General features: G+C 42.2%; 1 protein-coding gene across 2 annotated transcripts; it reads left to right on the top strand.

The window, feature by feature from the left end:
* Positions 1-16,613: 16,613 nt before the first annotated feature.
* Positions 16,614-54,026, top strand: ZFX (zinc finger protein X-linked). 2 transcript variants are annotated; one of them, XM_056131078.1, is made up of 8 exons: positions 16,614-16,945; positions 32,703-32,788; positions 35,381-35,950; positions 46,932-47,081; positions 47,392-47,535; positions 48,081-48,233; positions 48,865-49,005; positions 50,025-54,026. In XM_056131078.1, exons 2-8 carry the CDS (start codon positions 32,731-32,733, stop codon positions 51,206-51,208), a joined length of 2,400 nt encoding a protein of 799 aa, XP_055987053.1. In that variant the 5' UTR covers positions 16,614-16,945; positions 32,703-32,730; the 3' UTR covers positions 51,209-54,026. The 2 variants fall into 2 exon arrangements, with proteins under 2 accessions (XP_055987053.1, XP_055987054.1); XM_056131079.1 differs by lacking the exon at positions 16,614-16,945 and adding an exon at positions 23,224-23,242.
* The last annotated feature ends 18,063 nt before the right edge of the window (positions 54,027-72,089 follow it).

Raw genomic sequence — 72,089 nt, 5'->3', positions numbered from 1 at the left:
GTGTTGAAATCTGAGAGCAATTAGTTAAGGCTAACAGCTGGGTGTGATGCCAATAGAGACAGGTCAGCCAGAAGCTGAGACAAGTCATTGGGGAGCTAATGGTCAAAGAGAATCCAGCTAGAACCATGGGCATCCCTGGTAGTCATGGAGATGGTGTGCACAGCCAGGACTGTAGCCTCTGAGGAATGACATCAAGGCTTCACATTGTGTGGGTAAACAGACTTCGTCCGCAATTAGTGGGGAAACATTTCAATGGTCTGGTTCCTGTAAGCTAAGAACAATAAGCCCTGGAGGTAGGAGGTAGTCAGGATCTAGAGTGACTACACTATAGTTATAAAATATCTAGCTTTGAACTACAATTAAAAGACAAGAAAGAGAAAGGAAAGTATCGCCCATCCATGCATAGAGGGGAAAGCGGGCAGTAGAAACTGCGGTTGGTTGTCCATGGGCTGGACTGAACAGAGAGAACTCTTAAAGCAGCTCTAATGAAGAATCAAGTTAAGGCTGGAGTGATAACTCAGTAGGTTGTGTCATACTTTGTACGCAGGAGGCCTGGATTCAATCCTGACAGTTCTCAAGCACCTGAGGAACCCCTGAGCAGAGTAACACTATTAGCAGGTGTAGCCCCAAAACCAGCAAAACAAAACAAAAAACAGATCATTAAAGGAAGCCTGGGATGTGGTTCAAGTAGTAAAGCATACATGTTACATGCATGAAACTCTGGGTTTGGTCCTGACATAGCCCCATATCACATAGTGTGCCCTGTGCACATGGTACTTCTGGGTATAATTCTCAGCAATGAAACAAGTGCAACCCCTCATTCCCCAGCTGTGAAACAGCAAGAGTTAAAGGATACTATCAATGAAAAGATAGAAAGAACACACTTGTAAATCCAGAGGTGACAATATCCAAAATAAAAATTTCATTTGAGGGTCCAGCAGTAGATTAAAATTGTCAGAAGAATTAATAAAAAAAATAAGTTAGGAGGCCAGAGCCATAGTACAGCGGGTAGAATGTTTGCCTTGCACAATGCCAACCCAGCCTTGATCCCTGGTACTCCTTAGAGTCCCCCACATATTCCCAGGAGTGATCTCTGAGTGGAGAGCCAAGAGTAAGCCCCACCGTGTGTAGCTCCAAAAGTCTGAAACAACAACAACACAACATTGATAAGATACTGTGCAATCTAAAAACAGAGAAAAAAATATAAATACAGTTATGTGGGACACCATTAATATCACACCAATACATACAAAATGAGAATACCAGAAAGAAAGTCGCAGGAAAAAAAAGAATAAAGAATGGCTGAAAACCACAGAACGTTGTGGAAAGAAATTAAAGATGACTTTAATAAATGGAAAGATATCTCGTTCAAGATCAAAGCAGTTCAAAGCCTGGTCACAGATGATCAGCTTGCCCAGAGGCCATCCTGGCTCTCTTACAAGTTACCTAACCAACTCTCGCTTCAGTCTTCTCATCTGTAAAATGAGAAGCGAGAATTCTCCTCTGCAGGGCAGTTCTTGGAGGGAATGATTCGCTCCTGTGCCTGTCACACAGTGTGTGTTTAATATTTGCTAGCTATTATTGTGAAAGACCATTTGGCAGAGTATACAAATCTCCAGCTAGAATCCTTTTTCTCCAAAACGTCTAGCTGTTGCTCTGCTTTCTTCTCAAGACTGAGTTGCAGAGAAGCCTGAACTAAGCTGGTTTTATTGCCTTCTAGCCCAGAGGGCCAGCAATCAGGTGAGATTGCTTTGGTTTGTATTCTGCCCCCAATCATACAGGATGTGTGACCGGGAGTGGGGTACTTGACGCTGATTCTTAGGGTGGTCATCTGCAAAGTGGCAACTCAGAGACCTGCTTGTCATGGGCTCCTGCACTTGTTGGCCAAACCTTCCTTCCCCGCGTTTGTGTATTTGCTTTCTCTCACTCAGACCTTTCGGCTCTAGCTGGGCTTCTAACTATAGAAGCACCCACAGCCCCTGGCCCCTTCATGGTTTTCCTCACTCTCTTGGCCGCTGTGCTGGATCTAAGGGGTGGACACCCCATGTAAAGACAATGGAAGACTTGGCCTGGTAAAGCTAGAAGAGTGCCTTTGCCCGGGTGGGGTCGGGGAGTGAGGAGAGGAGTGTGTCGGCGCCTTGCTGCGGCCGCCCGGAGGAAGCGAGGAAGCGTGTCTGCGGTGGGAGTGGAGGGCGCTGGGCCGCCCCCCGCCCCCTCCGCCCGGAATGAAAGAGCTGAGACAGCTGGAGCGCAGAGGCAGCCCGAGCAAACGAGTTGCTGAGTCCAGTCACCTGACTGCCAGGCCAGCGCGGTCACTTTCGTGGGACACTCTGAGCTTTGTAGGAGCAAATTCACGTAAAGCGTCAAGTAGCACGCAGGCTCCAGCAAGGTAAGCTCTCGAGAAATGCTGGGTTTCCTCCCGTCTCGTGGTTGCAGGTGTGGATTCCTTGTCGTTAAGAATGGGTGCCAAATGTTTCTATGTGAAGATAATTTTTCCCCAAAATTTTTGAACCACACCCATTGGTGCTTAGGCTTTACCCCTGGATCTGCACTCAGGGATCACTCATGGTGGGCTTGGGGACCTTCTGGGGTGCTGGGGATCAAACGCGGATTGGTCACATACACGGCAAACACCGTACTCACTGGATTGTCGCTCCAGCTCCAATTTCTCTAAAGTTGGGTGCAGATAGAGATCTTTCCTAAGCTTCATAAAACCTTTCCTTAATATATCTTTCATTATTGCAGCTCTCGACTTGGAACAGCAAGTATCAGTATCTTGGTGTTCTTTGTTCATATCTGTCATCTCTCATCATTCTCTCTCTGCCTCTATTGACCTCGGGTGGGAACGTGGCTGATGCTATTCACCCCAAAGTAGCCGACTCCTTTCTCCTATCCAAGCCTCCTGGGCCATAGAGAGCCCAGAAGGGACTCTACGCCAGCGTTTCTAACCCCTGGCCCACTACTTTGTCCGTTCTCTCTCTGTTCTCACATCTCACTTCCCTCTGTGATCCCCTCATTTCATATGGCGGCCCCCATGGATGTGATTTTTCACCTGTGACTCACGAAGGGGGATCATAGGACACCCAGTGAGAAACGTGGCTCTAAACCAGTGGCTGCCAAGCCCCTTTCTATGATTCCTTTTTTTGGGGGGTAAGGCGGGGCGACACCAGGCAGGTCTCAGGGTTTCATCCTGGCTTCACACTCAGGGATCACTCCCGGCGTGGCTCGGGGATGTCTGGGATCGAACCGGGGTCAGCATGTGCCAGGCAAGCGCCCTACTGCTGTGCTCTGGCTCTGCCCTCTACAGTTCCCCTAGAGGGATAGGGTCTCTGCCATCTCCCTGTCCCGGGTTGTTCTTAGATGTCTTTGGAGCCACAGGTAGCTGACTTCTCGGGAAAGTCAGTGGGAGGAGGCTCCCAGGCCCCCAGCCCCCACCCCCTTCCTCATGAGCCCCACCGGGGACCTCGTGGGAAGTGCAGGATCTGGGGCCCCAGCCTGGACCCATGCCTCACAAGCACATTGCACAAGGTCCCTTGGGGATTCATGTTTGACAAGCTCTGCTTTAGCGCACAGACTCAGTTTAGCCTTTTTATCCATAATCTGATTTTTGGTCAACCCAGAACGTAATTTTTTACAGTAAGTATCTTCCCAAACTCTTTGCCATAAAATGCACTGTCTCTTTATTGTTGCTTCATTTTTCATGTGAATTTTCCCTAAACATACTTCTGTTATCATAAAGTGGGGGAATCATTGCTCCATTGCCAAGGCACCTAGACGTCTTTGTATGCAGAGTCCACTCTTGTTGAAAGTTTAATTTTCTCTGTCAGATTCCCGCTGTTTTCTTGGCTTGTCTCACCTTTTTGAGAATTACGAAACTTTTCACATTTCTGCCAGCTGTTTCTTCCTGTTGTGTTCTCAAGTGGGTATTTTTTTTTCTGTTTGCTTGATGTCTATATGCAAAAACAAGCAAAAAAATATTTGTGGTTTATGTAAACACAAAGAGCAATTCAAATTTGTTCCATATGAGAGTCTCCGATGAGAAATTCTCATGTCCTGTAACCGGTGAGAATATTTTTTCCTTTACACTGGAATGTTGAATTATTACTTCTGTTAGCATATTTATTCAATGTATTTTTCAGGTGGAAAGTCATTAAGTCATTAAAAGGGAGTCTTTGTTTGAAATGTAGTACGTTTTTCATGAGCCACTTTAGCAAATTTTGCTAACTGAATGGCTTTTCTGTAAGGTAGTTAGGTTCTTGGCAAAATTGAAAAGGTATGAGTACATCAAGAGTTGAACTAAGAATTGAGAATTGGGAATTCTCTTCTGTTGGGGGAATGAATATTATAAGTTTACTCATTTTGGAGAGGGATATTAAAAATGTGCTATATCCAGCACCTTTAATTTTTATTCTTCCAAGAGAAAACTTCTAAATGTGGGCAAAGAGGCATTTACAAGGATGTATCAATATTTGTTTTAAAATATTTATTTACAAAAATTAAAAAAACTAAAACTAAAAATATTTATTGGTGTCAGATAGATAATACAGGGGGATCAAAATACATACCTTGCCATGCGGCCAACCCTAGTTCTGTCCCAGACACCACATGGTCCCTCATAGCTGAATGCAGCTCTGGAGGCCTCTGAGCACCTGCTAGGGGGCCAGATAATCCCCTGCACTGCAGGCTCCGAACAGCATTATATCCTTGGTCCTTCACAAAGAACTGCTTGCTGACCTGATTGGCCAACAGTTGCCAGAAGGCTACCTGAACGCTGTGTGGAAGGCCCACGAAATTTAAAAATAATTTCCCCCTTCCCTTCTCTTTCTTCTTGCTGTTGTTGCAGTGACTTGGGGTTCATACACACACCTGCCTATGCCATTTGCTCAGTTAATTGTGACATTCACCAGGGCTGTAGCTGTAGCACAGTGGGTAGGGCGTTTGTCTTGCACGTGGCCGACCCGGCTTCGATTCCCAGCATCCCATATGGTTCCCTGAGCACCACCAGGAGTAATTCCTGAATGCAGAGCCAGGAGTAACCCCTGTGCATTGCTGGGTGTTACCCAAAAAGCAAAAAAAAAATGTGACATTCACCAGGGGCCACATGTTAGACTGGGGTGCTCACACACCAAGCCATGGTGTGTGCTCACTAAGGGTTAAACTCCATTAATTGTGTTGCTTAAACATGCACTCTCTGAGGGTGGAGCTCTTTAGATGTCATGTTCATGCACTTCCTACTTGGAGTGCCCACTGGTGTTTGTCAACAATAGTACCTCCTGGCTGCGGTGCTCACATACCTTTCTAGTTTCAGTGCTCCTCAAGGTCACAATTATTTTATTGTGGTGTTACACATATGTGACTACAATATAGCCAGAAATTACTGTGTCACAGGCAGTCAAAGACAGAAGAGCTGTCAAGAGTATGCTCAGTGTGTTGGGACACTGGGGATTTGCATTTATGACTGTATGCTTGCAAGGTGGTCATTCTAGACTCCTAAGCTATTCCCCTAGGCCCATGTTACTTTCTTTTCTATGGGGGGGAGGACTTTGGGGCACACCCGGTGGCGCTCAGAGATGATTCCTGGTGATTCTGGGGGACCATATACAGTGTTGGGGATCAAACCAGTGTCAGTTGTGTGCAAGGCAAGTACCACAATCCCTGTACTATCTCTCCGACCCTCCTTTGGGTCTTGTGCCCAGAATCTAATAATGTTTACAGTGTTGATGATATGTGACCTCCTTGTCTGTGTATCATTTGGACTACTGGTTAGACTGCAGATTTCTTAGTTCTAGTCCATACCTATTAAAAGGTAGATTTTCTAGGAGTTGCAGTCGAGGTATTTGAATCTTTAGCAAAGTGTTCCCTTGCAAATTTGAAAACCATTGGTGTGTGTGTGGGGGGGGGGGGGGCGCTGACTTCCCCAGATGTGCTTAGGTGCCCTGGGGCTACTCCCAGTGTTACTCAGTCTGACTTGGCTGGGACTAAAGGTTTAGTGCTCTGGCCTTTGATGCTGGTGGCCACCAGAGCTACTGTGGCAGTGCTTGTGGGGACCACCAAGGCTAACCAGTGTTACTTGGAGGGCATTGGGGTGCTAGGAATCAAACTATGCACCTAGAAAATACAAAACATATGTTCTGTGGGCCTCATTGCTGTTTTCTTTCTCTCTCTTTCCCTTGACCCCTGTTTTTGGGCCACATCCAATGGTGGTCATGGGCTTGTGTACTTTGATCAAGTGGCAAATATCTGCTGATCACTTTGGTTAGGAGCACTGAAGATTGCTGACTAGGGCTATTAATTCATAGCAGTTGCAAATGGTGATATGCTGACAATCTTTATATATCCTTCATGTATAGTTTCTACTAAAAGAAAATTCTTTGTAGCTAAGAGCTTCTTTTATTGTCTGACTGCATCTGACTTATTTAACTCAGGATCCATCCATATTGTCACAAATGGCAGGATTTCATTGTTTCAGAAGTAACTTAGTTGTATTTAAGAATATATATATATATATATGTACATATATGTGCATAGTCTCTGTGTCTTGGCCGTTGATGGGACCAACCTGGCACTGGCAGCTCCAGCTGCCAGCTCCCGGAAGCGTGCGGCCGCATTCGCGGCCACACGACATCTTATTATCTTACTTTTCCCTTGGAGAACCTGGCAGGCTACCAAAAGTATCCTGCCCGCACGGCAGAGTCTGACAAACCTCCCGTGTCGTACTCAATATGCCAAATACCAGTAACAATGATGGGTCTCATTCTTCTAATTCTGAAAGAGCACTGAAATGGCTCTTTTAAAATCTCAGGGCTAGGAAGAAGGAGACGTTACTGGTGCCTGCTTGAGGAAATCGACTAACAACAGGATGATCGTGATCGTGATCGTGATATGTGCATATATGTATATATATATATATATATATATATATATATATATGGTAAAGGTAAAGGTAAAGGCCCTCCCGTTGATCGTCGATTTGCTCGAGCGGGCCCAGTAACGTCTCCATTGGAGACTTTGTTGTTACTGTGTCTGGCATATCGAATACTCTCGGTCGCTTGCCGGGCTCTCCGAGAGGGGCGGAGGAATCGAACTCGGGTCGGCCATGTTGGCCGCTTGTAAGGCGAACGCCCTACCGGCTGTGCTATCGCTCCAGCCCGTATATATATATATATATATACATATATACATCACATTGTCTTTATCCAATCATCTATTTAATGGACACAGGGTTATAAATAATAAAATGAATATAGAAGTATCTTTTTTCAAATAGTCTTTCACATTATGTGGGTAAATACCCATAGTGGAATAGCTGTCATATGGGATTCATATTCTTAATTTTTTGAAGAACTGCATAATGGCTATGCCAGTTCATTTTCCCATCAGCACTGTGGGAAGGTTCTCTTTTCTCCACATTCTCACTGATACTTGTTGGTATACAGTGTTTTTTGATACAGGGTTTTTTGATAATAGCCATTCTAACAAATGTGTGATGTTTCATTGTGGTTTGGATTTTCATTTATTAAATAAAAAGAGAAAATGGGTTGTGGTTCCGTGGTAAAGTGCAATGAGATCCATCCATGCAAGGCACCAGAGCACAGTTTTACCCCATCAGGCACATGCGTTGCCAACAGGAGACAGACAATGAGCTTATTTTCTTTTTTTGGGCTGGAGCAATAGCACAGCGGGTAGGGCGTCTGCCTTGCACGCAGCCAACATGGCCGACCCGAGTTCGATTCCTCCGCCCCTCTCGGAGAGCCCGGCAAGCTACCAAGAGTTTTGGATATGCCAGACACAGTAACAACAAAGTCTCCAATGGAGACGTTACTGGGCCCGCTCGAGCAAATCGACGATCAACGGGAGGGCCTTTACTTTACTTTACTTTACTTATTTTTAAAAACTTTTTAAAAAGTTGATCACAATAATTTATTACATTCAATATTCCAAAACCAATCCGACACTGTTACACATTCCCACTACCATAATTTGACTTTTGCCACCACCAACCAAACCTGCCCCCAAAGCATGTACTGATTAACTTATTTTTTATTGCTTGTTATGAATAATCCACTGAAAATGATTCAAAAAAGTTTCCTTAGAAGAAAGTGTGTAAAGAGTATTGTTTCTAACCCTGGAGTCATTAAGCCCTCATATAAGAGATAACTAGCATGTTATAGGTTGCCCCTTGTGTGTATGTGTGTGTGTGTGTGTGTGTGTATACACACATATATATTTTTTTGGTTGAAATAGGTTGTCTTCTACCTTATACTCCATCAAATGTGGTTTGCTACTCTTGGTACATCAGTGAGGCAGTGTGAGATGTCATGTGGCCACAAATGTGGCAGCATGCTTCAGGATTTCTGAAATTTTAAAATAGGGTGATACAGCTAGAATTAAGTTTTTAACTGGATTGTGACTTTGAGGTGTGGAGGCATCTCTGTGGTAGCATGTTGCAATGAGCATAAATGACACTGGCTTTTTGGATCACATCCAGCAATGCTCAAAGCTTACTCCTGGCTCTGCACTCAGGAATTACTTCTGGTAGTGCTTGGGGAACCATATGGAATTCTGGGGATCCAACCCGGGTTGGCCATGTGCAAGGCAAACACCCTACCCGATGTACTATTGCTCCAACCCCTGTATTTTCATGTGCCTATTGTTGATGTATGTATTCTTTGGATAAAAAAAATTGTTGTTGTTCAACAACGCCTCTGCTCAATTTTTATAGGGTTTTTAAATTTTTTCATTGTCATGAGTTCTTTTTATCCTACTTTTTTTTTGCAAATAAAGACCAACATCTTTTCTTATTCTCCCTCCACCTTTTCTCCCATAACTGTGCCCTCTTTTCAGGTAACCTTAGTTCTGTTGTCAATTCCACCTTGTGTTGTCATTATCTTATTCAGTTTTATCTATTCCTCAATTGTATATCCTTGTATTGTATACATGGCTGAAGTAATCCAATATTCCCACTCCCCTCTTCTGTTTTACTTTTGTTTACCATAATCCCCTTAAACGCCCATTTTGCTTCAGAGGAGGATTAAAATTTTTCTCTTGTGTTTCTTTTGGAATGCCATGAGTTTTCTTATTAAGTTTCAGAAATAAGGTGATGGTATTTTTTTTTCTGTACCTTTTGGTGGTAGTAACTGCAGTGTTCACACATATCCTCGTTGTGGGGTCTCACTTCTGCTCACAACATCTTTGGTTATGTTGGTATTGGTTTGGTGTTTACTGAGAGTTTCATCCTTTAATTGCAGTACTCATACATTCTTGGCTGTTGTGCAGCAGAAATGTATTGTGGTGCTAGGGATCTCAAACAACAAGTTGCCAAGATTGTACTCAGCCCATGTGGCTGCCCAGGGGATGGAATTTGTAAACTCACACTTACAAGGCAAGGCAGACTCTTCAGCCACTGAGCTATCTCAGTGCCCGTGTGGGCATGTTTATATATATATATATAAATCCCTTTCAGTCATCAGTGTGTACTTTTTTTTTTTTGGCTTTTTGAGTCACACCTGGTGATGCACAGGGGTTATTCCTGGCTCTGCACTCAGGAATTACTCCTGGCGGTAGCTCAGGGGACCATATCGGATGCTGTGAATTGAACCCGGGTTGGCCATGTGCAAGGCAAACGCTCTACCTGCTGTACTATCACTCCAGACCTTGGTGTGTACTCTTTGAAAAGAGGACATTAAAATCTTATTTCTACTGGGGCTGGAGCAATAGCACAGTGGGTATGGCGTTTGCCTTGCACGCGGCCAACCCGGGTTTGATTCCCAGCATCCCATATGGTCCCCTGAGCACCGCCAGGGGTAATTCCTGAGCGCAGAGCCAGGAGTAACCCCTGTGCATTGCCGGGTGTGACCCAAAAAGAAAAAAAATATTATTTCTACTAAAATACTTTTCAAAAATTGAGCAGTTTGTTGTTGCTATTAAGTTGTACGAGTTCTTTATACAGAAAACATATTGGTGGTTACAAGAGGGGAAGGGTGAAACTGGAAGAGGGGTTAGTTGTATGGAGATGGATGAAGACTAGATCAGTGTTTTCCAAAGTGGGCAATATGGCCCCAACCCCCATCCCTGCTGGAGTAATGGGGGGTGGGGAACAGTAGTAACCACAAGTGAAATTGGCTGGTGATTTTTGTTTGTTCACTTAGCGATAGAACAGTTCATATAGAAAAAGTGCTTGACAGAGAACCAGCCGCTTGGAGCAGAAAAGCAAATGGACTTGTGTTGATCCGCGCCACCAAGCCTGCCCGGAGGGGGAAGGGCGTTGACCAGCCCGCCCGCTCCTCTCTGGAAAGAAAGATGGCGGCCGCACGGGAGCCTTGTGGAAAGCGGGTTTGAGCCGGGCTCGGGGAAGCGGCGGGGACCTCATGGGAAGGGGGGCTTTGTGGGCCGTCCCCCACGCCCCACCGAGGTCGCCAGCTGCCCCCCACGAGCGGCTCTCCGGCACGGCCACGACTCCAGGGCACAGAAATCAATCTCTTAACTAGCTAACTTTTAATAGAAATTCTTCCAGGGTCAATAAGTAAAATAGCAGAAATTCAAAACCGCGCGGCCGCTATTGCGGCCGCGCGACATCATTTTATTCTTAAACCAAGTTGTAGAAAGCAAATCATTTCACAACGCTGTTTCAGCATGTCTGATTGGGGGGGGGGGGTCGTAAACTCTAAACAATAATTGTGCATCTTCTATCGAAATAATCTATCTAGTCAAAGTAGATAGAGTATTAACTAGAACTCATCTGCCTCATAAGAATTGGGAGGGGTGGGAGGTGGGGGTCTATTGGGGTTCGGGGTTAAAAATGAGTATTGGTAAAGGGAAATGTGTTCGGTATCTACATGACTGAGACCTAAACCCGAAAGCTCTGTAACTTTTCCCACAGTGATTCAATAAATAAATAAATTATAAAAAAAAAAAAAAAAAAGAAAGAAAAAGTGCTTGATTTTTCCCTTTTATTAGTTTTCAAAATAACAGGTTGATTTTCAAGTATTCTCCAAAGGTGATTGATTACTTTAAAGAAAGAAAAGGCATGGGATGTAACACAATGGTAGAGTGCATGCCTGAGATGTGTGAAGCCCTGGGTTTGATCCCGGTCATTGTATATTTTAAAACATCAAGTTATAATTCACATGCAAAAAATTTTAATCCTTTCAAAGTACACATTTTACAAAGGAAAAAAATGGGGAAAAATGAAGTATACAGTTCATTACTTCTATTACAGTCCCAAAACTTTCACTGATCACTACTGGTAGATCATTTTTAGAAGTTTACTGTTAAAAATAACAAACATTATTTGACTTATTTCAATAAGTCAAATAAGATTTAATTTATTAATTTAATTTATTTTAATTAACAATATTTATTTCAATAGATTTATTTTCATCTATATCAGTCACTCTTGTGTCATTAAAAATTTCATATTGAGGGCAGAGGGTAAGGAAGAAGGCTGCTTTGTACACAGCTGACCTGGGTTTAATCTTATATGGTCCCCTCAGCACTGCCTGGCATGTTAGCAGTTCCTAACCATGCCCCCCCCCAAATATATAAATTTTCATCTTTAGTCAGCTAGACTTCTTGAAATTGGCCGGAGCTTTTGACATATCCCTCCTATGCTATGATACCTGCTTTCTGTTATGAGAAACTATTCCCGATCCATCTTGTATATTTTCTTGTTTTAATCTAGGAATCAGTCCTCTGTTCCAGAATCCCTGGTTCTTTTAGTGGAAAATTATACAGAGAATCCCCACTCTGTGTACAGGGGTGCTTATTAGTACTGGTCATTGTTTCTAAGCCTCACATACTGATTTTTAGCAGAGCTAGTTTGATGGGCCCTGTGATTTATGATTCATGAGAATTTGGCTACTGGATATTTTCAGGAATTAAACAATATCTTATTCAACTAATGACTCGTGTAAAACATACTGTTTGAAAAGCACCCAGTTGCCTCTCATTGTTTATTTTTAAATTATTTTCCTTGTGGGGAGGGAATATGATTTAGCAATTCAGACTGAAAATTTTTATTTGGCATTAAATATAGCTAGCTGAATACAACATGATGCAACTTGCTCCTGTTACATGTAAGAGCCTGAGTAATGCTGGGTATAGCCCTAGTGACCCTGAGCCAATCCCAAATTGAACGGCACCATGTTACCAGGCTTGAGCACCAGAGGGCCAGAGTATTTTCAGGAGTACCCCATCCTACCCAGCACCCCTAGAGAAATCTCACACCCTCATCCAAATAAAGTAAAAAAAAAAAAGGTAAGTATAAGAAAATTTTAGCATCAAATATCAGCTAAATGGTAAATTTTTATAGGGTGAGATTTCCAGAGGAGAGTAAATATGTTTTAGTCTTTGAGATATAAAGATAATGATTATTACATCTCTCTTTAAGAAGGTTTATTTTGTCATAAGCTATTTATTGTTTCCTATTTGGACTTTCGTCAGTGATGTGGAGTGAAATCAATGGCTTTTCATCTTCTTTTTTTAAAATAGCTTCTTTTCTGACTAATCTTTCTCTGCAAAAATGATTGAAAGGTTTTATATTATTTCTGGCTCAAGGACCTATAAACATGTCAGGGACTTTTAGTTACATTATTAAAAACACTGTCAAACCTTCAGTAGATGTTTTTAACTGTCTGATATACATTAACAACTCTAAAGGAACAAATTAATTTTAGCATATAACCAAAATCCCTTTGACTGCTTTGATACCAACTATTTTGTGTTCACAGCATATGCCTTTGGAAATGTTCTGCTGGAAATCTCCTTAAATTAAATTTCCCTTTATTGTATATGTATTTAAGTGAGAAAATGAAAGCACTTAAGAATGTTTTATTCTACCATACACAATCTCCTTATTTGGAGTTCCCCCGGGGCAAGCACCACATCTTTTACTGTCAGTGCCCAGAGTTGTATAGGTCTCTGGCACTAAAATAAGCAAAGGTTAACAAAACAATAAAAACAGCAGCGCAACTGGTGGTGATGAAGGTGCAGTTATATACTGTTGTAACCATATTACTTCAAGTACAATAACTTCAAATACCACCCCCCCCCCCCCAATTTAAAACCTATATCCTGGGAAGGGGATTTAATATATCAATGCAAGATAAACTATAGTAGGCTTTTAAAGTGTAAGGTGTCAGGTGCTTAATCGTATAGTACTTGATTATTAAATCAGTGACTTTAGGGATACTCATGGTCTTAAGGTGAACATTTGCATAAACTGTATTTTGTTAAAATATTGAATTATTCATCATCTCTGCTATTTAAATTTTCTTGGTGCCTTCACTTTGTCATGGGTATTTTGATTGGTTTGTTTGCCACACTGATGGGGCTCAGGGTCTGCTCAGGGGACCATATGCATGCAAAGTAAGTGCCTTACCCCATGTACTATCTCCAGCCCATCAGGAGGTATCCTTTTTGTTGTTTGTTTGGGGGCCACACAGGGACATGCTTAGGGCTTAATCCTGGCTGTGTGCTCAGGGATCACTCTTGCTGGTGCCCAGGGGACTATATGGGGAGCCAGAAATTAAGCATGCAAGGCAAATGTACTATCTCTCTGGCTCCTAATCATGAGTAATTAAAAAATCTAAGTGTACTTCTGTTACTGTTACTGTTACTGTGTTTGGCATATCGAATATGTCACGGGGAGCTTGCCAGGCTCTGCCGTGCGGGCGAGAGTATTCTCGGTAGCTTGCCGAGCTCTCCGAGAGGGGCGGAGGAATCGAACTCGGGTCGGCCATGTTGGCTGCATGCAAGGCAAACGCCCTACCGCTGTTCTGGCTTCTATAAAGGATTTTAAGTATCTTTCCCTTTGCTGAAAACTCAAGAAAGTATAGTTGACCTCATTTGTATTGTAACACTGTAGCACTGTCCTCTCATTGTACTGTCCTCCCGTTGTTTTATCGATTTGCTCCAGCGAGCAAGAGTAACATCTCACAACAAATTGTGAGACTTGTTGTTACTGTTTTTGACATATTGAATACTTCCCGGGGAGCTTGCCAGGCTTTGCGGGTGGGCTGGATACTCTAGTAGCTTGCCGGGCTCTGAAGAATCAAACCCAGGTCGGCTGAATGCAAGGCAAACTCCCTACCCGCTGTGCTATCAATCTAGCCCCATTTGTACTATCATGTATAAAATAATCTTCATAGGATTTCAGCGAGTTTACCTATTATCATTAATAAGCCACCCTTTCCTTGTTCCCATCAGTTAGTTGTTTATGCAAAAAATAATGGCAAGAGCTCTTTGAAAGTATCAGTACCTTGGTTTTTGTTCAATCTGGAGAGGCTCATGATCTCTCTCGAACCCTTCTCTTCCTCTGTCTTTCCCTCTCTCTCCCCCTCCTTTCCTCCCTTCCCTTTAGCATTTCTCTAAGTAAATTCTTTCAGTAAAACTATTTTGCTTCATTAAAAATATAAGCATCAATACCTAAAGTACTATTTTTTTTAATTGAGGAAAACATCCTTTTTATTTATTTTCTTTTTTACTCCCCCTCCAGCACTCCCATGCTGCGGACCAAACCCAGGGCTTGCACGTATGCAAGGCAAATGCTCTCATGCTGTGCTATATCTCCTGCCCCCTTGGCACTCTTGATGCTCTATACTAGTGGACTTCGAAGTATTCCATGTTAATGATGAAAGAATTAACAAGAATGTAGACAGAAGACTTTTATATTCATGCTGTAACAGTTGTATGGGTGATGATATCTCATTCTTGACAGTGTTAAAACAGAGACTGATTTCCCATTTTAAATTTATTTTTAATTTGTGTTTGCTTGTTTGTTTTGGGGCTACATCTGGCAATGCTCAGGACTTATTACTCCTGACTCTGTTTCAGGCATCACCCCTGACAGGGCTTCACCAGGAATCCAACCGGGTCAGCTGCATGCAAGGAAAGCACTCTATGCAAGGAAAGCACTCTATGCATTATACTATCTCTCCAACCCATATTTTATGTTACTTTTTTAGCTTTAAAAAAATTGGGTCACATGTTACAAAGCTGTTTCCGATCAGTTTCAATGTAGACGTTTCAATACCCATCCAGTGATACAATGTTTCAACACCCATCCCTTCACTTGTATACTTTTCCCACCACCAATGGTTCCATTTTCCCCTACCCTTCTCTCTCTCTCTCTCTCTCTCTCTCTCTCTGCCCTTCCCTCCTTTTGCAGCCCACATTAAGGAGAAAAAACATATTAATGTGGATTCACAAGTGATTTAACCTTCAAAATAGTACTTATGCTTTTCTGGGAACCACATTCCAATGGAATTTTCTGTATATGATACATCATTATTTATCATTCTTGAAAGGAAATTTAATCGCTGAGCAAAATCAAAGTCTTGGGAGAAAAATTGTCCTTCAGTACATTCTCAGAGATTTGTTCTTGGTCTACCTTTCTATAAACCACTTTGAAAAGTGGTTTATAATTGTAAGATGCATGTGGGAAAGGACAACTTGTGTTCTGGGAGTTTCACAAAGTCAAGTCAGGAAGCTGAAATACATGGCCTCTTTAAAGAGATTTCAGGCTAGTATGCAGTTTGCTTAATAATTTTTGTTCCTGAGAAACATCAACAGTCTTGTAAGTCACAGGACCTCAATCAAAACGGTTTTTAAATTTGTTCCTTATCGTTTGTCTAATGGTTTGTGCTGAGTTGAGGAAGTAAAGCCTGTCTGAGTCTGGATTAATGTAAACACTACACTACTTAACTTTTAACTAGTTTTAAACAGTCTAGGTCCCAAGTTCAGTATGGAAATAGCTGAAGAATTTGAACTAGTGGAAAAGCAAAATGCATGTTTTGGGAGTTGATAAATGATTTGTTTAGTCAAAGACATGGTTGTTTTTCTTCCTGTCTTTTTAAACTTTAAAAAGCATAAGTAGTTGGCAAAACAAACAAACAAAAAGGGAGCATCCATACCCAATTCTGCTCCCTGTTCATAAAACAATGTGAAAAAGTCATTATTTAGGAAACAACTAAGGTGGCTTCCGTCTCATAGGCTTCCTAAGCTGTGAAAGACATGCAGAGATAGGGCATCCATGCTAACGTTTTCTGTCCCTTGCAGCAGGCGGAATCCGTGTCAAAATGCAAGACTTCTCCTCATTTCTTTTCCGCAGGAAACTAATAGTTAGGTTCCCTGCTTACTTTTTAAAGAAAGCAGAGAAAAAACGGTTTGGCAGTTGCTCTGGGATAACCATTCTTCCCCTCCTCTTAGCCCACACCCCCACTTAGACGGGCGAGACCTATCTCCATTTTATTTCGAAGTGTTTTTCGGGGCTTTTTTTTTTTTTTTTTGGTTAAGCGAAGGCAGGGGACGGCGGGGTGGCTAAATTTATCTTCTTCTCCAGCCACGGGGATGAAGAAAACACAGTTACGGCGGCGGGCGGGGGGCTGAGGGCCTGCAAACAACTCGAGCGCGGCGCCTCGGCCAGGACGGGCGCGGAGGAGCGGTAGGTTGTCCGGGGCGGGCCGGGGAGCGGCCGCGGCCCCCGGGACCCGGCGGGGTGGACACGCCGCGGCCCCGCGCGGGCTGCTCGGCCGAGGCGGCGGCGGCGCGTGTGTGGCCGCGGCGGCGGCGGCGGCGGCGGGCGGGAGCGCGGAGGTGGAGAGAAGGGGGGCGCTGTCACGGCCACTCGGGCCGCCGGAGCCCCCGGCGCCAGGCCACTCGGCTGCCCGGGCGCGGGGCGTGAGCGTCGCCGACCCGGGCCGCCAGGGACCCCACCGGGCGGAGGAGGGGGCCCGTCTACCCTTCCGCCTTTTCCTGGGTCTCTCTCCCGGGCGGTGACGTGACGTGCTGACGGCGGGCCCGTGCCGGGGAGCTGGGCCGCTTTTTGTCAGCTCCGAGCTCGGCCCCTCCTCCCTCCCTCCGCCCGCCCCACCAGCCGGAGCCCGGCCCAGTGCTCCAGAGAAAGGCCGGCCTGCAGCACCCGCCGCCGTCGCCGCCCGCCCGTCCGGTGAGTTCCGGGCGCCGCCGCGGCCGTGCGGCCTCGCGCGCGCGCAGCGGCCTGGTCTCGGCCTGGTCGGCGGCCCGCCGAGGCGCCCTTCCGCGCTAGGCCGGGCGCGATGGCGCGCGGCGCCGAGCAGGCCCCGAGGAGGCCGCAGTTAGGCCCGGGGAGGAGCCCGGCCGCCCCGAGCGGCGGCGGAGGCGCGTTTCGCCGACGGGCGGGGGTTGGGGGAGGCTCGCCCGGTGGCCGGGCCCTCGGCGGAGGGGCCCCGGCGCGGCCCCGGGGCCCCTCGCGGGGCTGAGGCCTGGCCGGGAGGCGAAGGCTGCAGGCGTGAGGTGAAGGCCGCAGGCCGGCCGGGCCGATTTTCGCTATGTAAATAATGGGCGCGGGGGGGAGGGCCGGGGGACAAGATGGCGGCGGCTCGGCGCCTGCTGCAGGGGACGACTGAGGGGGTTGCCGGGAGGGGGAGCCGCCATCTTGAAGGCGGCGTCGGGAGAGAAAATTCCGCTAGAGCCCGTGAGGGGGGGTCGGAGAGCGGGCGGCGGCGGCGGCGGCGGCTGCTCCGGTGCGGGGGCCCGGCGGCCCGGCACGGCGGCGTGCGCGCGCGGAGGGGGCGTGCTCGCGCCACACAGTGGCCATTGCCCTCGCCGCCATGATGGGCGCTCAAGCGCCAGAGGCTCGGCGGCAGCGCCACCTTCCTGCCCTGCCTTCCGCAGCCCCGTGACCGGCTGCTGCTTCCGCTGCGTCGCAGCTGGGCTGCCGCAAGCGGCCGTCGCCACCACCCGGGTCCCCGACGGCCGCACTGGCAGCTGGGCTGATCCCCGCCCCTCTGGATTTCGGTCCCCCAGCCCCGTGGCCGACGTGGCTTTTGAGGGCGCGCTCGCGGGCGTTGTCCCCCCCCCCCCAACAATCGTTGTCTCCTCGGTGATTTGAATAAAGGAATACAAATAAAATCGATCTGCGAGCAGTTCTCACCACTCTTTGAGCGGCTCGCGGGGACGTGCAAATTGCACAGCGCGAAAACGTAGAAAACACTTTGTTTGCGAACAACTTTCAGGAACGGGGAGCCTTGGAAAGGATCCCTTGGGATCGTTGGATGCCGTAGGGGATGACCCAGGGGCGGAAAGTTGCTTTCTTACGGAAGGAGTAAGAACAGTGTGCCCCCAAGTTTTATCTATCAAGGCTGGGGTGGGGGTGGCCCCTACTACAAAGTTGCGGGGTGGGAAATCCGCCCAGGCTGGCCGGCCAGAGCACTGGTGCCCCGACAGATGGCAGCGGGCTCCTGGACTGCAGCTGGAGGATGCTCCAAGACCGTTTTCTCGGAGGCAGAGAAGGTGAAATGTACTAAAGCGCTTCTAGGCTCTCCGAGGCGGGCAGCTGTCCCTTCTAGAGCTTCAGAGAGGGTTCCCGAGGTGCTCTTGGGCGGTTTCTGGGATGGCGGTGAAGAAAGGGCGTTTGGAGGGTGACCCCGTGTTTACATGTTGCCTGGAGGAGGTGGATGGTGGACGAGCGTGCTGGCGGGGGTGGGGGGGATTGGAGACCGACTAAAGGAGGCAGACCCCAGGAAGCCGAGCGGTGCTCCCCAAGCTGGACTTTAGGAGTGCCGTGGGACCAGGGAAAGTTGTAAAGTCAAGATGGGAGGAGAGAAGAAAGTGGATCAGTGAAGTGAAGCCAGTTATGCTACTCTTTGATCAGCCACTTCTTGGGTGCTCCTGTTTTTCTCTCCTAATTTGTCACCCCAAGTTAATAGCCTTCTTGCTCTGCTTATTTCTGTAAGTAAACAAGTAGGGGTTTCTTCCATTTCATTTGACCGTGGTTCAGCGTCACAATGCTGTGGGTTACTTTCCGAAGAGGAGGCCTAAATTTGGAAGTATTCCATTGGTTGTTTCCTTGCCTTCGCTTTAGAGAAGAGATGCTTAGAAGTGGGACTGGAAAGAGCAGTGGGTTCGAGAGCCCTGCTCTCCCAGTCGGTGAGGGAACTACCGATCACCCTTGGGCTTGACAGGGCAACTAAGGCTATGCTGAGTTCAGTTTCATGCAATTTTTAATTATATATATGCATATATATAAATGTTTAAAAACAAATTCTAATTGAGGTAACTTGGTTTTCCTAATGTTACTATTTCTGCCTTAGGCATGCAATGGCACTGCAGCACATCTGCCACCAAAGGGCTGGTCTTCTCTCTGCACCCTCGCTCTCCGTTCCTTCTCTCTGCCCCCACCCTCCTGCACGCTACCCTCAGTCCTGTTTTCTGCTCATGTTTTGATTAATGTGTGACTCGTGGATGTACATGGGGGAAGATGTTTCCTAGCGTTGTGTATAACTCTGCGTAAATATGTATTAGAAACTTGTTTCAGCCTTTCCCTAGACCGCAGCAGGTCAGAGAGTGATACTAGAGAGGAGGATAGGGAACTGGAGTTTCTTCTGGATCTTGTGAACTGCAGCGGTTTGCGAAAGTTGGAGTGAAGATGTGTTGTAGGAAGTTCACTACACGACACGTGTTATTGTGATTGTTGAGGGCTGTGATTTCCGATGAGGTAACCATAAACTTAGAAGAACCAGTTGCTCTATAGTTGGAGAGTTGGGAAAGACAAAGAATGCTGAAAAGAAAACACGTGGCTGGGAGATGGTGCAGGGCTTGCTAGTGGCCCTGCTCATCCCACACACTCACTGCAGGGTGCCCTGAGCACTGATGAGAGGAGCAAGAACAAATGAGAAGAGAAACAAAGCTGCTAGTGGTGGGGGACTCTGCATTGCCAGGAGTCGAACCCAGGACTCCCAACGTGCCAAGTTTGCACCGCAGCCCCTTGAGCCATTCCCCAACTGAGTCGTTATGGTTTTTGTTTCTGGGTCACACCTGGTGGTGCTGGGGGGTGAGGGTGAGGGAACCAACGACCTTGCAGTGTGGGTTGTGTAACCCTAGGCTCCAGTACGTGCGAAGCGCGCTAAAGCTATCTCCCCTGAATTGTATCTTGAGCCCCTGACTTGTTAGTTTTTAACACGTTTGTGCTTCAGATAGAAGTGTTCTTTAAAAAAAAAAAACCCACACTCACATTGCTTTTTGTACTGCTTCCTCTCTAACTGCATTTGAACTCACGTTGTCAATGATGACCTTGTTTGTATTATTTTCTGTTTGTACACACTGGCAATTCTTCACTTCTCTTTTACACTCTGAAAACCATCACTTTAGGTAGATTACCTAATCTTTGTTTAAACCAGAAGGTTAGATGACCACCTGATAACAGCCTTTGGGTGTTCACCTACTTCCATTTCCTGTTCTTCCTCTGTCTCTGTCTAGGCTTTTTTCTGTTCCCTTGCCTGCTGCCTGAGAATTGGCCGCCTTCAGGCGCAGCTGCTCTCTGCCTGTGAGCCCCACCCGTCCCAGAGGACTGAGCTGTCAGTGATTTGGCTGCTTGCATCATTGCTCTCTCCGCCGCTGCCTTTCCCTCACCGATATTCCTAGCTTTGCTCATCTTACAAAAACCTCACCTGTCTTCTCTCTCTTTTCACTAATACTTGAATTTTTTTCCCTCATCCCACTTACTCCTAAATTCCCTGTCGTCCCAAATCGGGAAGCCATACCACAGCCTTTCAGCCCATGTGTCAGATAAAAGCATTCTGTGTTTTCGGGCACTTGGTGCTTTTCTATTACTTGCAGTGGAATCCCCCTTACAGTCAGTCCTCCGTCCTTTCCTCTCAGATAGATATTTCACCCTGGCTGTAGTGCCCTTTACCAAGTCCCTTCTCTCCTAGTTTGTCAACTAGTACTCAGTTCCTACTTAACCTTCCACTTTACTGTCTTACTGTCTCAACATGTTCAAAACAAACTTTATGTGGCTCCTACCTGATAACCCACTGCTCTTTATTGGGAATATCATATATTTAATATGTTAAATATTACAGTAGAGCGATAGCACAGCAGGTAGGGCGTTCGCCTTACAAGTGGCCAACATGGCCGACCCGAGTTCGATTCCTCCGCCCCTCTCGGAGAGCCCGGCAAGCTACCGAGAGTATTTGATATGCCAGACACAGTAACAACAAAGTCTCCAATGGAGACGTTACTGGGCCCGCTCGAGAAAATCGACGATCAACGGGAGGGCCTTTACCTTTACCTTTTACCTATAATAAATATTGATAGATGTAATATGTGTGTATATATATATATATATGTTTAAACCCAGTGCCCCTATCCTCTGCTACCAGGGGGCTGGAGCAATAGCACAGCGGGTAGGGCGTTCGCCTTACACGCGGCCAACATGGCCGACGCGAGTTCGATTCCTCCGCCCCTCTCGGAGAGCCCGGCAAGCTACCGAGAGTATTCGATATGCCAAACACAGTAACAACAAAGTCTCCAATGGAGACGTCACTGGGCCCGCTCGAGCAAATCGACGATCAACGGGAGGGCCCCTAAAACAGCTACTTCCAGTTTCTGTTAATGACAACATCTTTCCAGGTCCACTTTTTTCTTACCCGTGGCAGATAGCAATGTAGAGAACATCAGTATTTAACCTACCTTTGTTTTTTGGGGGGGGGGGTGAGGCCATACCCAGCGATGCTCAGGGGTTACTCCTCCTGGCTCTGTGCCCCGGGATCACTCCTGGCAGTATTCGGTGGGCCATATGGGAATCTGGGGATTGGACCAAGGTTAGCTGTGTGCAAGACAAACATCCTATCCATAGTACTACGTCTCTAGCCCTATATAAACCTATCTTAGCTTTAGTTTTGTTTCTCCTACATTGTGGTTATAGAGGGGGCTGAAGCAATATTATGGCAGGTGGGGTGCTTGCCTTGCACGTGGTCTACCTGGCTTTGATCCCTGGTACCCCATATGGTCCCCCAAGCCCTACTAGGAGTGATTTCAGAACAGAACCAGAAATCAGCCCTGAGCTCTGCTGGGTATGCATCCCCTCCCCGCCAAAGAACAAACAAACTGGTTGTAGAGATAGCTTCTCAGTTATCTTTGTTCCCAAGCACTACCTGGCACATGGTTATCTCTGAATTACTTCAATTATTGTATGCAGGGGTGCTGGAGTGATAGCACAGCACATAGGGCGTTTGCCTTGCACACGGCCGACCCGGTTGGCCCAGGTTCGATTCCTCCACCCCTCAGGGAGAGTCCGGCAAGCTAGCGAGAGTATCTCGCTCACACGGCAAAGCCTGGCAAGCTACCCGTGACATATTCGATATGCCAAACACAGTAACAACAGGTCTCACAATGGAGACGTTACTGGGCCTGCTCGAGCAAATTGATGAGCAACGGGAGGACAGTGACAGTGACAGTGGTTGTGTGCAGGGATTTTTTTTTCCCCCCTGTGAGAGAGGCATACCCGTCAGTGCTCAGGGATGATTTTTGGCAGTGCTTGGGGAACCATATGTGGTGCCCATGATCAAACCGGGGATGGCAGCAAGCAAGGCAAGGTCCTTCACGAACCCTGTTCTCTTTCTCTGGCCCCAGCATGCAGGGAATTTTATGTAGTGAAAAAGTTTTCTTTTTCAGGTATTCAGACATCTAATCAGTATTATTTGACCAAGGGATGTACATATTAAGGCACAGCAGGTAGCTGAATAGTCTCCATAACACTCCCAACCTGTAATAGGTTGAAGTATGGCCAATCTGTTCTTAGTCTGTTAAATTATTTTTCCAAACAACATTCTGTAAAATGCAAGTATCTTGTAATTATTTGACTCAGAAGTATACTTTGGGGCAAACTATGGGGCCTTGAAGTAAGTATACAGCCATTAGGCCTCCTGGCCCACTTAGATTCCCTCTAGCATTCTAACCCAGGGCCTCATACTTGCAAGACTTGTGCATTCTACCACTGAGTAACACTTTGTCCCCTGAGCCTCTCAATTTTTAAGAGTCTTAAGAGGTCCTGATCCCATAAAGTTGGAAAACAGCATCTAGTCCTTTTGTTTGTATGAAAATGTAAAAATAATTGTGGTTTGTTCTTGGCTGGTTTATTCAAAGCAGCCATGAGATGGTTCGTAATTTTCTGCAATTTCAAACAGTACTTCAGTAATCATCCTTATAGTGTTCTTATTTTTTAGGATTATGGAAGTAGAATTGTGACATAGAAGAATGAATGTATCTCATTGCTGATTTCATCTTGCATTTCTTAGCTTACTTAGAAAGTTGCACCTTTCCCCCATGGTTTGCTCTTGTTGACCCTCCTGCATTTTTACTTTGTTGCTTATAAATATTCTTTTGTTTTTTACTTTGGTCCATACCTAGCAGTCCTCAAGGGCTACTCTTGGGTTGGTGCTCCCAAGTGACAGTGATGGAACATTGACTTCCTGCATGCAAGGTCTGTACAACTAACCCTTTGTGCTTTCTCTTGGCCCCGTTTATACTCATTTTATATTGAATAGAATGATCTGCAATTATACACACTGAAAATACTTTTTTCTATTCTGGAAAAAATAGCTTTTTTATGAAATTTTTTTTGGTAATGAGATGGTAGCTAGTTTTTCTTCAGTTATGACTCATGTATACCTTTGTCTGCAAGAAATTCTTCCCTTCAAGGTTATAATGACACTGTACTTTTTTGTATTGAGATAGATCCCTTAGTTCATCAGGAGTTTTTTCTCTTCTGTGATGTAAAGGGATCTAATTTTATTTTATTTTAATTTTTTTAAAGAAATATGTATTTGCTGAATGGTTCAGTCTTTCTCCCCACTGATTTAGTGTAGCTCCTGAGATATTCTCGTATGTATGTAATATGTTTCTGGTTTTTTTGGCGTATGTGACTATTTCTGTATCAATACTACTATGATCTCATCATGATAGCTTCACAATTAAATCTTAGTATGTCTTTTTTTTTTCTTAAGGGATTTTAAAGCAATCTCCTTTCTTATTTTAGGGTTAGTTTGTTAACTTTTATGAAAAACAGCTAGTTTTTTTCTTGTATCTGCATGAAATTTATAGAAAATACAAAGTCATTCATAGTGATGCTAAGTAGTGAAGCTGGGCATGCTCTACTGCTTTTCATAAAGTTCTTGCACAATATGCATTAGAGTTTTTACTAGATGCTGTTTAAATTTTGCCATTGTGAATGGGCATTGTAGCATTGTATTTAATTATCAGTGATGTGTAGGGAACACTGTTGATTTACATGTATGGATCGTGTAAACTTACTGAACTTGTTCTTAGTAGATTCTTAGATGTATCTCCCTACATTTTAACATCTTCGAAATCGAAATAGATCTTAATTGATGGTATCCTTAAAATTACTGCTGTCTAAGCAGCAGTCAAGATATAGTTTGGTTTACTTATTTTTTCATGGGATTTTTTTTCCCTCTGCTGCATATTTATACAAAATGAATAATTTCTAAAATAGAAATTTTAAGTATATTGGCATAAATTGCTTTAAAATCTAACTTTTTAATTTATACTGTTACTTGCTTATATTAAGATTTTTCAATTATTTCTGCTCATAAGTCAATTTATTTCTATTTTTTTTTTGCTTCTGGTATTTTTAAAAAGTTAAGTTGAAAATTCAGTTCCTTATTATATAATCTTTGCTCTTCTAATATATGCCTTTAAAATTTTTCATTTTCACTGCATCACACTTTAGAATTGCCCACATCCCAAGTTGGGATGTGTAATTCCTTTCTTTCACGTCATGGGGTTTTATCTTCTCTTCATTGTATATCTCCTAAATAAAACTTATTTTCACAAAAGCAAGTAAACAGGCCTGTAATTTTTTCTCTGAGCCAACTGGATGCTGATTTTGACATGAATTGATTTTTGTTCTGAATATATCATAGTTCCAACTACTCGTTTAATTGTCTAGAAGTTGGTTTTCAAATTAATTTTTTTATGTCTTGACATCTCTTTTAAGATTTTGCCTTAGAGTTGGGGTATATTGAGTGCTCTGGAAAAAATGCCAATGTATTTCTTCATATTAACAACAATTTGAAAATCAGATTTTAAGAGGAAGGGATTTGGGCTACGCTCAGCAGTCCTTAGGGGCTATTCCTACCTCTGCTGGGAGTTACCCTTGGCAATTCTGGGGTAGGGAGTGGGAGTGGGGGTGGTCTGCGTGGGTACTGGGTATTTGAACAAGGTTGGTAGGATTCAAGGCAAGTGCCTTAACCCCTGTATTTGTAAAAGTAGAACAGAGGAATGTGAAATAATTAAACTGTAAAGAGAATAACTTTATTGCAATTTGAGTAATTTGTTTAAAATTAAAAAAATAAACTATATTTAAACATCTTTTTTTTAAAAAAAGGAACACTATTAGCTCTTTATATTTTAAAATAAATGGCATTTATTTTCTTGGTAGGATATATAGATAGTCTGAAGAAATGAAAATTCATGTATTAGAGAAAAAGAAGCAAGGAATACAAAATGGAACAAACAACAAAATACAAGGAGACTTACGGTTTAGCATAAACGTAAGAGTCCACGCTCCAAATAAGGTGGCCTGGCTCATAAATGGAGAACCAGACAGTCTTGTGGTTTGACTGGCACAAGACCATGATTAATATTTAAAAAGTTACACACAAACCACGAAGCCAAGTCCTTTGCACTTCATATTCAGATATCCTGAAAATTAAAGAATCTGGGAGAAATAAAACACTTCTCAATGATGTTTTTTATTTTAGTTGTGATTTACAATACTGTTAATAGTAGGTTTTATACATTCAGTGTTTCAACACCATACTCCGCGGTGTCCACCCCCCTACCCCCATCGTCCACCATGGCTTTGATCATCTTTTGAGAAAATTAGGGCCAATACTTGATTTCTGCCCTTGACTTTCTAGAGCAGAATTTCCTAAACTTATTTTACCTACTGCTCCCTTTTCAGAGGAAAAGAATCAACATCCCCTGGAAATCTAACTTCATTAAGTGAACAAACAGGAAACACCCTCCTCCATTTTTACCTGAAACTACTAATGCATTCCCCCCCCCCCCCCCCCCACTCCCATGCCCCCATCCTTCCAGTGCCCCCCAAGAGACAGTATTGTCCTTTTTGGGAAACACGGTTCTAGAATAATCATACTTGGTTAAGGTTTATGTGTCTATATGTGTGTATAACTGTGCCCATGTTTTCTTACGTGACAAATCACATTTACAAATACTTGAGATTAATAATGATGATTTTAGTTTGATTACTTTTTAAAGAAGTTAAATAGTTTCATAAAAAGAATTAAAAGCTTTGAAAGCTTTTCTCCTATCTGCTCTGACACAATTTAGATTTGAGAAAAGCCTGGAATTTCTTATTTTGGATTTTTTTTTTTTTTTGCCATAACCAACAGTGCTCAGGACTTATATGCCAGGCATCAAACCTGATCAACGGTGTGCCAGACAGGCACCTCTCCTGCTGTATTCCCTCTCTGGAGCCCCTGAAACTTTTTAAAGGGGTCATGGACAGCTCTCCCCTCTTCTTCAATTTGATTGGCTTTTCTATCTCATTAATATGGATTGTTAAGTTATGGAATGTACTAAGTGGTGACTATTCTACTGAAGAGACTACTGATTGTATATTGCAAATAGTTAGGAAGTATAGATTTTCTAACATGAAATTACAGTCTTAAAAGACAGATGTCGTGCTTAGTGTTCAAGGCCCATCAAATGTAGGTCCTGTACATCTTTGGACCAGAGTAACAATGAACAGAACAAAAATTGAAACAAATTTGAAAAAATTGAACAAAGTATGAAACAACAGAAGAAAATCATGTGAGTTTTGAAAGGGCTCAGTGAAGTCAGTCCTCGATACAAAGTAAGCTCTCAGAAGATAGAAAGCTTGGTAGCAACAGGGCCAAAGGCCGCAGAATGGGAGTGTTGGTTGATTCACACAACTGAGTTTGCACCGGAGGTTTGAAAGGAGGAGCCTTCTAGGACCTTAGGTGACGGAGGTAGGTACTCTGGTGATGGGTGTAATGTTGTAATTAATGTACACATGAAATCGTCATTAACAGTATTGTAAATCACAGTACTTCAGTTAATAAGGGAGAAGCTCCGGATTTCTGATGGAAGGTATATGGGTTCTGATGTATGCCGACTAGAGCTTAATAGAGTGGTAGCAGTGAAAATAAAGAGCACATGATGAACTTGAGAGTCTGACTTCCTGGCATTTCAAAGACCAACTTGGCAAGAGACATGAAATATAATTCTACATTTGAAACTTAGGTATCTGAAGAAATGATGGCTAACATTGAACATCAGTGGGGGTACATTTAGAAAAGAAAAGTAGCTTTAAAGACAAGATATAATTTAAATGAGTTCTCACCAGTTCTGATTTCTCTCTAAGAAAAATTCATTTCTTGACAGATCTGCATTTGTTTGCCTTTTTGGCAGCTTGAGTAGTTTCCATCTACTCTGTATCATCCCATTTGAGTCTTAAGTGCTACTTAGGGAGAGGAAGTATAGTCCAGTCATAAATTAAAAGATACTGAGGTTTTGGTAGACTAAAAGCAGAAAAACGATTCTTGTGTATATATTAGCTGCAAAAAGCAAAGTGAGTTTATAAACACCCTGTTAATTTGCCCAAGAGTGTGATGCTGAAACTGTCTAGGCGTCAAGAGATAAACAAATAAATTATATTCATTATCCCTAATTTTAGATAAAATGCCATTGATGTTAACTTGGTACATTTCTGTTGCTTTATTTTAAAGAGTGGGGTGGTGAATTTCCTTAGTTTCTCTCAATACCTCATTTCCCTTAAAACTGTATTATGTTTTTGGGGCTGGAGAGAGTGTGCAAAGAGTTGAATGCAGCTGGCCCTGGTTTAATTCCTGGTGCCACGGACGGCCCCTGAGCACCATCAGGAGTAAACCTGATCACCACTGGGTGTGACCCCCCCCCCAAAGCCTCAAACAAAAAACTGGACATTTTTGGTTAGTATATACTGATGTTGGTTTATAATGGTAAATACATGAAATGTAATATTGTGATGCAGCATTATTAGTATAAGAATACTCTGAAAGAAAAAACAAATCCTATTCTACTGTGAATTCTTTCATTGCACTTTGAGGATCATGATTTCTTTAACTGGGAAGGGAATATTTTACTGAGCCTGAAGTGAGAATGGGTTCCCAGAAGTATTTTGAGGGCATGTGATAGACTTAAAGCTAGCACGCATTCTTCCAAATCACAATTCTCTTTGTTCTTTGAACTATTCTAATTTGTCTTCAGATTAGCTAGTCTCTCCTTGAGTTAATTTTCTACCCATTATCATAGTCCTAAGAATTTTTCAGAGGGGAAGAGCAGTATTACATGGGATATGGCACTTGTCTTGCATGCGGCCACTCTAGGTTTGATCCCTGGCATCCCATATAGCCCCCAAGCCCTCCCAGGAGTGATCCCTGAGAGCAGAGCCAGGAGTAAGCCCCGAGTACCAATGGGTGTGCCCTCCCCCCCCCACACACACACCTTTTTTTTTTTTTCAGAGTATGTACCATTCTAAGAAAATAGTTTCATTCTAATTGTCAAAATTTCTAACCCCACAGGGGTTATAAATTTGAAGTATTGTAATTTTTACTGGGAAGTACAGACTATATGTTGTTTTTTTTTTCCCAGTTTGGATTTCTCTGGTAAAACACAAGGACAAACTGTCATTTTGTCAAAAACATTTTTTTTTTTACTGCTCTAAAGGGTTACTGCTTACCTAGTCAAAATAAGGTTTGTGCATGCTCTATTTGGGTCTAAAATTGGAAATTGAATATTATATCAAATGATCGGAACAATAGTAAGTTCTTTTAGGGTAAGTTGGGTCATTATTTTAGGGCACCTTGATTTTGGGGAATTGCTGAAGCTTTCTGAGCAGGGGAGTTCCATGATCAAAGAAGCACTTCAGGAGAATTAGTTTGCCCACAGATTTTAGAAATGTCTCCAGACTGACTTGGCACCAGCCCTGACTTGTAATAGGGTTCCTAGTCACTTGTTATGGGAATGGTGGAAAGCAGAAGGCCAGTCAAGAGGCTTTGTGCAACGTCTGGGAATTGGGAAATATAAAGCTGAGCACGAATGGTGACAGTGGGAATCAAGGGAAAGGGACGGGCGACTGAGAATATGTGAAGGAATAGACAAGCTCTAAGGCCTAGGAGGTTATGTTAGGAGAAAGCAGCATTTGTCCCAACGAAAACATGCAGTGGACAGTCGGTGGAAATGCTATCCGACATATGTGGATTTGAGGAATGATATTTGGCAGATGGGAGTTGAAATTTGAAACCTGGAGAAATAAAGAGAAAGCCGGAGAGAAGAAGCTGAATGCACTGGCTGGGCAAGGCCGCAGTGAGGCGTGATGGAGGCAGAGGTTACAGCAGCTGAGAAGGTGGGAAGAGAAAGAAGTTGTCACTGAAAGAAATTGAGGAAGGAGAAAATTTTCAAAATCAAGGGGATTGATGATCAGATGCTAATTGAAATGTCACGGAAGGTGAATGCTGAGAAAAGGAGTTACTGTACTTGTTGAGAACTCTTCAAGCCGGTGGGTTGAGAATATGCACAGAAGTTGGAGGAAGGGGCCATAAATACTGTAACAAAACCCATTAATTGCCCTTTTAATTGGCTTAATTTCATACCATGCTTAGAAATTATATTTGTCATGGGGGGGTTGTGAGAGGTAGGGCACACCTGGCTGTCCTTAGTGCTTACTCCTGGCTCTGCTCGGGTCCCTCGTGGGGGGCTTGGAGTACCATATAGATGCCAGGAATCAAACCCCTGTCGACTGCACACAAGACTTACCCTTACCTTCTGTACTATCTCTCCTCCTGTAATTAAAATTTTTTTAAGGGGGGGAGAAAGTGTTATGACCAGAAATGGTTTCAGTAGAGAAAGGGCAGTGACAACTTACTCAAAGCGTATCCACGTTCTGTTTCTCATGATCAAAAAGTTTTGTTTTCTTTTGTCCTTTTTTTTTTTTAAATTTTATTGATTCACCGTGACATAGTTACAAGCTTTCATGTTTGGGTTACAGTCACACAATGATCAAACACCCATCCCTCCACCAGTGTACATTCCCTACCACCAATATTCCCTGTATACCCCCCTTTCCCACCCTCCCCCTGCCTCTATGGCAGACAATATTCCTCATACTCTTTCTCTACTTTTGGCCATTATGGTTTGCAATACAGACACTGAGAGGTTATTATTTTTGGTCCTTTATCTACTTTCAGCACACATCTCCCATCCCGACCGGTTCCTCAAGCCATCATTTTCTTAGTGATCTCTTCTCTATTCCAGCTTCCTTCTCCCCTTTGCTCATGAGGCAGACTTCCAGCTATAGAGCAGTCTTCCTGTCCTGTGTATATACTATCCTTAGGAGTCAGCCTCATGTTATGTTGTTTTATACTCCACAAAATGAGTGTAGTCCTTCTATGTCTGTCCCTCTCTTTCTGACTCATTTCACTTAGCATGATTCTCTCCATGTCTATCCATTTATAAGCAGATTTCATGACTTCATCTCTCTTAACAGCTGCATAATATTCTATTGTGTAGATATACCAAAGTTTCTTTAACCAGTCATCTGTTCTAGGACACTTGGGTTGTTTCCAGATTTTGGCTATTGGGAACAGTGCTGCAATGAACATATGAACATATAGGTACAGATGTCATTTCTACTGGCTTTTTTGCATCCTCGGGATATATTTCCAGGAGTGGTATTGCGGGGTCATATGAAAGCTCAATTTCTAGTTTTTGAAGGACTATCCATATTGTTTTCCAGAAAGGCTGGACTAGTGGGCATTCCCACCAACAGTGAAAGAGCGTCCCCTTTTCCCCACATCCACTCCAGCACTGGTTCTGTTGTCCTTTTCTTCTTCTTCTTCTTCTTTTTTTTTTTTTTTTTTTTTTTTTTGGTAATCCTTTGAACTTGAAGGAGTTTGAATAAATTGCTCTTTCTAGAAAATGAGTAGCCTCGTCTGAGTTGACATGTTGAAATCCATTTAGTAATGTTATCTTGTATTGAAGGAACATATATATATAAATTTAGCACCTGAAAATAAAATGTACATAGATAACCATAATATAAATAGCAAGTAAGAAAAATAGCAAATAAGAAAAAGGACAAAGTGCTGTGGAAATTCAGAGTAGGAAACCTTATTTTTTTCCAGCTTTTTCCCTTTTTGTGGGAATAATATTTGGTGGAAAGAGCCAAGGAGGGATGATGGTAGACGTGTTCGAGCTTGAAGAAACACTGTACCAAGTATTCAGTGGGGGTATTAACGGGGCCACTGGGCAGTTTTGTTTGGCTGAAGTGTGTGTGTAGCGGTGGTGGTGGGAGGGGGTGGTACATGATGAAAAGTTAGGGAAGTAATAATGGAAAGTTAGAGCCAGAATTTAGAAGATGGCTATAGTTTGAATTTTATTTGGAGGCTACAGAAAACCATGAAACATTTTTGAACAGAGGAATGATATTACCTAGTTGATAATTTAGAAAAATTGCTCTGGTGAAGGAAGCTTTAATAGAAAGCATGCAGCACACACATCATCAGTCAAAGAATGATAGCAGTAAAAGAAAGTTGTATCTCAGAATTGTTTAGGTTGGATTAGAAAGTGAGAAAGTAGAAGTAAGGAAACCATTGAGGGAGGAGCTTTATGCAGTATTTAAGACATGAGTAAACCACAATCCTCTTTTTGAAACAGTGATTAGTGTTAAGTAGTATTTTATTGGTTAAGTTCTTTTTGTTTTGCGCTTAAATAGAAAAAGGAGATTTAAGGTCATTAAGATGTCTTGCAAAACCCCAAGGCAGACAGTGTTGTATAACTGGATGCCAGAAATGTCTAGAATTCAGAGCTAAAAAGTTGTTGCTATGCCTGCCTTCCTGCTCCCACAATTCTGTTTTTCAGATCATTCAGTGGATTCTTTTCATTTGCAAACTATTTCATTAGTCTGAGCTGAATTTGGAAAGGTCCTGGTGGGGAGAAGGCAGAGACTGTGAGACGAATTCACCTTGCTTCATGGTTTCAGATTCTCAGGGATAGGACTTTGGTTTTATTGTGTTAGAAGATTAACTTATTTTTACCATTGCACGATTAGTGCCAATCAACTGTGGCCAAGGGATTATAAGTATACCGCGGGAATTTTATTTGTAGATTGGAGGGTTAGTTAAGAGAGGTTTATTATATGTTAGAAGGAAATCCAAAGAGTGTTTGCTACAATTTTGCACTTTGAATCCTCCTCCCACCCCCTTGTTGCTGCTGATACAATAACTGTGGATCATACATAGTTGTTTACAGTGCCCACATAAGGAGATGGACACATTGTTGTGGTTCTGAGGGTCCCAGACTGGGATTGGGCTCAGCATACTTTATGCCTGCCCCAGGCCCCTGCACTTGGAATTTTCAGCATTGTTTAATTTACTAGTTGAAAGATAGCAGCTATATTAATCCTGGAGAAGTGATAGGAAAATTGGGCAGAAAATTCACCCTGCAAGCAACAGAGTATGTTTAAGTTGATCCTTGACACAACCCGTAGTGCCATTGTGGGAATGTGGAGTATACTGAGAGGAGAAAGTAGTGCTGGTGTCTGGAAATGTTCAGCGTAGTGTCTACACTAGGTTTATGCGTGTGTCAAAATCCGTCAGTTTGTGTGCACATTATATATGTAAACACTACCACAATTTTTAAAAGCTAGGAACAATTATTGATTTACCTGCCTTTGTCATGTGATACTCAAAAAGCATTGAAAATCAAGATTCTAGATATGTCCTTGATGTTCATCTGAATTTTGAGTATTTCAGAAATGTAAATATAATGGATTTTTTAATAAAATAATTGTTCACTTCTCTCTGTCTCCCCACCCCCCAACACACATATTTTAGGAGCTGTGACTGATGAGAATTAAAGGCCATGGATGAAGATGGACTTGAATTGCAGCCTCAAGATCCAAACTCATTCTTTGATACAGGTATAACTTGGATTGTTTTGCTTCTCAGTTACTAAATTTAGAGTTGATGATCAGGTAGAAAAATTACTAGACTCTTCCCAATGATATTTACACTTAGGTATTTTATCGTGGAAAGCCTACATTTGTTAAAATTAGTGCATTATTCTCCTCTTAAAATTCTGTCTCTCTCACAACTAACTCTTGCATTCTTGTCAGTACTTTAGCAGTATCAAAATGTTCATTTTATCTTTAGTTATTCTCATCTTGTTATAACACTAAATCCTGTTAATTTTTCCCTTTGCAAATGTCCTCATTACATCTCTTCAGTCTATTTTCTATTACATAGAGACTATCATTTTTCATTCTGCAATAACTTTAAATTTTTGCCTTATGCTTACTTTCTTGCCTCTAGTCAAAGGTACTCCTGAACATAAAATTAACATGTGGATTATTTGATTTGTCTATTTTCCATTATAGGTATAAACCTAGGGCTCTCCACTTTCTGACCTCATCTTATTTTTACATCTCTGTCTCTTAGGAGTTGACAAAGGGAGCCTTTGGCTTCAGGAAGATGAAATCTTAACCTTACACCCCAAACTGTACAAGGGAAATTAAATTCATGAAATTCTAATATTAGAAAAACATATGTAAACTTATGGGTTACCGGGGCTGGAGCAGTATTAAAGTGGGTAGTTTGCCTTGCACACTGCTCAGTTCCCTGACACTCCATATCATCTCCTGAGCCTGCCTAGATCAGTCCCTGAGTGCAGAACTAGGAGTAAGCCCTAGGGTCCAAAACCCAAAAAATAAATAAAATTTTGGGTTAGCCATTGTTCCATTCATAAAACATCATAAAGTGGTTACACTAGATTTTATAATGTAAGCCATTGTTTTATATACACTAGCTGCCTACCCTTAGAAATGGAGAATGGGCACCGGTGGAGGGATGGGTACTCGATCGTTGTATAACTGAAACCCAAGCACGAAAGTTTGATAAGTCTACAACTGTACCTCATGGTGTTTCACTAATAATAATAAAAAAATGTCAATGAGTTTTCCATTGGACTTGAAATATTTTTGTGTGTATATGAGGTGCCAGGGGCTGGAGCGATAGCACAGCGGGTAGGGCATTTGCCTTGTGCGTAGCCGGCCCGGCCGAGTCGGGGTCAATTCCTCCACCCCTCTACCAAGAGTTTCTCTCCTGTACGGCAAAGCCTGGCAAGCTACCCGTGACGTATTCAATAAGCCAAACACAATAACAAGTCTCATGATGGAGATGTTACTGGGCCCGCTCAAGCAAATAGATGAACAGTGGGAGGACAGTGACAGTGATGAGGTACCAGGGAACGAAACAGGTTGGTAGCGTGCAAGGCAAGCACCCTACCCACTGTAACTATTGTTTTGGTCCCAAGGTTTCTTATATTTTGTCAGGTTCTTTGGCTCTTCTTGATCATTTGTAATTCTTTGGCATTTGTTGATCATTTGTGTTTATTAAACGAAGCCAGGGCCTGACCATTGATACATAGAGTTAGGCAGCTGCTTCAACTTGGCCTGTTTTGAGTCATATCTAGAAGTATTAACTGAAGAGCATTTTAGGTAAGACTGTTATAAAATTTATTTGCTTTTTTTTCTGGACCAGGCGCCAGGATAATGGAATTACCTGGTTTTATCTTTCACTTTGGAAAGGATATCTGGTTTTGATTCCCATTTGGGATGTTAATTCAGAGTAATATTTAATCAGCAGCATAATCTATAGAAATTACGTGATCTTTGTGAAGACATTCGATCTCAACTTGGCTTTAACAGATTCTTCCTTCTACCTTCATTCCTTAATCTCAGAGTGGATTACGGTAGGCTTTCTTATTCTAATGAACTGTCTGGGGAATTGGGGTATGAAGGAAGTTCAGGCGACGACTCACTGGAGGTAGAGTGCTCTCGTGAAGTTGGGGCAAACCTTGTTCCACTTTCCTCTTAGCCTTCACCACTTCGGAGCAACTGCACTTCTGCCATCTTATTCACAGAGGACCCATAACCAGTTGCCGGGCTTCTTTTCTGTGGCCTTCTGGCCCTCTTTTCAGTTATGCTCTGATACTTTGGTATCTTAGATTCAGAGGGTAACTTTTAAGTTTCTATATTTGGTGAAACAGTGTATCAGTACAAAGAAGAAAGAATGTGAAGGAAGATAGGGAAAAGATGGAAAGGGACTAAAGAAATGCATGGAAAAAATAGAATACTATTTGAGGAGAGATGGAAAAGAAGAGAAAGAATGAGAAAGCCATATATAAAGGAAAATGCTACATTTGCCTCTTGAAGTTGCATTAGGAATTTTTATAAACATTATCCTAAGATACTTAATGGGTTTAATTTTAATGAGTTCAAAATTTTACTTCAGTTAATATTTTTCTTTTGTGACTGCCTCCGTTACTTTGTTTTTGTCTCATGTTAATAGATTGGGATGAGTAGAAAAGTTCTTGTATGTTCTTTATATCTTTGTTTTGATATTTGAGAAAACTGATATTTGAAAACAAATTTCTTGGTAGAAATTCAATGACCTCTTGATTGGATTGTGCATGCCTACCTGAAACTTGTGATTTTAATTTTTTTCCCCCTAAGGAGCTGATGCAACACACATGGATGGTGATCAGATTGTTGTGGAAGTACAAGAAACTGTTTTTGTTTCAGATGTTGTGGATTCAGATATAACTGTGCATAACTTTGCTCCTGATGACCCAGACTCAGTTGTAATCCAAGATGTTATTGAGGACGTTGTTATAGAAGATGTTCAGTGCCCAGATATCATGGAAGAAGCAGATGTATCTGAAACAGTCATCATTCCTGAGCAAGTGCTGGACTCAGATGTAACTGAAGAAGTTTCTTTAGCACATTGCACAGTCCCAGATGATGTTTTAGCTTCTGATATTACTTCAGCCTCAATGTCTATGCCAGAACATGTTTTGACAAGTGAATCTATACATGTGTCTGACGTTGGACACGTTGAACATGTGGTTCATGATAGTGTAGTAGAAGCAGAAATTGTCACTGATCCCTTGACAAGTGATGTGGTTTCAGAAGAAGTATTGGTAGCAGACTGTGCCTCTGAAGCTGTCATAGATGCCAATGGGATCCCTGTGGAACAGCAGGACGATGACAAAAGCAACTGTGAAGACTACCTTATGATTTCCTGTAAGTCAAGGGGTGCAGTGGTTATCAAGGGTATTTTGAAGGCTCTCTTTTCTAACTTAAATCAAGGGTGAAATTTTCTTGACTTCTATGAAGTTAAAGTCAATCTCATAACCCTACCTTTATTTGTTGTTTCAGTATGAAGCCTGTAAAATAACTCAATTTAAAAAAGTGATGTGGTTTTGTGGGTGTTGAGGAGAGCTGCTACAGTGAACAGGGTGCTTGGCTGCATGCTGCAGACCCAAAATACATAAGTAGCATAAAATGTACTTTTCTGAAACATCCACTATTGCAATAGCAAAAGTTGATGAATTGGTGATAATGGGTCAGGTTCTGCCTTAAAGAGCTGTGAGGAACAAAATCATTTGGGTGGCTCTCATATTAACATGCTCAATAAAGATCTCACTCTAGATTTTATTGGTATCACCATATCCTTTAACTAGAGCAGTTAGGAAGAAGATGAGCAGGAGAGGGCTTTTGCCTTGTATGCTACTGACCCAGGTTCAATCCCCAGCATCCCATATGGACCTTTGAGCCTTGTCAGGAGTGATCCCTGAGCACAAAGCCAGGAGTAAGCCTTGAGCACTACTGGGTGTGCCCCTTCTGCGCCCCATCCCCCTTGCCAGAAAGAAAAAGCAGAGTTAGGTATTCCCTCTTTTTTCTTTCTTTTTTTTTTTTTTTTTTTAAGACATTCCCTCTTGGGACTGGAGCAATAGCACAGCGGGTAGGGCATTTGCCTTGCATGCAACTGACCCCGGTCTGATTCCCAGCATCCCATATGGTCCCCTGAGCACCGCTAGGAGTAATTCCTGAGTGCAAAGCCAGGAGTAACCCCTGTGCATTGCCGGGTGTGACCCAAAAAGGGGGGGGGGGGGTGAGACATTCCCTCTTAATCCTAGATTCAACTTAGGTGTTGAAATAATTTGCTTTCTTTGGTAACAAGCTTTTTACGTTTACCTTGCAATTTAGTGGTTTTTAGTATATTTGCAAACTTGTGTTGTAACCGTTGTTAAATTTTAGAATGTTTCACTACCTTAAGGAGGTACCCTGTGCCCTTTAGCTATCTCTCTCATCAAAACCTTTCTGCTTAATTCTCATCATTACCTATTCTAGACATTTCATATAAATGAAGTCTTTTGTGACTGGCTTCTTCTGCTTCGCATAGTGTTTTCAAGGAGTCTCTCCTTATTGGGGTATACATTTTTGTATCATGTATTGCTCTACATAGTGTTGTTTCTACCTTTAAGTCTTAAGAATAATTGTAATATCAACATCTGGATAAAAGTTTTTTGGACATAAGTTTTCGTTGCTCTCGTATACATATGGGAGTGGAATTGCTGAGTCACATAGTAATTCTATGTTTAACTTTTTGAGTTAACTGCCAGGCAGTTTTCCAAAGTCAGATTTTGCACGATTTTGAATTTCCACTATGAAGGAATTTCCACTGTTTCCACTATGAAGGTTTTAGTGTTTATAGCTCTTGTAAATACTGGTTTTAAAAATTATTATTATATATCTCTGGATGTGAAGTGATATTTTTAATTCCCCCCCCCCAAAAGATTTAGTGTTTGGTAGTAATAGAAAGAGGTAATAGTAACTTTCAATGAATAGTATCTGTGTGCCAAAACTTAATATATATTATTTATTATAAATGATTTTCTTTACAACCTTTTGAAGCGAAGATTTGGAATCAAGTATGTTTTATTTCAGAGTCTCATTTTCCACTGTACTCTCTTTGTGTGTGTATGTATGTATGTACATAGAGTTGATCCCATAAAGCAGTAGAGTTTGGGTAATTTGTGCTTATTGGTGGGTAGAGTAAGTAAATAGAAATACACTGCTAAAATTTATGAAATTTTTGAATATCCAATTTCAATGTTAAGTTATTTGGTGTGGGTCAGCGCTTAAGCATTTTCTAGATTCATTATAGCAGATGCGCAGCCTCCAAGCCCTGTTGCATTGTTTTTCTGTGGTGTTGTAACATTGTATGACTGAAACCCGATCATGAACAGCTTTGTAACTGTATCTCACAGTGACTCAATTTTAAAAAAAGAAAAGAAAAAATATAGGTTAGGGCCAGAGTGATAGTACAGGGGTTAGGAGCTTGCCTTGCAATGGCACTGACTCCAGTTTGATCCCTGGTATCATATAGTTCCCCTTAGCGCTGATGGATGTGTCACCCCCAACCCCCAATTGTTTTTATACATTAAAGTCACGGTCACAGGCCTCCCGTTGTTCATCAATTTGCTCCAGTGGGCCCAGTAACGTCTCCATCATGAGACTTGTTACTGTGTTTGGCATATCTCATTCTTGCTTATGTTATTTATGTCTTCATTAAAAAACGTTGATTAGCTGTGTTGAGCTCAGAACCTTGCTAGCGCTCAGCAGTGGAGCAGCAAATCTCTGCATTAAGAGTTCACAGTTCTGGGGGCAAAGCTAACAAACAGACAATTACAGTTACATGCGAAAAGATATAAATTAGATATGTGTATCTTGGAAGCTCTGGGGAGGAAGAAATGGGAAGTTTTTGCTACGCTTCAGTGAGTGCAAAACCACAGTTCTGTTGATTAAAGAGGCATACTTCATTTCTACCCCTGTCCATTTCCCTGTGTTTGTGCTGTTTTAAAGCAAGTGCCATATATTTTACTCACTGTTATTTCAGCATGTTTCTCACAGGCAAGGCATTTAAAAATAATAAAATCATCACATCTTTAATTTTAAAAAGTACTTCGTGTTGAACTCAATTGGAAGGGTGAGTAATGACTAAAATGTTCAGTCGGTGGCTGAGGAAGGGGACAGCAGTGTGTCATAGGGAAGAAGGGAAAGATCTTCACTTGAAATTAGGTTCTAGCAGTAATTTGGAGGAAACTCCCTCATGCCATATTTATGATATAAGTAGAATTTGGATTAAGTTGTGGTTGAAGAAGAGGGAAGTTCGAAACACTCTCTCTGGTGTTTGACCGGTGCGGCCAAGCAGAGAAGCACATTTGGACATGCTGGATGTCTTTCTGCAGGTATTTCTAAAATGTGAGAAGTCTTGTTTACTGAACCAAGGATATTTTAGAGATTTATGTTGAACGAGCGTAAAGCTTGTTTCTGATAACATTTAAACAGGGTTTTTTTTTAACTCCATCTAACATTTTTCTTTACACTGAAAAATTTTTTTAATATAAAATTATCTGAAATTAGAGTTTTCTGTATGTAGGACTGGAGAGATAGTGCAGCGGTTAAGGTTCTTGCCTTGCCTGCTGGTTTGAATCCCTGCATAGGTTTCCCTTGAGCCCAGAGCCAAGAGTGTACTGCTAGTTGTGACCCAATAATGTTCTGGATGTTAGTTTATACCCAGGAAAAAACTCCCAGATAAGTTAAAGCTGTTGTAATCTTTTACCTTGTACCACCACAATAACATTGGGTAAAAGGTCTCTCTACAAAACCTTCCAAGCAATCGGAGCTTTGCATTGGCCTTGTGGCTAGTATTTGTTGGTTCTCTGCTTGAGACTTTGAATCCTCTCGCAACTTGCCCTTTGAAAAGGTCTGTATTTACCTTGTGAGATGGTTGGGGGTTTGGACGACAAGAGTGAGGAAGAGAAAAAACTTGCTTCTCCGTTTAGGATTTTACAGATGCAGTGTCTGAAAACAGCGCCTGTGCTTCCTCGGCCAGCCTTCTATTTCACGCTCCCCCTGCTCTTCACTGCCTGCGTGAATTTGCTCTAGTTACCTACTTCAGTTTGACTTTAATTTCCCTATTTTGAAATAGCAGTAATGAGGTAGCAGCAGGGCAGACACCCTACCCGCTGAACTTGCCTGCCCTGGCTTGCCTTTTTATTCATTTGGGGGGTGGGGGGCACACATATTGGTGCTCAAGGCCATAGGGAGTGCTGGGGATCAAACCTGGGTCGGCCATGTGCGAGGCAAGCACCCTACCTGCTGTGCTATCTCTCAGGCCCCATCATTTTTAAAAGTACTCATTTCCTCTTCCCTCCGTTGCCATAATGGTGATGCCTGGAGGAGCCTTCACAGCTTGGGTTTGGTCAGCCTTGTTCACAGTTAGCCATGTTTGCAGCAAGGTGCACACTTGAGGTGACGTTACCTGGAAGGCACACTCATGTCGCTTGTTGGGCCTTCTTAGTTGTGCGCATCAGAGGTGGCTCACTTCAGGTGCAGAGCTCCCACATACCTGGCTCTGTGCCAGACTTCACTGAGGCTGCCAGACGCAGAAGGGTTCTGGACCATGCTCAGCTCATTATGGGAAGAACCTCATGAGGATCAGACTCATGGCCTCACACTTTGCAGGGCAGGTGTTTCAGCCACTGAGCCATATTCTAGGCCCTCTTGTGCTTTAAAATTGTGATTAAAATACACTCAAAATTATATTGACTTTGTGGGACAGGTGCCACACTAGTTGGCGCTCGGGCCTTATTTCTGGCTCTGTGTCTGGGGGGGTCACTCCTGGTGATATTAAGGGGACCATATGTAGTGTCAGGGTCCAGATGATGTCAGCTGTACTTGAGGCAAACACAGCCCCTGTATACTCTCTCTCCCCTACCTTAAGCTTTTTAAAGTACAGAACAGTTCAATGTCATTAGGAACTGTACAGTTAATCACCACTCGTGAAAGATCAGTTAACAAAACAGGAAAGAGGCTTTCTCTAGTGGAGATTGTATTTTAGCAGAGGTATACAGACATAAACGAGTGATTCAGAATAAGTGGTATGTCCTTGCGGAGAAAGAAGAGAGTTTAAAGAGTATTTTGTATTACAAGTGTGGTCAGGGTTTGCTGAGAACATAACATTTGAGCAAAAATTTAATTTTGAGGTATCTGAGAGACATTAGAGACATCTATAAGTAAGTTTGGGAGACCAGATGGGCAGATGTGAATTTTGGAGTTACGGGCATAAGATGAAATTTAAGCTGTAAGAAAGTGAGAGCAGGGGCCGCAGCCATATATAACGGAAACGGCGCTTGCCTTGGACGCAGCTGACGGCACCACCATGGTCCCGTGAATGCTGCCTCGACTGAGGCACCATGGTCCCGTGAATGCTGCCTCGACTGATCCCTGAGCACAGCTGGCCTTGGCCCCAAACAAACAAAAGTGCTATCAGCAAAGGAATTATTGTAGATAACCTGAGACCTGCATTAGGTGACAAAGGATGTTCCTACAATGGACTGAGGCTCTAGTGTTGAGGGAGAAGGAACCCAGAGCTTAGGGAAGAGGAGAGTGCTGCTGAGACAAGCCAAGTGAATGAGAATCTGTGACCTGGAGGAATAGTTAGTACCAGAGAAGTCTTGGGCCTAATTCAGGTGGGATAGAGCATATGGGATAGAGGTGATGGTAGAAAATGAACCAAGAATTTGGGTTTGATTTAAGCAGGGTGGAAAAAATAGCTTGTTTGTATGCTGATGAAAGTAGTCCAGAGGGGAACAGGCAGGGGAAGGCTCTAGCTAGGAACACAGATAGTTTGTGGCACCAGGCCAGATTTAGTGGCTTGGTGGATGTGGAAAGTTCATGGATCCTTTTTTTCTGATGGTTGTTTAGTGGTATTCTCAGGGATGGCTTCAGTTGGGGGATGGAATTTTATAAAGGTCCACTTCAAATGTATGCTCTTGAGAGCTCTTGAGTTCTGAGTGAGACCGAACATGTGTGTGTGTACATGTGCTTAACCAGATTTTGCTGCCCAGCACAAATTGAGTATAGCCAGGTCTGTATGGTAAAATGAAAAGAGGGTTGGGTTTAGGGCAAAAGGATAGATTGGGGAACAAAGAAAGGATTGGAGTCAGCTATGCAATTAAAGTTGTTTTGCTTAGTACAAATAAATTCTAGTGCAATAATTCTTGTTTAAAGGCAGTATGTTACAATATCTTTTTCTCTCTTCCTTTTTTTTTTTGTTTTGTTTTGTTTTGTTTTGTTTTTGGGCAATACCTGGTGATGCTCAGGGCTTGCTCCTGGTTCTCCACTCAGAGATCACTCCTGTACAGGCTTAGGATCAAACCCAGGTCGGCCGTGTGCAAGATGAATGCCCTACTTATTGTACTACCATTCTGGCCCCACAATACACTATTTTCATTAGAAATTATTCATTGTTTTTATGACTACATATAAAGAATATCAGAATAACATTCTGTATATTCTCTTTGCTGTTTCCACGTCCAGTGGTACTCAAGGGGCTATTCCTGGCTCTGTGCTCAGGGATAACTCCTGGAGCATATGCAGTGCGAGCTAGGGATGGAGTGAGGGTCAGCTGAAAGTCCTGCAAGCGCCTTAACCCTGTGCTCTCTCCTGACCTGGGATGGGATTTGGAGCACCTTTTAACTTCCATTTTAAAACTTGCTTAAATAGTCGTATGTTACTAATACAGGTTTTTTTTTTTTTTAAACAAAGTTGAGGGTACATAAAATGGAAATAAAATCATTTTAAGTTCAGGGCACATGGAGAAGGTTCCCTAGGGGATTGAAGGGTGGTGAAAGAAAAGGAAGACTGAGGCTGAAGGCATTTTGGGTAGGCAGAGGTCAGTTGCTGCACCACAGTTTATATTCTAATTGGTCAAAAATTCTGTGCTATGGAATAAGGTTATTTGATCTTTGTTTTAGGAAAGGCTAAGGACAGTTTTGGAGAGTTTGGGGACTTGGGAGAGAGAGATCAAATGATAAAGAGTATTTGTGATATTAATTTAGACAAAATGCAGTTGAGCTTCAAATCTAATACCACATAATTTCTCTATCTTGGCATAAATGATAATGAATTTTATCTAGAATTCTAAAGAGGTGAGAATAAAAAAAAGTTTTATTACTTGTTTCATAGGGTTGTCATGAGAAGTAAAATGTACAGTTTAAGGGCCTGGCATCATGCTTGGCATATGATATACAACCAATAAATGTTTTTTGTTATTATAATCTTGTGACTGCTATCATTGCTTATAATAAGATTTCCATGACATGTTCTCTATTTCCTGGCAGTGCTAGGTGACCAGACAGTGCTGGAGATCAAACCTGGGTCTCCTGTGTGGAAAGTGTGTTCTCCAGCCCCGTGAGCTCGCTCCCTGGCACCATCTCCTCTGTTTTGCTGATTTTTAGATAGATGGGAGAGGGGGCAGGTTCGGGTTACACCTGATGATGCTTAGGGATCACTGCTTGGCTGTGCTTTGGGGACCAAATGGGATACTGGGGGTTGAACCGGGTCAGCCACATGCAAGACACTTGCCCTACTCACTGTACTACTTCTCCAGCCCCTAGATCAATACTCTCTTTTGGGGGACTTTGGATCACACCCACCAAAAGTCAGGGGTTCCTCCTGGCTCTGCACTCAGGAATCACTCCTGGCTGTGCTCGGGGGGACCTTATGGGATAGTGGGGATCCAACCCAGGTCAGCTGTTTGCAAGTTAAACCCCCTGTGTGCCCTCTATACTCTCACTCCAGCCCCTAGATCAACATTCCTTAACAGTTTACTTGAAGTGTTATATTTCCCTGCCCCAGTACTTTTTCTTTCCCAGAAGTGACTGGGTTTTCTGTAATGAATTGTATTTCCGTTTCCATGCTGTTTATTAGTATTGCAGATAAACATCCCCTAATTTTCGGTTTTCCTGAGGATTTTACTGATGTTCTGTACACCTCTGTTTTGCTACAATATTTATTGCTTTACTAATGAGGTTATTGGTAACTTATAGTCTTAACCTTTTTAGTCGAAGTTTTGGCCTGGGGGCCATATCTAGAGGCTCTCAGAGGTCACTCTCAGTGGTGCTTGGGAGCTACTCTATGGTCCTGGGGTCTACCCAAGCCTCCTCTTGCAGAGCATGCACTCCAGCCCTTTGAGCCATCTCTCGGGACCCAAAGTTAACCCTTTTTTTTTGAAGATAGAGGCTGCAGAGATAGTTTACATGGCTGGATTGCATGCACACCTTGCTCTTCATTATGCCCAGTGCTGCTTGCCCCCTTTCTCTTCCCCTAGCCCAGTACCACAGGGTGTAGTCCTAGTGGCCTCAGAGCAATGCCACCACCACACTGCAGGACCCAAGCAGCTAATCACCAGACCTAGCACCACCAGCTGAGTATCTCTGGGATTAATTTACCCCTGGTCTTTGGGGAGCCCCTCCCCCCCAAAGAGGAATATTAAGGCTTGGTTTCTAAAATAGACTCCCACCTTTCACTGACTTGGAACAAATCACATAGCATCTCAGACCTTTATTTCTTTATCTGGAAAAGGTACGAATCGAATAAGAGTACGTAGAACTGCTAAGGAAATTGCAAAATGTCATATAAATGATAATTGTTATTAGAAGTAATCTTAATTTCCAGAAATTATGCTCTTCTATTTTGGAGAAGCCTTATTCTAAAATTCTAGTTCTTCATTACTGCATTAGAAGGCACTTACACAGAAATCATAGTATGATGACTCAGTTTTATCAAAGCCTTCTTTGTCTGTTTTAGAAACTCATTTTTAATGGTAGCTTTAAAAAAATCCGTGAAATTTTGAGTTTCTTAACAGGACTATCAAAGTTTCTTTTTCTTTTTTTTAAACAAATTGCTTTTGCAATAATTTGTATTCAGAATAACTTCTGAGGTTGAGTTAGTGGAGCACAAATTCTCAAGGTGAAAATCTTAAATTGAACTCTCTTTTACCTAATAAGGAATGGCTTTTTTTGGTTCATGTAAGTGTACGTATTTGAAATGTGCTTTCATGCACATTTATGAATACATACTGCAAGTTTTTTATTCCAAGTTATAGCTAAATATATGACATTTTGTAAGATCCCAAACCATTAGATATTTTAGTCATCAAAGGTTTTTATCTTTTGTTTACCCACTAATATATGCCCCAAAAGGTAGTCTGAACTTGTTCTTTGTTAACACAAGGACATTTGCTTTTCCAGTATCTGTTAGAAACAATTTTGACAAACTTGCCAAAAGAGGCCAAGTTTTATCAACAATATCAGGCTGTTCGGAGATGAGTTCTTTAAAGATGTAACAGAGTTTTCCAGGACTCTCCTGCCAATTTTGGGTGATCTTTAAGATACCTTAGTTAAAATTACAAAATCACAAATTCAGAAAATAACATTGGTTCAATCAGCTTGGTGTATTATAAAAATATTTAGCTTTGAAAGAGTAGTGAGCACACATTAGGCCAGGAAAAAGGCATAGTAACGAGTCTCTACCACTTGCCTCGCGACACACCATAGTGAAGTACTTCAATTTAATGATCAAACTTTGGGGAACCTGTTTGATTTTTTTTTTTTAATCTACAAAGAGTTTAACCAACTTGTCTCTCTTAGCATTTGACTTGCCATCCTTGTCCTGGATTGGCTAATTTTTTTTTCTAGTTCCTCAAGCTCTTTCTAGCCAGTTTACCATCTCCCACTGGTCACCAGAACCCTTGCCCTGCTTCATATTCCCAGTTAAAGTCCTCAGCCATGCACATCTCCAACTTCCTGCATTACAACCTTCCTCCCTTCCATAAACATAATATAGCTGCTTCCTTCTCTCCCCTCTCAGGCCTCAGCAGGCTAGCGTGTTTCTCTTCTTGGTTAAGGAAGATGCTTTTTTACCTCTGAGCCTAATTTCATCCCTTCTCCCCATTCCTTAAAGAACTTCAGGAATTTGTCCTCTGACTTTAGCCTCACTTTCTTTCCTATTTTCTCTAAGAGCTGAAATGTACAGAAAAGTCCTTAATTCTGCAGTGCATACTCATTCGTGCTTCTCTGTTTTACATTTTTACACTTCTTAAATTCAGACCTTCCATTGAATCCCCAACCCACTTTGATCTGACACCGTGCGATCTTTACTTACACAGCTTTTCGCCAGGAACTTCAGCAGCTTCCTGATAACTAGTCACTGAAGACATTCCTCCTTGACTTGCATGAGGGCCACATTTTTGCCATGGGCCTTACTAAGAATTCTTAGAATTTTTAACTCTCAGGTTTTTTTGTGAACTCTTTTTAAGTTATGACATCCCCGAGGATGTCCTCGGCCCACTCTTCTCACCCTGCAGGTTCTTCCTGATGATCTGAGGGTTGCGTTAACTCACAGCTGAAGAGTCTCAAAGTTTTCACACGTAAATGTCCAGCAGTTGAATTCCCATGTCAGTGATTCATTATATTATTGGTTCATCCATATTTTGAGTGTCTATCATTTCCAGGCCTTCATTTAAAAAAGACTAATGAAAACACAGGCTCTGCTCTGTTAGTGGGAACGATGGAAGGGTAAAACCCAGATAATGACATTACAATGGATTGTATTGTTCGAGAGAAACAAGCAAAAGGTTCTGAAGGCACAAAATGATAGAAACAGGCACCAACTCCGAGGACTTTAGGATTGCTGCCCCATGGAACTTAACACACATCCTTTTTCTCATTTATCTTAGTATCCTTTCCCTGTAGCTCAATGACCTAAGTGAATCAGAGACCCCTTTGTCATGTTCAGTTTTTAGCTGGGCACCAGTTTCTCCTCATTTTAGTCCAAAGATAAAACTCAAGTTGCCACTTGCCCATTTGTGTTACCTCTGTCCTGATTTGAAGTATGATTATCCGTCACCTGTATTATTTACTCATAAGTAGTCCTGCTTTTGTCTTGGTTCCTTTGAATTCATCTTTCTCAGGGCCAACAGAATGGTATAGCAAAATGATGCTCTGACCTTGTTACAACCCTGTTTAAAAGGTTCTGCTGTGTCTGGTCAGACTTCCTGGGAGACAGCGCTAACTCTACATCTATATCAGTACACAAGCCTGAATCTGTACAGCTGCTGTGCTGGGACCTGGGCATTTTTACGTTCTGGCGCCTAAACAGGTTGAGAACCATCGGCATCCTAGAATTAAGTCTGAGCCCCTTGCCTTTGTGCACTAGACCCTCCATGATGTGGCTTTTGCTTAGCAGTTGGCCACATTCCTGTCTACTTGTCTAGGTAGAATCATCTTATAAATCAATGTAGAGCTTACATTAACTAAAAGTACGTAAATAACTGCTATTAATATTTGTAATACGTATCTTGTCTCTTCAGTGGATGATGCTGGCAAAATAGAACATGACGGTTCTTCTGAAATGACCATGGATACTGAGTCAGAAATTGATCCTTGTAAAGTAGATGGCACTTGTCCTGAAGTCATTAAGGTGTACATTTTTAAAGCTGACCCCGGAGAGGATGACTTAGGTAAGAGAAAACCTTCAGCCTATTATATATCCTGATCTAAATGCTTTAACCCTGATTACTTTGGGGGTGTTTCCATTGAGAACATTTGAAATCTTTTCTGATGATGTATTAATTAGTTGGGGGTGTTGGGGGTGATCAGGCCTGGGTGTCAGGTGTGCAAAGCTGTGCTGCTGATTCACGTTCGCAGTCTGAGGATACTTCTAAGCAAAGATTCTGATGTAGCAATAGAAAAGTATGTAAAATGTAAAGATGAAATAGATGGAAGTGAAATTTTCATACACATTCTTGGAGCTGTCATCTTTCCTTGTAGGTGGCACCGTAGACATCGTGGAGAGTGAACCCGAGAATGATCATGGAGTTGAGTTACTTGATCAGAATAGCAGTATTCGTGTGCCGAGAGAAAAAATGGTTTATATGACTGTCAACGACTCTCAGCAAGAAGATGAAGATTTAAGTAAGTAGGTGGCCTTTTTGTGGGAGAAAATTGTCTGTTCCAGTAGCTTTTTTTTCCGAAATGGCCAATGCTTGAAAGAACCAGGTAGTGTTATTGTGGAGATATCTTCATTAGTTTTTGTTTCGGGGGCCACACTGGATGATACTCAGTGCTTCCTCCTAGTTTTGCTCAGGGGTCACTTTTGGCAGTACAGGGGGACCATATGCAGTGCTGGATTGTACTTGGCTACGGTTGGCCAAGTTCAGTGCTGTGGCTCCTGTATTACCTCTCTGGCCCCATTGTAGAGATTATTATGCTGCCATATTCTAAAGGAAACATTAATGACTCTGTATACTTAGGATACTGTATTAAAAACAAATGACGAGAAAGCCGACAAGTGACTCCTTTGTTCAATAAATTTATTGGCTGCTTGCTATGTAAACACTGTTCTGTTTATATAATCTGAACCTTTTCTTCTAATGACCTATTACATGAATTCAAATGAAGTATATTTCCTTTGATCTCTGTAAATCTGGTCTCAAAGACGGGTATGATTTCCTACTTAGATGTTGCCGAAATCGCAGATGAAGTTTATATGGAAGTGATCGTAGGTGAGGAGGATGCAGCTGCAGCAGCGGCGGCGGCTGCTGCACACGAGCAGCAAATAGATGACAATGAAATCAAAACCTTCATGCCCATAGCGTGGGCAGCAGCTTACGGTAAGTCACCTAGCCGCTCTCTGGGCTGATTGGTTCTTGGACGTAACATTAGTTTATGATTGAAAAGTGATTTCTGTGGTCTTAAATTTCAGAAGTCTGAAACATTGGTACTTTACAAGTGTTGCTTGATTCAAACAACAGTAGCTTATAAAGTTTACTTTTTGCATGTAATTTCGACTGGAATTTTCTTTATGTATGTATATTACTTAGAAGGAAGTAATACAAGAAGTATGCAGACTTTTGAGCCGAAAAGTTGTGTTTTATGTTATTTTTAAATTGAGGTTTTGATCTACACTAGTGTTGATATTTTAGGCATACAGTGCTGATTGTACCACACCCACCACCATCAAACTAAGATTTTATTTGTATTATTTATGGCCCATGGCTTTACAGTTTGGGGAGATAGCAAGGTAGTTTGAGGGGCAAGATGTTGACATGTGTTTTTTAGATTTGGAAGCTAGGCGTTTCTTCCTCTCTATATGCGCTCATAAAACCCATTACCTTAAAATGGGGAATTTCTCTCATTCATGAGTATCATGGCTTACTTTTTGTTGTTGTAGTTAATAAAGAATCCCTAATTCTTTATAATTTATAATACTGTACAATTTTGTTTTTTAATGCACACTGTTAGGTAATAATTCTGATGGAATTGAAAACCGGAATGGCACTGCAAGTGCCCTCTTGCACATAGATGAGTCTGCTGGGCTTGGCAGACTGGCTAAACAAAAACCAAAGAAAAGGAGAAGACCTGATTCCAGGCAGTACCAAACAGGTGAGGGCACACGAGTTCCACAGCGCAGCGTGCTTTGCGAGCTCTCCTATGAAACGCTAGCGTATATCCACAGAGGTGTTGTAATGGCATTTAGCTGCTAGACCACATGTAGATTTTGTGTATTTAATTTAAAAGCATGATTTCAAGAACTCAGTGATATTCATGAATGATGTCCTTGGGTGAAAAAGAACCAGGATGGATCAAACGTGGATTAAAAAATGTTTAAACTTGGGTGATTTTAACGTGGAAATTAAAAAAAAATCCCTTCAATTGTTGCCAATATTAATGCTTTGAAAACCTAAATTAATATATTCATCAGTGGTAGAGCACATGCTTTGTATGTTTGAGGTCCTGGGTTATATCCCTGGCACCATCCAAAGAGAAATGAATTTGTCAGCATAAAGCAGTAGGACAAGTGCTTCAGTTCATGTGACATATTCCTGCGTATTCTTGTATAAAAATTTGCATATTGAAGCTTCTGTGGCTATATCTAAACTTAAAATTAGCAGAAATTTTGATAATGCAATTTTATTTTTCATAATTTTCCTCCAGTTTCTAAATTGCTATAACTTCAGTAGCTAGATGATAACAGTTACATATTTACCTACTTTTTTTAACTGTAGGGGGTAAGGTTGTCATACTAAGCAAAGTTTCCAGGGTAGGTTCTCTTTATGATGAGATTTCTCCGTTTATGTTGAAGAGTGGCTAGAAGATGGGGCTAGAGAGATAGTAGAGTGGTAGGATGTTTGCCTTGCATGAGGCCGACCTGGGTTCTATTGGTGGTACCACATGTTGTCCCCAGAGCCCATCAGGAGTGATCCCTGAGTATAGAGCAAGGTATAATCCCTGAGCATAGCCAGGTTTGGCCCCCAAAAAGAAAAGTGGTAAGAAGAATATTAAAGAGCAAATAGCCTAACTTAGGAGTATCTGCCTTTAAATGTTCAGCAGGCACACTTTAAATTCTTAAAGAAACCCAAGCAGAACTTGACCGCTCATGCTCCTTTCTTTCTCTTTCTTAGCAATAATTATTGGCCCTGATGGACATCCCTTGACTGTCTATCCTTGTATGATTTGTGGGAAAAAGTTTAAGTCGAGAGGTTTTCTGAAGAGGCACATGAAAAACCATCCTGAACACCTTACTAAGAAGAAGTACCGCTGTACTGACTGCGATTACACTACCAACAAGAAGATCAGTTTACATAACCATCTGGAGAGCCACAAGCTAACCAGCAAGGCAGAGAAGGCTATTGAATGCGATGAGTGTGGGAAGCATTTCTCTCATGCTGGGGCTTTGTTTACTCACAAAATGGTGCATAAGGAAAAAGGATCCAACAAAATGCACAAGTGTAAATTCTGTGACTATGAAACAGCCGAACAAGGGTTACTGAATCGCCACCTTTTGGCAGTCCACAGCAAGAACTTTCCTCATATTTGTGTGGAATGCGGTAAAGGTTTTCGTCACCCATCAGAGCTCAAAAAGCACATGCGAATCCATACTGGGGAGAAGCCGTACCAATGCCAGTACTGCGAATACAGATCTGCAGACTCTTCTAACTTGAAAACGCATGTAAAAACTAAGCATAGTAAAGAGATGCCATTCAAGTGTGACATTTGTCTTCTGACTTTCTCAGATACCAAAGAGGTGCAGCAACATGCTCTTATCCACCAAGAAAGCAAAACACATCAGTGTTTGCACTGCGACCACAAGAGTTCGAACTCAAGTGATTTGAAACGACATATAATTTCAGTTCACACCAAGGACTACCCTCATAAGTGTGACATGTGTGATAAAGGCTTTCACAGGCCTTCAGAACTCAAGAAACACGTGGCTGCCCACAAGGGTAAAAAAATGCATCAGTGTAGACATTGTGACTTCAAGATTGCAGATCCTTTTGTTCTAAGTCGCCATATTCTGTCTGTTCACACAAAGGATCTGCCGTTTAGGTGTAAGAGATGCCGAAAGGGGTTTAGGCAACAGAATGAGCTTAAAAAGCATATGAAAACACACAGTGGTAGAAAAGTGTACCAGTGTGAGTACTGTGAGTATAGCACTACAGATGCCTCCGGCTTTAAGCGGCACGTTATTTCCATTCATACAAAGGACTATCCTCACCGTTGTGAGTACTGCAAGAAAGGGTTCCGAAGACCATCGGAGAAGAACCAGCACATAATGCGACATCATAAAGAAGTTGGCCTGCCCTAATGCTAGACTTCTACAAACATTTGTAGAGATTGGCCTTGAAACAGAATAATTTTAAAGCCAGTCAGTCTTGTTCACAAACAATACTGTATATTGATTTATGCTGTGTACAAATAGAATTATTGCTTCTAGTTGCCTTTTTTTTTTTTACATTTTTTTTCAGTAGTGTGTTCTGAATTCTATTCAGTTTGTTTAATAAATGGGGGAAAGCAGCAACAAGTAAGTTGCTTTTAATAAAGTAATCCCTGGTTCTATATTGAATTTTTCTATCTTAGAAATTTTATATTTATTTAAATATTTACCTTGCTTACCTTGATGGTACTCTTCTAAGGCCATTTAACTTAAGGTAACTTGACATTGGTAACTTGGAAAGCATTCATGTGGCCTTGTTTATTTTTCCCATAAATTTCTCACAATAAAATTGTCAGAGACTCTACTAATATTCACAGAAGGTTTTACTATAAGAGCTAATATCCTAACATGGCAGTCATTTGCTTGTCTAGCTCAATATTTTTAGACCACATGACAATGAAGGTTTCTATTTGAGCTTTCGCGTCCTGGCTTCACTGAGTAAGGAACAGTGGCTGGGTTCGTTTTACTTTCCGTTTTGTTTAGCAGACAAAATGTACTTTTTGGGGGGATTTCTTTGAAGTATTTACATCTTTTGTCAGCATAGCAAAGTTTTAGAGAAATTTATTGAAAATTTTTGCTTGGGCCTGTTGTAATTTGATTATTCTGTATGTGCTGCTTTGTCTTGGAATGGTTGTGAGAATTAACTGAAGATTGCATTTTGGAATCTCCTAGAGGTAATTTGTGGCTCATAGAATCTTTTGCAACTTTATATATGTAAATGTACCCTGAATTATCTATATGCACATATATATATAACACATGTATCTGTGTGTATTGCTTATTTTACATATTTATACACACAACCCCAAGTAGTAGTTGTTTAAAATCTATAACGAAAGTATTAAAATTTACATTAACATGAAAGATGCAGGGATGCATGTGAGAGCATTTTATAAGTCATGCTCTTCAGAGAGACTACTCAGGTGATGAATTAGAAGGAAATTAAGGACACTAGTATTTTTAAAGAGTAAAGGTATTTTAAGTATCTTTGGTAATTGAAAAAATAGAAGTTAAGATGTTTCTAGCTAGAATGTTTTCATACAACTTCAGCTCCATGCCTTTATATTTTTCTGAAAAGTTGAGATGAGAATCCAGACAACTCCCTCTGTTCTCTCTGCAAAGTCCATGAGGGAACAACATGTGTCACCAGGTGAGGTGGACTGAGGAGGTAGCAGCTCCATGGACCAGAAATCGGGTGCTAATTCAGCAGGTTCAGCCTGATCAGTTATTTCTTGGTTACAGCCAGCAAACTTTTTAAAAAAAAATAAAAACAAAAAAACTCAGTGTTTGAGTTGGCTTTGATTAAGAAGATAAAGGTGTGTTTTAAGTGTCTGAGGGAAATCTGAGGCCTTATTTGTGGAACATCACAAAGTCTTTCACAGTTTTGTGTTTTAGAGTTGATATTTTTTAACAGGTGATTGTGAATCAGTCACACGTTCATAAAATAAACTGGGCTAATTGGAACACATTGATTTAAGTTGAATTGTGGAGAACTGAAAGTTTTGGGGTTCCCTTAACTTGGTCTGGGCACAAGAGTATCTGACATGTCGTAGGAGATTAGGACGATTCTTTCCACTTGGTAGCTACCTTGCCACTCCATTACGGTGCTCCATCCCCATTGTGCGATTTGGTTTTTATCTTGTATCTTTCTCTTTTCCATTAATACTTGTATTTAAGAGTTACAGATTAGAAATCTAAATAGTTGGCGTTTAGCAAGCCTTTGAAGTGCTCGATGAATTTATTCTAGTTCTAAATCAAATACTCTAGGCTGGTGTGAACTCCAATCTGAATGTCAGTCAAAGCCAAGGCCTGGGCCTCTCTCAGTGGGAACCCCTGATCCTCCTTGGCCCCGATAACATATTTTCTCTTTTAATTTATTACTGTATGATTCATTGCCCTCCAGTACTATTCTTGAAAGCTCTGTCTGTTTTTTTGTGAGAACTTTAAAAAATACTCCTAAATTTTTTTTCCAGAAATGTAAAAAAAACGTTAGCTAAAAGTGGACATTGATTACTTTAAATGTCCTAAATGTCCTGTAAAATTGATATAAAAGTATAAATAATTGGACATTTAAGTATATTTTTTTAAATAAACTGAAAGATAAAGAACACAACACTTTGCATACACACTTTATATTTCTCTTACATAATCTGGAATCATACACAGTTTTTTTCTTTTTAAAGCACAATATTGAAACCTTTAAAAGGTATTTAAGGGTTTGGTCAAGTAAATATGATAAAAATGTATTTGTATGTATAAAGATAAAATTGTAGTCACTGTTATGTACTGACATTAGTTACAACCTAGTTTTAATTCTTAAAACAATTTTGATTAGCAAAGCTAAAAAAAGGATATTTCAGTTAAATGTTTTAAAGAGGTACAGATTTTTACAAGGACATAATATAAGTTATTGTTCTGTAGAAATACCCTATTAAATATTGTATGTCCCACCCTCTGTATACTTTGTAAAAAAAGTAAAATACATAAAAAGAAAATCATATAGGGATGTGTGACATTATTGTAATTGTGTACTTGAGAATAACGTGCAAAAATAAAAATCAGATTATTTTCCTGTTATGAATGTTTAGTCTATTTGATACCAGTACTAAGTTAATGCTTTTTCTTAAGGAAAAAAAATGTACAGTTTTTGTAAAACCTAATAAACATCAAAAGCAGTGGATTATTTTCATTTCCCCATTTCTTAATTCCTTTTATGCAGCAGTAGTATGCAAAACGCTTGATCGCTTTAAATTTTGTGACTCAGATGCAAATACTGATAATATTTCAGCCCTGTGAATTTGCAAGTACTTTCAAAAAAGTGAAGAGGGTACTGGTGAGTTTTTTGATGAACATGCCCTTGAAATTCATTTTTAACCTTCATAAAGGATCTGTTAAATTAGCACCACTAATTCCCCGGAGAAAAATATCTAATGAATAAAGTAGTTTTTGAGAGCACTTATTTCAGTATCAATTCAGCACATTAGCCAGTTGGGATTGTTGCCATCTTCATGGCAGAAGTCCTGCCGTCCTGCCCTAGACTTACTCTTTGTGCCCAGTTTGAAGAACTTTAGTAGACACTGATATACTAAAGATTGATCGTATCACCATAAAAATGGGAAGTTAGGTAAAGGTTTCCATAAGTCCAAGAGATTTGTTTGAGTCATCTTTGATTTGTTTCCTTTGATTTAAATGAGAACCTGCTATTCTTCAACTTTGTAGGAACAAGTTGTTTCCTAATAGGTAAAACTGTAAGCAATCAAAACTTGAGGTAAGTGATCAAGAGAGCATGGTGAAATGTCAGTGTCCAGTGCCATAAACCTAAGCCAACAATGTACTGAAAAACCTAGATGCCTAACAGAAAATATCTTGCCAGTCTTATTCTTAACCAGATAGTGCTCTCTTCTCTGGGAATTTCAGTACTAACAGTTTTCTTTATTTCCATGAAATCTAGCATTTGTGCAAGGAAAGGGTGTGCTCAGTCACAATCTTAGAGGGGTAGGGTAGTTCAGAACAGTGATTTTTTTCCAAATGTGACCTGGCAGCAGCACCATCATAATCACCTGGGACTTTGTTAAGGATGCATATTCTCAGCCCCACCCCAAACCACTGAATTGGGAAACTGGGCGTATGGCCCAGCCATCTGTGTTTTAACATGTTCTCCAAGTGATTGAATGCGTTCTTAAGATTGCAAAAACACTTTAGAGCACTTGAGGAACTCAGAAGATGACTGGCACAGCATTTTGTGTAGTGGACAAGAAAAATCTTACAGAATAGTCAGTGAAAGTGAAATGGGACTTAGTTTTATATCTTCACATTACACCTTTCAGAGTGTGAGCCTGACAGTTAAGTAAATTTACCTTCATGCACATATTAATAGCCTATAGCCTGTAAGTCTTACATTGCTTTCTTCGGTTACATTCCTCACAGTGAAGCTGAATTCAGAGGAAGACTACGCAAGTAAAGGAAGAGGAGGGCTGAAAAGTGTGTCTGTTTAACCAATTGGCCCAGTTTTACGTGAGCAACAGCTGAAAAATCATTTTGCCACATGTTTAGATAAGGTCAAAGTTAAGTTTGCCCTTTTGGATTTTGTTTTATCTTTTGTGTATATGTTGTTTGCCTTTTTCATAAAACCTTGGATTTGTTATATATTGTTCCTGTTTTTGACATCTTTCTACTGTAAATAAATTCCTATTTTAAGTTACCCCAGTGGAGTGTTGGCTATAGAGAAGGTACACACAGAAATGAGATTTTAATCAATCTCCAATATGGTGCAAGTTGAAAGTGATCTGATCCCATTTAGTAATTCAGCACTACTGACACTAGTGAAAGAGATGAAAATTATTAATCCACCAAGTTTTTGGTCAAAGTCAACTATTACTTTCCTTGATTTTTCCTATTTGATCCTGTGTATTGTTGGTATTAGTGAACACAAAATATCTTTCATGACATATCCTGTTAATACATAACGCCACGTAGTATGCTTCTGAAAACCTACTTAAGAATTCTAAATGGTATTCATTATTAGTTAAATTGTCGCGGAAATAGCTAAATGTATTAACTAAAATGAAATTGGTAACCACCTATTTTACATTGCTTTCCAAGAAGCCAGTTTTTCCTTCATGCCTGTTTGACTTTAAAAGCCAAAGATTTTTGCCCTCACTTTGAAGTAAAGGATGTACTGGAGAGCCATCTGTCGAGATTTCGGAGGCTCTAACATCACCCTCTGGGTTCTAATCACACTGAAGATAGGCATAAACCCCCCCTGAATTGAGTGTATGACTTCACATGATAAAGCTGCGTTGAGAAATCGAGAGGATGAAGGTATTTACCCCCTATCGAGACTGTGGCTGATAATGAAGCCATGGGACCTGTACCTTACCCTCTTCCAACTAGAAACGGGTTAGTCCTCCATTACAGAAGAGACAACAGGGGGAGGGAAGGGCTGTTAGCACCTTGCCCAGCCCTCATGGGGAAGTGACAAGAGTTACCCTAAACCAATTCATAAAATGTGACTACTCCGGTTTTGGGGCTGAAACCATAGTACAGCAGATAAGGGAGTTGCCTTGCATATGGCTTGACCCAGCTTCAAACCCCCAAGCACCGACGGGTATGTACCCCCCCCCCCCCCAATAAAAAAAGACTACTCCAGTTCTGGGTTGCCCTCTGGCATTACTCCACTAGAAGAAGAATACGAGGATTTTCCTAGTCTCTAAATTTGTGTGTTACCTATTGATTTTTCCTGGTGACGATAGGAATTTTGGAGGGGTCACATCCTGCAGTGCTCAGGGAGATACTTGGTGATGTTGCTAAGATACTCCCTGTGATACTTGGAGCATTTGTACTGGTGCTTGGACCTGGGCCTCCTGTACGCAAAGTATATTCATTCATGCTTGAGCCATCTCCTGGCCCATGATAGACTGTTTTGATTTTGTTCGTTTCAGGGTCATCTCTGACTCTGTACTTGGCTACTTGCATCTCAGTTTTCTGGATTCCTCCTTGCAGTGCTCAGGGGACCATGCTGTGCGGGGCCTCCTGCATGCAGAGCATGCACTCATACTGTTGAGCTCATCCTGCCTGTTATGAGATCTGTGTGAGTGAGTGTGTGTGTGTGTACCTATAGTGCCAATATTACTATATTCTGCTTGCAGTGCTGCTACACCATGCCACCACCAGTGCCTGACTTATCACAAGGTCTAGTCTCCTGGCCTCCCTTACTACCCTCAGATCACATTTCTGTTGACCCTGTCTCACGTGCTTTCTACTGGGTTTGGCTAATCCCTTGCTTTCTTTGTCATTTTCTTTCTGACTCACTTCACCTGGCATGACACCCTCCAATTCCTTCCAAGTGGCAGCAAACTGCAAGATTTCATCTTTTTCCGTATTCCATTGTGTATTTCATTCTTTTTGTTTGTTTTGGGGGCCACACCTGACGGTGGTTTGTACTTGGGAATCACTCCTGGAGGTGCTCAGGAGACCATATGGGATGCCGGGGATCGAACCCAGGTCGGTCACGTGTAAGGCAAACACCCTAAGTAAAAAGTAAAGTAAAGGCCCTCCCGTTGATCATCGATTTGCTCGAGCGGGCCCAGTAACATCTCCATTGGAGACTTTGTTGTTACTGTGTCTGGCATATCGAATACTCTCGGTAGCTTGCCGGGTTCTCCGAGAGGGGCGGAGGAATCGAACTCGGGTCGGCCATGTTGGCTGCGTGCAAGGCAGACGCCCTACCCGCTGTGCTATCGCTCCAGCAAACACCCTACCCACTGTAATATTTGCTGTGGCCTCTCTCATTTTTTATCCACTCGACCATTATAGACTTAAAAAGTTAGTTCCTTTTTCTCCCAAGGCAGTGTGTTTCACTTTCTCTTCAGAAAAGACATTTTTACATTGAGATAACATTGGTTTGCATCATTATATGTTTCAAGAGTGCTTTTACATCTTTCTTTGAAGGTTAAATCACACCTGATGCCCTCCATCGGACAGTCCACCCTTGGTGACCCCAACACTCCTCCCTGCTCTGGCAAACTTCAGTAGGGTTAGTTCTGGATTGACTTAATCTAGTTACCTTGCTTTGTTTCTTTATATTGCACATATAAATGACATCATCTGGTACTTGTCTTTCTCATTGTTTACTTAATCAGCATCAGACCCTACAAGTCCATATTGTTGCAAATGGTAAGAGAAGTATACCACATCTTTTTTTTTTATAACTCCCAGGAGAGCTCAGGGCCTACTCCTGACTTTGTGCTCATGGACCATTCATGGTGCACTTGGGGGACCATGTGGGGTGCCAGTAATTGAACCTGGGTCAGCAAGTGCCTTACTGGCTGTACTATCCCCCCTGCCCCAGCATAGCACTGTCCTCCCATTGTTAATCGATTTGCTCAAGCAGGCGCCAGTAACATCTCCATTGTGAGACTTCTTGTTACTGTTTTTGGTATATGGAATACGCCACGGGTAGCTTGCCAGGCTCTGCCGTGCAGGCAGGATACTCTCGGTAGCTTGCCGGGCTCTCTGAGAGGGACGGAGAAATGCCCTACCTGCTGTGATATCGCTCCTGCCCCAGTATACCACGTCTTACCCATTCATCTGGGTTAAATCTGTTCAATCCTGTTGTGGTGCAGGGAATCAAACTCAGAGCCTCACGCATGCAGTACAAATGCTCTACTGCTGAGATATATCACTGACCTATTATTTTATTATTTTTATCTCTTTATTGAGTCTCCTGCCCCCGCACCTGACTGTCCTCACCAGGACCCCTTGGAGGGGGGAGGGTTGAGTTTCTCTCCCCTGCCCCCCGCCCACCCTGAGCAGAGCCCCAGCAGCTGAGGACCTCCGGAGCCAGCCAAGGCCATGCTGGGACCACTTTCCACATGTCCGGAGGGGCCTCATGCATAAAAGAATTGGCAGAGGAACCCAGGCATGCGGGTCCCGCATCTGAGATCTCGGATTGGGACTGGGCCTTCTCCACCCAGACCCCCATCTTCCAGTAGGTAGGCGTCACACCCATCAGCTGCCGCCAGTGCCAGGTTGGTCTCATCAACAGCCAAGACGCAAAGACTATAAAACCCAGCTTCCGGAAGCGCACGGCCGCAAATGCGGCTGCGCGACATCTTTTTATCTTATTTTTCCTTTGGAGAACCTGGCAGGCTACCAAAAGTATCCTGCCCGCACGGAAGAGTCTGGCAAACTTCCCGTGTCATATTCAATATGCCAAATACCAGTAGCAATGATGGGTCTCATCTCCTAATCCTGAAAGAGCATTGAAATGGCTCTTTTTTAAAATCTCAGGACTAGGAAGAAGAAGTTACTGGTGCCTGCTCAAGGAAATCGACGAACAACAGGATGATTGTGATTTATCAAATCACCGTGAGATACACCGTTAAAAAGCTGTTTATGTTTGAGTTTCAGTCACACACATAGCGTTCCAACACCAGTCTCTTCCCCAGTATACATTTCCTGCCACAAGTGTTCCCAGTTTCCCTCCCATGCCGCCCCTTTTCACCTACAGGCCTGCCTCTTGACCCTTTTATCCTTGGAATATATTTTTTAAAGTATAACAGGTTTTATTTCGAAATTTTGAGGAAGGGGAGGTGGGGAATAACACTCAAAAGAGAGAGAACAAGGGCTTCTCCGGAGTGGAGAGGGAGCCCCAGTACACATCCCAGCATTAAATATGAAAAACATGAAAGTCGACATCTCAAGAGGGGAGATGTGGGGCTGGAGCGATAGCACAGAGGATAGGGCATTTGCCTTGCACACGGCCGACCCGGGTTCGATTCCCAGCATCCGATATGGTTCCCCAAGGAGTGCATGAGCCAGGAGTAAACCCTGTGCATTTTGGGTGTGATCCGAAAAGCAAAAAAAGGGGGGGGGGGAGATGCAGATGCAGGCAACATATCTGCTTGGGTACCATATATGCTCCAATTTTTGGCTGTTTTTGAATTAATGTTTTTATATTCTCTTGAATAGGTTTCAAAATAAAACTCTTGAAAGAGAAAATTTGCTTATTGTATAGGGAAGGAAACCTTGTAAGTTATCTTTTTTAAAAATTTTTGGATTTTGAACCACACCTACCTGTGCTTGACCATGTGGTGCTGGGAAATCAAACCAGGGTAAACCACATACAAGGCAAGTGCCTGACCCCTGTACTAGCTTCCTAGCCCCAGTGAGTTATTTTTATTGCAGGTTTTTGTGATCAGCCACGGTGCCACTTGCTTTATTTAAGGGAGCCTTCATTTTTGCTTCTTTCATTTTTAGGTCATCTTGTATTCATCATGTAACCAGAACATCAGTTATATTTGTTCAGAGATTTCCCTTCCAAACATCAAATATTTCCATATTTGTTGATTGCCTTTTCAAATTTTCAATGAATATTTCTTTTTGTAAATAGTATGAACAGAGAAGAGAGTAAACTGCACCCATCCCCCTTCCCCCAGTCCCACTACCCAGAACAACTTTAAAACTCTGGCTGCACTGTCTTTAGTGCGGCCAGAGTTATAGTACAGTGGATTGTAGGATAACATTGGTTTGTCCTTTCTCCCTTGCCACAAGGAGCTTAGGTTTATTGGGTTACTCCCATCACAGTGCTCCTGAGTCACTCCTACTCCTCTGTGTTTATCTGTAAACTCTTCTCTGCGTTCTCCTCCCCAACCAGTTAATCACCTTTTCTCCCTAATCAGATTCTGTTAACTTATAAGATCAGATCCTTCTAAGGACACTGAACTTGTTTTGTAAGTTAAATATTGCTTTCCCCCATCTTTTACATAGTTTACTTTAAAGCAATGTCTTTTTTATGGACACAGCAAGACAGTTAATATTATGCTTTTGTGACTTGGGAGTTAATTGATTCTGAATAATAATCACTCCTAGACATTCTGCTTTCTCAACGTAAGCCTCAGTTGCCCTTAGTTCCTAGCACCCCAAAAGCAGGGTCCTGATGAGGGACTGAATGGACTCAGGGCAAACTGTGAGCTACCCTGGCATCAAAATGGGCCAGGCCAAGCGCCATAATACTTAACTATAAGTTAAGAGCATGGTCATGGACAAATGCTGTCATGACCCAAAGGTAACGACGAGATTAGGACCCTGCTGGGGTTAGGAAGACTAACCTGGCCTGAGGACTGCGGTCTGGAATATATAGTGAGATGTCCTCAGGAAGAACTAAACTTTAAGCTGGATAGATCTCTTACTGTGCTCATACAAAATGACATTGCTAGAAATATTAGAAGTAAATTTACTACAGCTATTTAAGTAGATTACTAGCTGGGGAAAGAAGAAAGCAACACACCCTGAATGCAATCCCGCCTTGAGCAGATCTCCTAGTAATCTGGAGTAATCTCTTTAGATGAGATTGTGTCCTTGAGTTAATCTCCTGGAGGAGTAGCCTTACCTTTCTTTGTTGATTTGTTAATGTTCAACCCCACCTTTTTATCCCCACCCGACATGATTTCTATATAAACTAGGCTGTAAGAGTGGGCTGGGGGAGGCCGGAAGGAGAATGAGGGGGAAGCAAGAAGGAGAATGAAGGGGGCTTCAGAGAGAGAAGCAGAAGGGGAATCAGAGGAGATTGGAGAGGAGATTGGAATAAACTTCAATTGATACCCACCAGCCTGGCCTTCGTTGGCTTTGCTGGGTATGTGAAACTGAAATAGTGAACTTCCTTCACCGACCCATTGCTGTCGACCTTCCCGGGGTGGGGGAAACGGAGACCACCGAACACAGGCGGCCAAGAGAGAGATAGAGCGCTGCGGCTCTTAAGAAAATTCACAGTGGATAGGGCATTTGCTTTGCATGCAGCTGACCCAGGTTCAATCCCTGACATCCCATGTGGTTCCCAGAGCACTGCCAGGAGTGATTCCTGAGTTCAGAGCCGGGAGTTATCCCTGAACATTGCTGGTTGTGACCCGAAATTAAAAAATAAAATAAAATAACCCAAATAAATAAAATTGTATTTACTAGTTTTATTCAGGCTGGAGTGATAGCACAGTGGATAGGGCGCTTGCCTTGCACGCACCCAAGTTTGATTCCTCCGCCCCTCTTGGAGAGCCTGGCAAGCTACCGAGAGTATCTTGCCCACAGAGCAAAGCCTGGCAAGCTACCTGTGATGTATTAGATATGCCAATAACAGTGACAACAAGTTTCACAATTTGTTGAGACGTTACTGGGCCCGCTCGAGCAAATCTACGAACAACGGGAGGACAGGGCTATAGTACTACTAGTTTTATTATTTTTGTTTGACATTTGAAGATCTGCACTGTAGCACTGTCCTCCCTTTGTTCATCAATTTGCTTGAGCGGGCCCAGTAACGTCTCCATCGTCTCCATCGTGAGACTTGTTGTTACTGTGTTTGGCATATCAAATACGTCACGGGTAGCTTGCCAGGCTTTGCCATGCGGATGAGATATTCTCGGTAGCTTGCTGGGCTCTCCCAGAGGGGTGGAGGAATCGAACCCCAGTCACTTGGGTCAGCCGCGTGCAAGGCAAACACCCTACCCAGTGTGCTATCATGCAAGGCAAATGCCCTACCGCTGGAGCTGGAGCGATAGCACACCAGGTAGGGCGTGTGCCTTGTGTGCAGCTGGCCTGGCCGAGCTGGGTTCAATTCCTCCGCCCCTCTCGGACAGCCCGGCAAGCTACCGAGAGTATCTCGCCTGCATGGCAAAGCCTGGCAAGCTACCCGTGATGTATTCGATATGCCAAACACAGTAACAACAAATCTCATGATGGAGATGTTACTGGGCCCGCTTGAGCAAATCCATTATACAATGGGATGACAGTGACAGTGACAGTGTTTGACATTTACCCAGTTTCCCTTAGAAGACCCACTGGACTCCAGGCTCTCATGGAATCAGGGATGAGTTACCCCTCCACCCCCCCATCTCTCTGTTCTTCTGGAAGCCTAGGCAGTCAGACCCATGAACTGCCTCTGGTGCCAAATCAGCATTTACGGGCCATGATCTCAAAAGAGATCAACAAGTTGCAGATGCTTCTGGACCTGCACCAGGCTGAGTCATCAAGGGTACGCAAATTCATCATCCAGATAGAAATTGAACTCCAGTTGTAATACCCCATTCAAATTTTTTGAATTCCTGGAGTGTGTGGATGCAAATTTCAAACTCTACATCACTGATAAACCAGGAGTAGCACACTGCATTGGATAGGATGTAAAGTAGATAGCAACCAATCTCAACACACAAAGCTTAACCTGTAACAACATGTTAGGATGTTTTATACAAGGACTTAATGGCTCCATGGTGAGATACAACAATCTTCACACACTTTCTTCTAAGGAAAAGTTTTTGATCATTTTTAGTGGAATTATTTATAACAAGCAATATAAAATAAATTATTCAGGGCTTGCTATAGGGGCAGGCTTGAGGGATGGTTGGGAATAATGGAAATAATGGTGGTGGAAAGATGCAATGGTGGTGGAATTGGTGTTGGAATATTGAATGTAACAAATCATCATGAACAACTATAAATTAATCAAAAAGAAGACCCATTGGATTTTTAAAGTAAAATTGAATAAAACTGAATATGATATTTTGTCATTTTAACATCTTTTTTCCCCTTTATGGTATTGTTTTATTTAATTTTTTTTTCACTTGAGGCACCATGTTTTACAGTTCTGTTCATGATAGGGTTCCATGCATAGTGTTCCAACACCACACCCTCCACCATATTACTTTCTTCATATAGGTTCTCTACTTTTAATAAATACAATTTACATGTCATCACTGTCACTGTCCTCCCATTGTTCGTCAATTTTTTTGAGCGGGCCCAGTAACGTCTCCATTGTGAGACTTGGTTGTTACTGTTTTTGGCATATCGAATATGTCACGCGTAGCTTGCCAGGAGTTGCCCTGCGGGTGAGATACTCTCGGTAGCTTGCCGGGCTCTCTGAGAGGGGCGGAAGAATCGAACTCGGGTCGGCCATGTTGGCTGTGTGCAAAGCAAATGCCCTACCTGCTGTGCTATCGTTCCAGCCTAATTTACGTATATACTTTTTTTTCAGTTTTGAAGCCACACCCAGGAGTTCCTGGGGTTGCTCCTCTGGGTATATACAGTACAATATGGTGCTGGAGATCAAACCCAGGCTTCCTATATGCAAAGCATGCATTCAGCCCTCTAAGCTATCTCTCTAGCCCTAGTACAGTATATATTTTAAAACTATTGAGATACTGCTAGAGAACAGAGAAAAGTTATTGACTTTTATATATGTTTCATGTCACTGCCACTGTCACTGTCATACCGTTGTTCATCGATTTACCTGAGCGGGCACCAGTAATGTCTCCCTTCGTCCCAGCACTGAGATTTTAGCAACCTCTCCTTACTTGTCTTTCCCAGTGATTGGAGGCTCTTTCAGGGTCAGGGGAATGAGACCTGTTATTGTTACTGTTTTTGGTATATTGAATACACCACAGGTAGATTGCTAGGCTCAGTTGTGCAGGTGGGATACTCTTGGTAGCTTGCCGGGTTCTCCCTTTATGATCTGTTGCCTACTGTCTGAACCCCGTCAAATATGGTGTAGTAATTATGGAAAATAGGTAGGGAGTGTCATAGATGTGTCCTGGACAGATGAATAGGTAAATAAATGGTGGTATATATACACAATGCTATAAGAAAGCTTCTACTCAGCTACAAGAAATAATCTTACCTTTTGTTGTAACTTGGATGGGCCTAGTGAGTGTCAATGATGTACTCATATGATGTACATAAAGAATTTAAGCAAGGGAATAGAAAGCTTCTAATAAAAGCAAAACCTTACATTCTAACAACAGAACTGAGGTTATCAATTAGAGGAGAGATAAAGACTAAGCTGGGGAGTGGTAGAGGAAGTGGTTAACTAGAAAGGATGCAAGAATAGTAGTAGAGGATATTTGGCTTTTTGGTGGTTGTGAAGGAATGCATTAATTTTGTTCACAAACACGATTGTAATCCTGTTTTTCAAATAGTAATGAAGTATTTAAAAGTAAAGCCAATGCCCCAAACCAAACATATTACAAACATGATAAAAACAATAATCTCAGTAAAGAAATAGAGGGACCAAAGAGATAGTACAGTGGCAGAGTGCTTGTCTGGCATGCGACCAACCCAGGTTCGATCCCTAAAAAAGAAAGAAAGAAAGAAAGAAAGAAAGAAAGAAAGAAAGAAAAGAAAAGCAAGCAAGCAAGCCTCGGCACATAGAGACTTAAAGGAGAGCCAAATGAAAAATTGAAAATTGAAAATACAAATACAGTAAATAAATGTTTTAAATAAAATGAGTAACTTTAATAGCAATGGTGGAGACAAAGAATCAGTGAAGTTGAAAGCAGGACAACAGAACTTACACAATATGAACAAAAGAAAAATTAGATCATAAAAATGTGATCAGAAGCCCATAGAATATGAACTCTACAGGGGCTGGAGTGATAGCACAGAAGGTAGGGCGTTTGCCTTGCATGTGGCCAACCCAGGTTCGATTCCTAGCATCCTATATGGTCCCCTGAGCACCGTCAGGGGTAATTCCTGAGTGCAGAGCCAGGAGGAACCCCTGTGCATTGCCAGGTGTGACCCAAAAAGAAAAAAAAATATGGGCTCTACTTTCTTCTTATTGAAACACTGTCAATATTCCTCCATATAATACAAATTCCTTCATATGCATGGTATATTACTTTTTCTAGGTTTCATTACTATTTATGAATTAAAGAAAATGAATAGAACCTCAAGAATGTGTGAACTAATTGTGCCCCAGAAAATCAAGTATCTAGGAATCAGCTTAACTAAGGAAGTAAAGGACCTGTACAAGGAAAACTACAAAACGCTACTTCAGGAAATAAAAGAGGACACGAGGAAATGGAAAAATATCCCCTGTTCATGGATGGGGAGAATCAACATCATCAAAATGGCAATACTTCCCAAAGCACTATACAAATTCAATGCAATCCCTATAAGGATACCCATGACATTCTTCAAAGAAATGGAGCAAACACTCCTGAAATTTATATGGAACAATAAGCCCCCACGAATAGCTAAAGCAATTCTTGGGAAAAAGAAAATGGGAGGAATCAACCTCCCTAACTTCAAACTCTACTACAAGGCAGTAATAATTAAAACAGCATGGTACTGGAACAAAAGCAGAGCTGCAGACCAATGGAACAGAGTTGAATATACTGACATTTCCTCCCAAACATATAATCATCTAATTTTTGATAAGGGGGCAAGAAAAGTGAAATGGAGCAGGGAAAGCCTCTTCAACAAACTGTGCTGGCAAAATTGGACGGCTACATGCAAAAAAGTGGGCTCAGATCTCTGCCTAACACCATTCACAAAAGTAAGATCAAAATGGATTTATGACCTCAACATCAGACCAGAATCCATAATGTTTATTGAAGACAAAGTCGGCAAAACTCTCCATGATATTGAAGCTAATGGTATCTTCAAAGATGTCACGCCACTGGCTGAGCAAGTGAAAACAGAGATAGACAAATGGGACTATCTTAAACTAAGAAGCTTCTGCACCTCCAAAGAAACAGTGACCAAAATACAAAGACAGCCTACAGAATGGGAAAGGATATTCACCAAGTACACATCCGACAAGGGGTTGATATCAAGGATATACAAGGTACTGGTTAAACTCCACAAGAAGAAATCACCCAACCCCATCAAAAAATGGGGTGAGGAAATGAACAGAAACTTTCGCAAAGAAGAAATTCGAATGGCAAAAAGGCACATGAGAAAATGCTCTACATCACTAATCATCAGAGAGATGCAGATCAAAACCACAATGAGATATCATTTCACACCACAGAGACTGGCCCACATCCACAAGAACAAAAGCAACCGGTGCTGGCGCGGATGTGGCGAGAAAGGGACCCTCCTTCACTGCTGGTGGGAATGCCGGCTGGTCCAACCCTTTTGGAAAACAGTATGGACGACTCTCAAAAAATTAGAATTTGATCTGCCATTTGACCCAGCTATAGCACTCCTGGGAATATATTCCAGAGAGGCAAAAAGGTATAGTCAAAGTGACATCTGCAATTGTTTGTTCATTGCAGCACTCTTTACAATAGCCAGAATCTGGAAAAAAACTGAGTGCCCAAGAACAGATGACTGGTTAAAGAAACTTTGGTACATTTACACAATGGAGTACTATGTAGCTGTTAGAAAAGATGAAGTTATGAAATTTACATACAAGTGGTACTACATGGAAAGTATCATGTTAAGCGAAATGAGTCAGAAAGAGCGGGATAGACACAGAAAGATTGCATTCATCTGGGGAACATAAAGCAACAAAAAGTGAGAGTGACACACAGGAATGGCTGAGATTAGTACCAGGAATTTTGCTCCATGAATGGAAGGCCAGCCACAGGCTCTAGGTGAAAAGGAAGCTCAGATAGAGAAGAGATTACCAAATGAAGGGTGTTGTGAGGGCCCTCCCAGGGTGGGAGAAGCATGCTAAAAGTAGTCGATAGACCAAACATGATTGCCACTCAAAGCCTCTCTTGCAAAACACAGTACCCAAAAGAAGAGAGAGAGAACAAGGGGGAATACCCTGCCACAGAGGCAGGATGGGACGGGGGGGGGGATGAGGGGGGGGGATGCTGGGACCCATGGGGATGGATGACGGGCACTGGTGGAGGTATGGGGACTTGATCATTGTATAACTGAAACCCAAGCACAAAATTTGTAAGCCTATAACTGTACCTCATGGTTTTTCACTAATAAAAAAAAAAAAAAAGTGAAAAAAAAAAAATAAAAGACCAAATACAGGAAAAAAAAAAAAAAAAAAGAGATGTTTTCTCAGTATTAAAATGTATAAATATGGAAAGAAAATTCATTGATATATTGCTCATATGGATACTTTATCTAACCCCTTGTGTCTTTATATTTTTACATTCCCCTCTTATTATAAAGTATTCCCACACATGTGTATGAAAACAAGACATTCATTTTTCTCCATATTCTAATCATCCCCTGTACTTGCTCCTATCAGTTCCTGTTTTATTATGCTGACTATTCCAATAACGTAGATAATACTTAACATTTACATTTGTAATAATTATACTTTCTTCAGAAAAAAAAAAAAAAAAAGAATGTGTGAACTATAGTGAACGATTCTAACACTTATTTTATAGGAGAGCCAGAAGAGAAAGATATAAAGTTAAATTTTAATAAATGATCTACTGCCGGGGTCCTGGCCAGTTGACCCCGGCACTCTGGAGTATGAACCCCCTGGTCGCCGGACTTACTCCCTATAGGAGAGGGAGTGGGGAGAGGAGAAGCCTCTGCCCTGACCCTCCACGCACTGTGGACTCCCACCTCCACCGAGAAAGAACCACGCAAAGAAGGGAAAGCTGGTGGTCAAGCAGCAATCCGTTTATTAGCTCTCACACAGGGGTTTTTAATACATACATTTCAGGGGCAATCCACATGTATCACATTTACCTTGTCAGGCTCAATACAGATGTTAGTTAATGATTTACATCTCCAGCTTTCAGGGCCAGGTGTATTAGCTCAGGTAGATGGTAATGTTACATCCCTCATCCTCAACCAGAGTGCCTATGTGTGTGGAGTGCTGGAGCAAGCCCCAGGGCCCCTGTAAACAGCGCCGGCTCTTTCTTTCAGGGCAGATGATTTAGTCAAAGTCACAGGCCTGCTACGGAGACTACAACACGATCACGATCACGACCATCCTGTTGTTCATCGATTGCCTCGAGCAGACCCCAGTAACGTCTCCTTCGTCCTAGCCCTGAGATTTTTTTTAAAAAGTGCCATATTCAAGGCTCTTTCAGGGTTAGGAGAATGAGACCCATCATTGTTACTGGTATTTGGCATATTGAGTAAGCCACAGGGAGTTTGCCAGACTCTGCCATGTGGGCAGATTACATTCGGTAGCCTGCCAATTGGTCCAAAGTAAGAATGAGATAATAAGATGTCGGGAGCTGGGTTTTATAGCCTCTGGGTCTTGGCCCTTGATGGGATTACACGGCACCAGGGGGCCAGTTGGTGGGTGTGACCCCTGCCTACTGGAATATGGAGGATGTGGGTGGAAGATGCTCAGCCCCGATCCGAGCAGGCTTGGAGATCTCAGCCCCAGGACCCCAACAATCTACTGCAAATACCAATTAAACAATTAAGGAATGAAGAAAAACAGTTTTTGAAAGAGACAGAAACCCATATATTCGAGAAGTTTTATGTATCTAAATAGAAAACAATCAAGATAAGTCCCTAATAAAACACAGCTCAAACAAGCTTCTAAAAATTACAAATCTAAGAATAAAATTATTTCAAGTGGTCTGATACTAAATTAACAATATTATTATAAACCAGGAGGTAAAAGAAATACACCTTATGTATTCAGCAAATTTGCCACATTTGCTTTCCATTCCTAATTGTGTTGTAAAAGTCTTTTTAATTTCTATGCAAACATCACAAAAATGTTGATTATTTCTTTCTTTGCATCTTACTGCCTCCTTTTCCTAGAACATCTCTAACAATGTAACATATATTAGATCAAGTATTTTGGCTTTGTCAAATTTAGTTACAGGCAAAGGAAGATGGTGAGAATTGTGGTATGTTTACAAAGCACCTCTAAGAATGGGAGACTAACGCCCGAGAATAGTAGAGATAAGTACCAGGAGGATTACTCCACAGCTTAGAAGCCAGCCTCACATACGAGGGGGGGGGGTGGGGGGGGCAAGGTAGCTTAGATAGAGAAGGGACCACCAAGTAAAGGATGCTTGGAGGGCCCGCTCGGGATGGGAGATGCGGGCTGAAAGTAGACTATAGACTGAACATGATGGGCACTTAATACCTCTATTGCAAACCACAACACCCTAAAGAAGAGAGAGAGCAAAGGGGAATGCCCTGCCACAGAGGCAGGGTGGGGTGGAGGGGACGGGGTAGGGGTTGTGGGAGGGATGCTGGGACCATTGGTGGTGAAAATTGGGCACTGGTGGAGGGATGGGTACTTGATCATTGTATGGCTGAAATGCAAGCAAGAAAGTTTGTAAGTCTGTAACTGTACCTCATGGTGATTCACTAATAAAAAATTTAAAAAATAAAATTAAAACAAACAACAACAAAAACAAAGCATCTCTGAGAAAGAGCCAGAGAAGGTCAGGTTTCTTTGTTTGTTTACAGCAAGGGTTTGGGTCACAGCCAGCAGTACCCACGGCCTACTCCTGGGTCTGTGCTTAGGGCCCTCCCATCCTCCCCGAGCCCGGTGGAGCTCGGGATGGACTGGGGTCTATGCGTGCAAGTCAAACTAACGCCTTACCCCTATACTAGCTCCCTGGTCCAAAGTGGTCATTTTTAGCAGCTAGACAGTAACTAAACATAAATTAATTCACAAATATTCCATATTAAGGGCATCCCACAACCCTCTTACTTTTTTTCTTGCAAGACAAGTGTTTAAATTCTCGTCTTTCCGTCACTGAATGAAAGCCGGTGTGCAGCATCCAGCACTCAGACTACTGTGAACTGCAATTGCCTGGCGCTACCAGTGGGCCAAACCACAGGCTTCCTGAAGGCCTTTTATTCATTGAGAACACTTTGACGTTATCAGAAGCAGAGCAGATAAGTGATACTCATGATGATAAATGATATGCATGATAATCTAGTGTCTAGCTGTGTCCCTGGGTCTGTGTTGGGAGCAAGCCTAACTACTAATAAGAGCCATGAACAAACTCCCCATTAAGAGTTCACTAATGCAATTGTGCTACCCGCTGAGTTTTCCATTGCAACCGCTTACCAAAACTAAAGGTTTCGGGAAAAGTCAAAAGTCTTCCTCGAAACATAAAGTAACAAAATAGGAAACTAACACCCAAGAATGGCCGCGATTAGTACCAGGAATTTTGCTCCATGGCTTAGAGGCCAGCCACACATGCTAGGGGAAAAGGGAGCTCAGATAGAGAAGGGAGCACCAAATAAAGGTGTTGGGAGGATCCTCCCAGGATGGAAGAAGCATGCTGAAAGTAGACTATAGACCAAACATGATTGCCACCCATTGCCTCTATTGCAAACCACAACACCCAAAAGGAGAGAGAGAACAAAAGGGAATGCCCTGCCACAGAGGTGGGGTGGGGTGGGGGGGGATGGGGGTGGGAGGGATACTGGGATCCGTGGTGGTGGGAAATGGGCACTGGTGGAGGGATGGGTATTCGATCATTGTATAATTGAAAACCAAGCACAAAAATTTGTAAGTCTACAACTGTACCTCATGGTGTGTCACTAATAAAAAATTTTTAAAAAACTGGAAAAAAAAAAGCCTTCCTCGAGGTGTAAAAGACACAGCAGCTTTTTACGAATCATAGCAAGGGACCGAAACCAACCAAATCCTGGGAGGCTATTAGGCTTCCTTCCACACCCCTGGGTGGGGCCTCAGGGTTAGTCTGCACAGCTTGAACCCCTCTTGGTTCATCAGAGCAGCGCTCTGGGCTCTCTGCTCTCCTCCAGCGTGTGGACCAAGACCCTGTTCTCGCATGGAACTTTGACTCTGCCTTCCACCTGAGTAAGCTGTGTTTGGAGAACACCTTCCAGTCCCCTGACTGCTTTCATTACCAACCCTGGCAAAAGTTCTCCAGGTGAGGGATTACTCTTTTCTCCAGGCACACGCTAGGTTGTCTGCTCCAGGAAATCTTTGCCCCTTACAAGTCCTTGCAGGAAGCCCAAGTGCCAGGGTCTTTTGCTGCCTCTGCCAGTGGGTGGCCTGTGCAGCACCACCCTTGGCCCCCATCCCCGCCAAGTGTCCTTTAGTCTCTTTCTAGCTTGAACTCTTGCATGAACAGCCTATCTGTAAAAGGAAGTTCTGTGTTCTGTTCATTTGAACCCTTGTCTTCTTCCAAGGTCATGCCATTGTTCTCTGGTTTGGGCATTTGTGCGCAGGAGCTCACAATCGCACCAGTTGCTGCCTTTATTTTTGTTTTGTGTCATTTGGGGATCACACCCGGAGGTGTTTAGGGGTTACTTCTGCTCAGGGATCACTCCTGAGGGCTCAAGGGACCATATGTGATGCCAGGGATTCAACCCAGGTGAGACACGAGCAAGGCAAGTGCCCTATCCATTGTACTATCCCCCAGGTGCCCCGTGTTCATTACTTCATCAGAACTGACTCATTATCAATCTAGTGATGGAGTGGCTGGATTGTTTCCTGATGAAATGAATTATATCAAATTGCGTTGTTCAACATTCGAAAGCTACACTATATTCGCCCTTTGGGGATAAAAGTTCTCTGTGCAAGCAGTTTTTTTTTTTTTTTTTTTTTTTT

Source organism: Sorex fumeus, unplaced genomic scaffold (genome assembly GCF_029834395.1).
Source record: "Sorex fumeus unplaced genomic scaffold, SorFum_2.1 ptg000086l, whole genome shotgun sequence".
NCBI classification, from domain to species: Eukaryota; Metazoa; Chordata; class Mammalia; order Eulipotyphla; family Soricidae; genus Sorex; species Sorex fumeus.
This window is presented reverse-complemented; position numbering and strand designations above follow the sequence as displayed.

Bases quoted from the DNA above. Each gene is read 5' to 3' on its own strand.
- ZFX (XM_056131078.1), top strand. From the start codon at position 32,731: ATGGATGAAGATGGACTTGAATTGCAGCCTCAAGATCCAAACTCATTC. The intron at 32,789-35,380 runs GTATAACTTGGA...TTTCCCCCTAAG, and splicing joins AAACTCATTCTTTGATACAG to GAGCTGATGCAACACACATG. The intron at 47,536-48,080 runs GTAAGTAGGTGG...TTTCCTACTTAG, and splicing joins GCAAGAAGATGAAGATTTAA to ATGTTGCCGAAATCGCAGAT.